The sequence below is a fragment of the Coenobita brevimanus genome, chromosome 31, assembly GCF_032717465.1.
Source record: "Coenobita brevimanus isolate Jiangsu-jjx chromosome 31, ASM3271746v2, whole genome shotgun sequence".
NCBI classification, from domain to species: Eukaryota; Metazoa; Arthropoda; class Malacostraca; order Decapoda; family Coenobitidae; genus Coenobita; species Coenobita brevimanus.
In genome coordinates, this window is record NC_136984.1 from 13,297,939 (window position 1) to 13,370,027 (window position 72,089).

Sequence of the window (72,089 nt, forward strand, 5' to 3'; positions counted from 1 at the left end):
GGATTTAGAGGTGAGTATGGAACATATTTAGCAGTATCCATGATACTGACACCACGTCTGTGGCCGTCGTAAAGAATAACACGCCTCCTTTCAGACTCTGACAGTACAAAGGTGCACCTGAAGCACGTACAGTAATCCAGTGTTGCACTACATTTAATCCTTTGCACTCTGAATTCTAATTTCTTAACACTGCGTATTCCTTTCTTACTTGCTCTACACTTTAAAATCACCAGTGTACAGTAGCACTCTGCACTCTGAATTCTATTTTCTTTATCACTGCACAGCACTGTAAATTCCTTTGTGGTCTAGTAGCGAGTTTTTGCTGTTTATTCAATGTCAGAGTCCGAGAGCAGGTGTTGCAGGCGGCCAAGGGGCTCATCGCCGGGACGTGGTGATGGACTACCCGCTGCAAACGACTCCGAAGATAGATGCAAACTCACGTACTGTGGCAACTATGCTGTGGCCAATGTGCTGGGCTGTGGCTTGGAGGTGGAAGGCCTGTCTTGGGGAGGTATTGGTGTGGAGCTAGGGCTGGGCATGGCAGGGGTCACGGGCCTGAAGAAACTGTCAATGGTTAATTGATGTAAGGAACGTTGATTCTGGCGAGTGATGATATGCTGCCTAAAAGTATGCACTTCCTCCACCACTCCCAGGGGTCCCACCTCCCGGTTGCAATCCGGGTGTTCAAGATAGTCCAGAATGAACTTCACATGTGTCACTAGTCGGTGCGATTTTCTATTTAAATAAACTCATGACATTGAACTTGGTGGGAAACCGCGAATTCTAGTGGAATCCCAGTATGTATCACTCAGTCAACCGCCACATATTCACCCGATCGGGAGTGTTTTCAGAACCATTTTTCACTGTTTCATAAGTGATCGTCTTAGTGCGCGACATTAGCACCTCTGCCGAGTGATTTATTGTGAGTGTGTATCGCTCACACTAAATTCGTTAAGCCGTTACCAAGTGCGGCCCGCTCTCACCTCTCTCTCTCACAATTTGAACTCAGTTAGGATTGAAGCGCCGTGAGACCAGGTCGTTCTTCAGCGGGTTCCTGAAGTCTCCACCTAGTGTGAGCCAGTAAGAGGTTCAGCGAGTGTGGCAGTGTCCTTCCTCAGCAACGACGCCCAGTCCATTCTGCTTAGCCTACTTTTCTGACCAGTATTTTCTTTTCATTTTCCTAGGTTTAAGAGCTTAGCTTTTGCGTGAGCAAGTGAGTGCAATCTCCTTATTTTGAATTCATTTTGGAACATGTAATGTAAATTTATCTCATTGTAATCAATAAATTTACAGTTCTTTTCTCTTGAGCTTAATGTAACATAAACTCATGTTTTATTACTCCACATTCAGCTTATTTTAGTTATAGCTTCTAGTTTGCATAAACGCTTTGCATTATTCACAACTGGTACTTAGGCCAGTCCTTTTTATTAACTTAAATCCGTTGTGCCATCTAGGAGTTAATTGCACCAGCAAGAACCTGTTTATCATTAATAGCATTAGTTATTGACTGTCAGGGGTGGAGTCACTTTCTCCAGAGGCCAACAGTACTAATAAACAGCACGTGTGAGTAATTAGTCTCTGCTGTGTACTGTCGAGAAAGTTTATAAATTCTCCTCCTTAGAGAATCGGCAAAGTAAGCCGGCATAAAGTAATCATTGCTTGATTTTCACAAGTCAATTCTTTGTCCCTGTTCTGAAGTATTATTGACTATTATTCTTTAATATTGCATAATCCCAAAAACCCCGTGACATTTGGCGACCTTGCCAGGATATTAACTCCTAGCTCTAAAGCTATTCACGAGATAATACTCACTCACTCATACTTAGGTATTTATCATTAAAGTCTATAGGCACTATATTACTGGTGATTATTAATTCAGTTCTATTAATTTATGTAATAATATTCACAGTCAGTTGTTTGTTTAATTTTCTTTCTTTACCAGTTTAATTAGATAAAACTGGACACCACTAACCTGTGCCTATATTCCTTATTCTCGATTATTGGCATCTTTCTCTGCAAAATTGCAGTCAGTACTGAGTCTCTAGTTCACTTAGATTGAGTTACCATCATGACTACCAACGTCTATGTACAGCAAGCTAAAGATATGGGGCTTACTGACCCTGAGAAAATAAAGGACTATGTCCTCTCTCGGTTTACTTACGAGCAGCAATGCGAGAATGATGCTCGTGAAGAGCGTCGAATTCAGCGCGAGGAACGCGAGAGAGAACGTCAACACGAGCAAAAACAACGCAAACTCGAGTTAGAACAACGTGAGAGAGAACGTGAATACGAGCGTGAACAACAAGAACATGAACGTGCCGAGCGAGAAGCACGCAAAAAACATGAATTTGAAATGTTGAAGTTCAAGCGAGATTCCTTGGCTTCAGACACATCTGGTGTAGCTGGCCCAAGCTCCATGAGTGCTATCCCTGCACATATTATGGCGACCCCACACATCAAGCTTCCTCCATACAAGGAAGGCGAGTGAATCAAGCCATACATAGCTCATTTTGAAGACATGGCTCAACTTTACCAGCTGGATGATGCAGCTAAGCAGCTTCAGTTTCTTAGCTTGTTTGAGGGCCCTGCCCTCGATATTCTCCACAGAATTCGTGGACACAATTTCACGTATGAGATGATGAAGGCCGCACTCGTAAAAGCTTATGGTCTCACAGTTGATGACGCCAAGAGTCAGTTCATGAGGGCACGTTTACAGGAAAAAGAGACTGCCGTTCAGTTTCTTGACCGGCTTACTGCTTACTTAGATGAGTGGATGGAGAAAGATGAAACTCCTTCCATGCATGAGGGGATAATCGACCTTATGCTGCACATGCAGCTAGAAAAGTCGTGGTCTACTGAACTTATGGCTCAGCTTAAGATCTGCCAGGTAAGGGATGCCAGCCAAATGGTGAAGAAGGCTGATGCATTCTTCACTGCATACGGTTATCAAACTCGTAAGCAGCATACCTGGAACAGGAAACCTGATAAATCTGGGAAACCATCTCAGACTGAACCCCAGCAACAAGGCCGTTCTCAGAATAACGGCCAAGGTCCAAAACCGCAGAAGAAGGACCAGGGGCAAAACACTCAGAAACCTGAGTGGAAGCGGTACAACAAGTACTCTAACCAGCAGCAGTATCAGCCATGCAATCGACCGACGGGACAAACCTTTTCAACACCAGCCCCAGTGTATCGGAGGCAGGAGGCGAATGCAGCCCTCATGCCACAACAACCGTACAGTGGTGCCAACCCCACCAGTATGGGTACTTCCCCACAGTTCACTAGTCCCACGGCGACAGTGAACCCTCCTCCACAGATGGCCAATGCTATTTCCCCAGGCAGTGAGTACGACCCCTCAAGTATCTAATTCTCAAGGCACCATGTTTGCCGCATCATTAATTCAGCAGCCTAATCAGTGGCTAGCTGCTTCCTCCACAGGCCCTCCCACAGGTGACCGTGCCTTCCTTGTTCAGCCAGGGTTTGTGGAAGGTGTTTCTGTAAATGTCCTGAGAGATAATGGTTCCTCAGGTTGCTCTGTCAGGCAGAGTCTAGTTCGGCCTGAGCAGTACACAGGTCGACAGATCCAAGCTAACCTTATTGATGGATCAGAGAGATTGTTCCCTGAGGCACGTATCCAGGTGGCATCTCCATTTTACACTAGTACGACAGTTGCAGTTGTCATGCCAGAACCTTTATTTGACCTTATCATAGGCAATATTCCAGGTGCCAAGGATAGTTGCACCGAAGATGACGCTACTCAAACTTTGGCCGCAGAAACACGAGCCATAGCTGAGGCTTCAAATTGTGTCACCCCTGTGACCATTGAATTGCCGCAAGATCTGATGTGAAGCCAAGTTGTTGTTCAAGAACAACATCCTGACCTGACACTTGCTGCCGTGCAAAAGAAACAAAAGGGTAGGTTGATAAAGTATTCACAGGGAGGTCAAGCCAAGTTTCTTTGTAAACAAGGACGGCTGTACCGTGAATCACGAACACCCCAGGGCGAGGTTCAACTGCAGTTTGTCGTTCCCGCTAAGTACTGCCAAGCAGTGTTAGAATGGGGTCATTGTTCAGCCTTAGGACGTCACCTGGGCAAAAGGAAAACCCAGGGCCGTATCCGTGCTGACTTTTTCTGGCCAGGGATGGGACAAGAAATAGATGTTTTTTTGCATTCCTGCAATGTGTTTCCACGTACCACTATTCAGAGACATGTCCTTCCTGTGCCGTTTGAACCCACACCCATAATCTCTGAAGCAGTTGAGAGACAGGGCAGTGGTGAAGTGGGTGTAGACCTGACGTCTCGCCCATTGGCCCCACAGGACACAGTATGTCCACGTTCTGTACATATATATGTACCATAGGTTAAGGGGGAAGTTTGAGAACCCCGCAGAGACAGTCTGAGGCTGTGTATGAATTACCTTGTGGAACGTCTTGAGCTGTGGGCCTCTCAGAGGTTTCCCGGAGAATGCACATTACGAGTATCCACATGAGTGTTCACACCCACGGTGGGTGTTAAAATGTGATCTGCCTGAGATTGCGTAGGGATTCTCAGCTTCCTGTCATTAATCGTAAGTGTAGTCTTAGGTTAACCAGTAAACTGCCCATTCTAAGAGATTTGAGCAATTCAAGAACTGACACGTTTCCTGGTTAATAAGTTAGCTTAACCAGTAAACTACAAGGGTTCTGAGAGATTTGTAAATCCAAAGACTATGTTTCCTGGTTAATAATAACATAAATACTGATTGCTAGGCAGAGAGAGAGAGAGAAATGACAATTTTGATGCTCCACCTTGATTCCTTTCGCAGGTGCAGCTGGTGGGTGCAGCATTGCTGTGCAGAACAGCTGATCGTCCCTGACGTTTGCTGCTGCCTCTTCTCTTCTGACTCATTGTCATCATTTACTATTGATTTGCATTATGTAATTTTACATGTAGGTACAGTTACACCACAACTGTCACACCTACACCGTGTATTACATATATCACGCTACATAACAATTGGTTGTTAATGTAATTGTAGCAAACTTTTCACTCAGTTTGACTTGAGTACAGGATTTTTCACCGTCGTCATGGAGTTTTTTCCTCAAGCTTGCTTCTATTAACGTAAATGAGAGGTTTTTTCACTCACTGGCGACTGTGACTTTCTCCTGTAGCAGGATAGCACACACACGCCACAGTGTGAATCTTGTGTGACTGAGTAAGATTTATATGTATGTATATTGAAATTTTTCTTTTCCTGAGAAAAAAAAAAAATCATTTTGATGGGGCATAATGTCACGAGTCGGCGAGATTTTCTATTAAATAAACTCGTGACATTGAACTTCATGGGAAACCGCGAATTCTAGTGGAATCCCAGTATGTATCACTCAGTTAACCGCCACGTATTCACCCGATCGGGAGTGTTTTCAGAACCATTTTTCACTGTTTCATAAGTGATCGTCTTAGTGCGCGACATTAGCACCTCCGCTGAGTGATTTATTGTGAGTGTGTATCGCTCACACTAAATTCGTTAAGCCGTTATCAAGTGCGGCCCGCTCTCGCCTCTCTGTCTCACAATTTGAACTCAGTTAGGATTGAAGCGCCGTGAGACCAGGTCGTTCTTCAGCGGGTTCCTGAAGTCTCCACCTAGTGTGAGCCAGTAAGAGGTTCAGCGAGTGTGGCAGTGTCCTTCCTCAGCAACGACGCCCAGTCCATTCCGCTTAGCCCACTTTTCTGACCAGTATTTTCTTTTCGTTTTCCTATGGTTAAGAGTTTAGCTTTTGCGTGAGCAAGTGAGTGCAATCTCCTTATTTTGAATTCATTTTGGAACATGTAAATTTATCTCATTGTAATCAATAAATTTACAGTTCTTTTCTCTTGAGCTTAATGTAACATAAACTCATGTTTTATTACTCAACATTCAGCTTATTTTAGTTATAGCTCCTAGTTTGCATAAACGCTTTCCATTATTCACAACTGGTACTTAGGCCAGTCCTTTTTATTAACTTAAATCGGTTGTGCCATCTAGGAGTTAATTGCACCAGCAAGAACCTGTTTATCATTAATAGCATTAGTTATTGACTGTCAGGGGTGAAGTCACTTTCTCCAGAGGCCAACAGTACTAATAAACAGCACGTGTGAGTAATTAATCTCTGCTGTGTACTGTTGAGAAAGTTTATAAATTCTCGTCCTTAGAGAATTGGCGAAGTAAGTCAGCATAAAGTAATCATTGCTTGATTTTCACAAGTCAATTCTTTGTCCCTTTTTCTGAAGTATTATTGAATATTATTCTTTAGTATTGCATAATCCCAAAAACCCCGTGACAACATGTTACCGGAGTGCACTCAGGTTGGGGATGGCTGAAGTAGTGGTGCACTGAGAGAAGTCCTCATCATCCTCCCTGTCCTCATTGGAATTTTCAAACTGGGTATTTGTTTTTGCAACTGAAGATGCGATCTCAATATCAGACATGATCTGATACCCAGGACGGCCCTCGTTGTCATCCAACAACTCACGCACTTAGTCCACATCCACCTCATTGCCAGCCGCACAAAGACTCGCATGGAAGTCATTCACACCAAAACCTAGAAAGTTGTGCAACACATCAACTCAAAGAAGCAGACGAGACCAACCACTTTCCAGAGTCTTGCCAGAGACCTCTCCATGCACTGGCCCAGTTGTAGATGGCTGCCTTGAGGTTGTAGCAGCAAAGGTTTTCCACACTCCACTGGCCTTGCGTGTTCCATCCCTCCCTGCACTCGTCCTCGTCCTTCCTTGAGAACAACCATCACCTTGTCCAGGAACTTCTGATGATACAGCCTCTTCGTTTCCACGATCATTCCTTGGTCCATTGGTTGGATCAAAGCAGTCGTATTAGGTGGCAAAAACAAGCACTTAATGCAGCCATTTTCAGCCACCAACTCCTTGTGTAAAGGATGCACAGGTGCATTGTCCAAGAGATGGAGAGCCATTACCTGGTTGCCCGGGATTCCCAGTGCATTCATCTGACAATGGATGACCTTGACAAAGGGCTGGTGAAACCAGTCTTTGAAGATCTTAGCTGTGAACCAAGCCTTCACAGAATGATACCACATGACAGGAAGGACATCCATTACCCCACAAAGGCACCGAGGCTGCATTGCACGGCCAATAATAATGGGCTTGAGCTAGTGCATGCTCTTAGCACTGGTGCAACACAAAGCTGATATCCGCTGCTTGGAGGGCTTGCGGCCAGGTACACACTTCTCTGTCTCCTCTGCTAGAGTGTTTGTTGGCAGCGAGTGATAGAACAGACTTGTTTCATGAGTGTTTGTAGATTTGACCGAGAGTAAAGGGGGTATCACACAGCACCTGAAATCATGGTTTGCTGAAGAAATCGTGGTAACCGCCCATGAAACCGTGGTAGCTGCCAAGGATTTCGTCGGCAAAACTGGATTCGGTCCAAATCCATTCCTGCCTACAAAACCAGGTACAAAACACTTTCTCTGATAGCAGAGCGAGCTGAATGGAGAACTTGGAGGCTATACTGCGGTATTTTGTTTATTTTTTATAAGTTATAATTCCCTCCTGGAAGGCCTGTTACTTTCCATTATATATATTATTAATTATGAAACCTTAAATAACCTTTTATACCTTGCACAGGTGAAATAACAATGTCGATAATTCAGTGGTTTACATTGGGGAGCGGATACAGCATATCACGCTGGGTGAAAGAGTATTGTATGTATCTCACTAGCTGCAGATACGATGGCATCTGGGCAGATAGTATGGAAAAGGGCTGCTGAAATTGCCCTCATTGAAAAAATAAGGCCATTCCCTTGTCACAAGAAGGTGGCTGTGGAGCCGCCTTCTAGTGGTTTTGGCTGCTGCCGCTTCTTTCTTCTCAGATGCCACCACTACAAGAGCCAATGCAGCAATAACTCTCCCCTCAGTAAATTCAAGAAAAACCATGTTGCATCTAACGTGTAACTCGTGTGAGACTGTGAGACAGACTCTGGTATGCTTTATTTACATTTTTTCCAACCGTCAGCAGCGTTCAAAGAACGTGTATGATAGGGTTTGTACCTGGTTCCAGCAAACCAGGAATGCGTTCCATCGGCAAACCATGATTTCAGGGACAGTGTGATACCCCTTTAAGGCCCTCCCTGTAATCAAGCCCTTCACCTTCTGCTGAAACTCCTCTCTACTCTCTCCTTGTTGGAGCTCAGAGCTTCGCCATGGGCCTTACAGTTGGTAAGTCCATGCCGTAACTTGAAAACAACGAGCTAACCCTCGGATACCTTAAAGTCTGGGGTGCTGTGTAACCTTGCAAACTTCTTGGGAGCAGTCTTCAACTCCATACCATGCACCTGCACACTAGCAGCATGTTGTTGATGATACCAAATCAGCATGGAGCAGACAATCTCTGCAAACCTGAGAGGATACATAATCTTCCTCTGCACGTTGTGTATGGTCTTTGATGCGAAGTCAGCCATGTACTGGGTGAGTTTGTCCCGAGACTTCTTGATATCAAACAAAGTGGAGCAGGCCAGGTTCAATTCTCGTAGGATATGGTATGTTGACCATCCCGCATCCACCTTGTCCAATATCTCCCCCTTCTTCAGAGTCAAAACCACTCACCTCCTCTTCTCGGGCAGCGGGGCCATCGTCACACACACGAGTAAGGGGGAGCAGAGGAACAACAGGGCCTGCAGCAGGTAGGGCACCACAACAAAAGAAAGCACGTGGGAGGCCATGGTGATGAGCATGCACTCACAACAATGGGTAGGTGGGAAATGGGGAGGAGGCAGTGTCACATTGCTGGACGTCGGCGGAACTACATGGCAAAATATAGCTGTTCAGCGCCGTGCACCAAGTTCAAAATATGGTTGAAAAAGTCAGATTTTTTTTTTTTTTTTTTTTTTGCTTTTTTGCATTTTTTGGACATTTGAGGGTTCCGAAGGCCCGGACCCAAAATGTCCGGGAACTGGGTGTCCGGATATACAGTGTGTGGCTGTAGGTAGAAAGGTACATGTTACTAGTGCAAAGCACCTAAATACGGGGGGAGGCAGTAGCTTAGTCCGTAGAGAGGTGGCCTCCAGTCCCACCAGACCCAGGTTCAAATCCCTGATGGGACAGGGAACAGTTTAAGGATTTGAATTTAGTAAAAAGCAGACTTTACTTATCTACTACAAGACCCGCCGACATGTCGTAAAAATACCCTCGCTAATACCAATACACCAGTCCTGTATGAGACAGCGCTAGCATGTTTTCAGTATGGACGGTCGGTGTTAGCGCAGTGGTGAGTGACGTGTAGAGGTGTATGGTATGTAGGAGGACTGCTGGGCCTTGGGAGCAGGCTGTGAAGCCTTTGCCCAGAGTTGGACACATAAAAATACATACATACATATATATATATATATATATATATATATATATATATATATATATATATATATATATATATATATATACATACAGTATATATATATATATATATATATATATATATATATATATATATACATACAGTATATATATATATATATATATATATATATATATATATATATATATACAGTATATATATATATATATATATATATATATATATATATATATATATATATATATATATATAACTTTATTTCCAGTGGTTTTCGACACAATACCCGTAACCCCCTTGAATCATTAAAATTCTCAGTAAAAGACCAACAGTTCTACAATCCACTGACAAGGCCTCATCTCCCTCCCCAGAATACCACTGACTCACAGGGTGAACCTGAGATGAGATTAAGTCGGTCTTACTGAGTCTCCTGGTGATGGGGCCTTACCCCACTGACTTGAATTATATTGGCCTCAGAGATTCTAGTGTTAACAGTTGTGCCATTAACTTCTCTATGCACCTCTCTATCAATTTAAAAGGCTAAGTTTGGTGACTCCCTGCCTCACGCCATCTAGTTGCTGGATATTATTTCTTTATATATACTATATAATGGCTTTCTCTTGGACTCTCCTGGAGGACTGCTCAACCAGACCACTCCTAAGCAAGTTGTGGAATGGGAATAAACAACACTCCCTTCTTCCTGCACAAACACATCTGTCTACTGTTGATTCAAGTAACTGTACTGAGAACGACGAAATTAGCATTAAACGAAGGCGATAAACCTCAGACAACTAACTTCCAAAGACTTTCTCTAAACGGCATAATAAGGTCCTTATTATTCCTATTTATCACCTCCGATCTGCCTGAAGTACAGTACATTGTCAGTCCTTTCCATAGTGACAGACTGAAAGCTTAGAGCTTCTGATGACTTAATCATTAATTTTCTGCAGACACCCTACCCCCCAGAACCTAAACACAAAACTCCTTCTTCTGATTCCTAATAAAGAAGAGTCCACGAAAATCATGAAGCCAGGCTCGTCTTCCACTTCATCTTACAGAACACGGTGCCTAGTTTTGGTAACTACAGTACCCCTCAGTAGGATGAAAGTATGTAGGTTAGACGTGAAATCTGATTCAAGGACGCCAGTCAAAAGAAGCAAGAGTGGAAATGAATTAATTTATGGAAGCATGTGGTGTTGCGTTGGAAGACAAACGTACAAATGAAAAAGTGAAGGAGTGGTGCAGTGTTGATCTAGACGTACTGAATGGCATTAAGAGGCGCATCTTTTGATTATATAGCCGTGTAGAGAGAAAGATTTTAAAAGAATTACTAGGGCAGTGTATGTGAATTGCATGGGGAGAGGGGCGGAGAACGAGGATAATGTAGAGGGATTGAGTGAAGTGTATGAGTAAGCGTGATGTGCGTTAGACAGAGGGCGGCCTGATGGATAAGGACAGGGTGACATGGAGATCTTTTGTTTCTGGCACCCCTTACAGATTTACAGTGTGTGGTTACAGGTAGAAAGGTAAATGTTACTAGTGCAAAGCACATCAATATAGAAACACTAACAAGAGAATCTTATGAGAATACATGCCTAAGACTGAAGGCGTATGTAAGTTGTTGTTGTTGCTCAAAACCCAGTCAGTCTGATCAAGCAGACCCGTCAACAGCAGGTAAGCAATTGTCCCTATGGAGTTATCTCATTGATTCCGAACAGCACTGATGTTGTGTCTGTATTTTAGTGTGACAAGTACTGTGCAGTGCTCCATTAGGTGTGTTACATTGTGTGGCCCTATTGTAAAAGCAGGGCACATATCACTCGTGATCCCACCAAACCCATATCTAAGCAGGTAGTTGAAGGGGGCCGGGTGATGTCTCAGCCAGTCTAGATCAACTTGATAATATCTATCTAAGGATGCTTTCGATGACAGGATGTCAGAAGGGACCTTTAATAAAATGTTCTGACTCCGGTGCTTTATTACCCACCACATGGAGGTGGGATATTGTTGTAGAAGGCTTGATAATGTTTGTGTGGTGATTGTGTTTTTTGTGCCAACGTGTGCTGTCTCTCTGTCTAATAATAGTGTTGTGTATTGACACAATCTGAACAGAATTGTGTGCCTATCATATCACGGTAGTGTCTGACAGGAAGGACTTTCGTTTCAGATTGTAAGCGAGCTGTGGTTATGGTGCAGCCAGTGGTGATGCATAAGGCGTTGTTCTGGATGGTTTGCAAGGCGTTGTAGTGACTTAGATTGGATGAGATCCATTGCCGGAGAGGCATAGGATACCACTAATCTAATCTATTTTTTGTAGAAGACGGAGAGTGTTTGTTTTTGCTGCCGAAAGTATGGTCCTGTAGTTGGTCTCAATGCACTGAATCTGGGATACACCACCTCTTGATGTCTTGTGCTTGGTCCTTGAAGGTAGGTCAGGTGTTGTATGTCATTCCAAGGTTCTCAACAGAGAGTGTGTATGGCACACTTACATTGTCAAGTGTGATACGAGGGAAGTTCTTGTTGTTATGTTTACTGCTAGTGATAAGTATGCTGGTGAATTTGGCTGGGGTTAATTGTCAGTTTGTTGTTCTCGACCTGATTCTCAGTGTGCTGAGGTAGTCTTGCTGCAATGCGCAAGTTGCGTCTGCAGTGTAATCTGTGGTTCTTATACAGTAGTGTTGTCATATGCATATGAAACAGTGTTTGTGGGCAGGTGAGGTATGAGAATATTCGTGTAGGGGATGAAGAGTGTCGGTGAGAGAACCAACCCTGTGGAACTCCATTAATGAAATTTTGTGATCGTGATCACCTGCCCTGGAATACAGCATACTCTTGTTTTTGCCAAGCCAGTGTGGTGTTGTTCTCCTTGATTATGTTGTATATCTTCGTGATTAGTTTGCATTAGGGGATGGCGTAAAATTCGTTAAACTGTGCGGTGTGCCATTGCCTTGGAGTTGATACCGATAGATGCTTGTTAGGTAAGGTTAGAAATGTGTTTCTAGAAAGTAGTGCTCTAAATCCGTGTCATGAAGGAGCAAGAGGGACATCGGTGCGACTGCAAAGAATAAGGCGTTCAGTTATTTTAGATGTTAAGTAGTGTAGGTCCCTACTACGAAGGGTGTGTTGGGTCCTTGTTTGGTTTAAGTATAGTACTAATTGTTCTCTGTTTCCAAGTGGTAGGAATGCTGTTGTGTGCATATAAATAGGTGGTTATGTTTGTGAAGGCCTGGATTCCATATGGTCATAAGTGTTTCATGCGCAGACTGCTGATGCCATCCGAATCTATTATTGTCGAGTTCATTGTTTTCTTGTTGATGTTACAGGTCAGTCCTGGAGTGAAGGGGATTGCGTTCTGGTCGAGGGAAAAGGACTGTCTGTGTAGAGAGATTGGTTTTCACACGCAGTGAGTGTTGGTGTTAAGTGACTATGTTTGCATAGTATTTCACGAGTATGTTTGGTTGTTCTTTGTAGGAAGGGATGTGTTGAGTGTTGGAGGTGATGGCGGCGTGGTTTTTGGAGGTTCTAGTTTGTAGTTAATTGATACTGCTAAGTATTTTGTAGAACCAAGAGGGTCTTTGAAGTGACTGAGTGTTGTTACAAAGGCATTCCATTTTCCTATGTGTTAATTTTGTTGTTGGTTCCATTGTTTAACTGTCGGAGCCTTGTGTTGGTGGCTTGTTTGTGTGAGAGAGGGGAGTTGTGTTTAGGCGGGTTGCGTTGTCTTATAAGGCGGGCAATCTCCTGTGTAAAGGTGGTGTTGTAATGTGTTCTGTTGCCTCGAGGTTGTGATGTTTGTCTGGGGTGAGTATAATGCGTACGAAGATGACTGATGAAAATCAGTTTGATACATTACGTTAACCATGATACTTAAGTAATCATGCCATACAGTATAATGTATTCAAGGAGGCATAAGAGACTTCGTAACACTTCTTCCTTCGCGATTTACTTTACATACGGTTCATTAACGTTACCTTCTATGCAGTTCATTACATGTTTCATAATAGATATAGTTTGCATCGATATTGTACAAGAAGCTATCAAGATGTAATGAGCAGATTATTTGCCAATGGAGAAGTGTTACGAATTCCAACATAACTTTGAAAACGACACGTTGTTTGGCAATGATTGCACAAAGACACTTCATGACTCACTCTCAAGTTATGATCGTCTGGCGTTAGGTGTAATAAAATAAGAGACTTAATCCTGACCACAGGGCAACGGCATCACTTTCGACACCCACATTGCTGTACTCACTCAGCCGAACAAGTGCCACTGTCAAGCAAGTAAAATTATATATATATATATATATATATATATATATATATATATATATATATATATATATATATATATATATATATATATATATATATATATATATATATATAGACGGTGCTTAATTCGTTGTCTCCTGTTCCTTCATACCCGCCACTTTCTTAGATTCGTTGTTTTCTACACCTCGCTTTCTTGTTCACATTATAACACGTTAGGTCTAATCTGGTGAACATCACTAATCCTTCTCAGATCATATTATAGCCAAATGTAGTTCGTTTCCTGAATCAACTTGACTGGCAACCAAATAGACTTATTCTTATATCAAAACAAAAGAGTTGCGAATTCAGGCACTCATGTTCTATAAGTGGTAAGGTTTTCGTTAACTAAAAATAAATTGACTTCAGTATATCGTATCCATTCATCGTCTTTAAAGAACTGTCAGTATACACAATATTTACAGGAGCATGGAGTTAGAGTGGAGTTTTCCCCTGAGGACATTGCCGTCCGGTGCAACGGACAAAACGACTCGGGAAACACCAAGAAGGACGAGAGCAAAGATGGCCATGTTAATGGTGAGTTTAGCTATGTTTAAGGGAAAATAAGTATGTCTGTTTATCCATAATGTTATGTTTATGGACGTCAGGGAGAGAGAGGGGTGGTAGGTTAATATTTTTATGCTTACTTGGATATTGGCAAGACAATTGAAGGCAGATAGTGTGTAAGATTTGTGCAGATTTATAAGTAAAGGCACGGGAAAAAGAAAGGAAATGTCCAAATATAACATTTAATAGATTTTACAACCACCAAACCATATAACAACCAATCCATACGGCTACCAAACCATACAACTACTAAACCATACGACCACCAAACCACACGACCACCAAACCATACAACCACGAAACCATACAACCACCAAACCATACAACCACCAAACCATACAACCACCAATACATACAACCACCAGAAGCAGAACACTTTGTATGAACAATGTTTATATAAACAAATATTTGCTAAATGTTTGCAAGAGGATATTGCTAATTGGCGATATATAACATCTTCCGATATCAGGGCTACCAACGAGTGGTAGGTCGGACACTAATATTTCAGTGACCTTCGTTCTCTGGTCCCAAATGTTTCACTCATATTGTGCGCCAATACTTTTGTGACCCATAGTACGCCATGATGTTTTGTGCCAAACTTTTATACCCGTTAGTTCTAGATGGGCACGTAAATCTCTCAAACACTCCCTCTTATACTCCCAAGTCCTCCCAAATGCCACCAGCACCTCTCAGTTACCGTGAATCCACGAAAGAGGGAAGACATGTGTGCCTGCTAGCACCACAACATCACTGTATTGCGTAATGAGTGTATTAGAGGACAATGATATATGAAATATGTGAGGAATGAATAATGCAAATATCTCTACAGAGACATGGGGTGATATTGTTTCAATGTTATGTCCTTTTCAAGCATGACTAACTATTGAAAAAAAAATGTAATAAGAAACTGAAGGAGAGTTAGTGCCAACTTTAACTTACGGATGTGAGACTATGGTGTGGCATGAAAATGAAAAGTCAAGAGTAAGAGCAGTGGAGATAGGACTGCTGAGGAATGTATATGGAGTACAAAGGGTGGATAGGATACGAAATAATGTGATTCGTGAAAGATGTGGAGTGAGGAAGTAGGTGGACACCAGAATCGAAGAGAGTGTTCTGAGATGGTATGGCCATGCTGAGAGAATGGATAACAATAGAGTGGTGAAAAAGGTATATCTGGGCGAACTTGAAAGAGGAAGGAGGCGAGGTAGGCCAAGGAGAAGGTGGAGAGATATAATGAATGAGTGTGTGAGGAAGGGAGGTTTGGAAGTCGGTCAGGCTAGGGAACTGACAAGAGATCGAGCAGGCTGGATGAATGTTGTGAGAAGTGCATGATCAGGGATTTGGCACCTTTTTTTAACGTGACAGCTTTTGGACTAACTCAGTCGGATACTTTTATGTGAAGCTACAGAACGTGGTGAATGTTTTTGGCGTATCCGATAGAGCCAGGATTCCGGGGGCTTGAATGATGAGTGAATGCAAGCGTAGCCCATTGGATTGGGCAAATTTTGGCTGTCTGGACATTGCTACTCCTCACCCTGCCCTAGGGTGGGAAAGGAGGTCCGGATGATGATGATGATGATGATGATGATGATGATGATGATGATGTAATAAGAGAATGCATGGCATTAAGGTACTACGATCACTGATGGTAGGTGGTGACGACCATATTTCGCTCAGTCTACTTCTCTCTTCCCCTTCATCTCTCTCTGTGTACCCTCATGTCTTCCTACTACTCCCTCTCCTTCTTGTCACTCTTTCCACTTCTGGTGGTTCAACAGTTAATGATAATCTTACGATAGTGGTTTCCTGTAACCCAGGAATCAAAATTAGCAACGCTGGTGTTAACCATGTTACCAATTTACAGGGTGAAGTGGAGGCTGCAATGGTGCCTTTGTTAACTGAGTGGTGACGCAATGCGGCGTCGATTCAGGAACTAAACCTCCACATTATTCCCCACGTCTCGCTGTGGTGAGGCGCTGGCAGCCCCGTGGAAATATTGCATTACTGCACAGGACAACCCTGCAGGTTGCAGTTGACGACTCTACTCGGCCAGAACAGTCCAAGGCTCATCAACACATTCACTTGAACGACTTCCACATGAAAATAAGTTAAATCACTTGTAGTGATTCTATGACTGTTTGGCGTATTGACACAGTAATAGCGGATAAATAATGAAATTACATGATGCTACGTTAACCAACTTAAAACTTACCCAACGTGCTGCAATTGCCAGATAAATGTTAAAGATAGGAAGGTTCATGGCCAATGTTATTCCTTTTACGTTTTCGGAAGAAAAAATTATGGTGGGCAGTAACCACTGAATTCTTCCTTGAATAAGAAAGTAGGTTAGCCACGATCTTCGCCATAGTGTATGAGTTAAAACCAGCGGATCATGCAAACGACCAGACCTTACAACCAACAGAACTTAAACGACCAGACTTATAACTACATCAAGCGATAGAATCCATGTCATTGATCATAACTAACTTTGCCTTTCCACTCCAGAAGCTGCCGCAGTCACTGGATCAACAGCATCTTCACGTCCTACAGCCCTACAGGTGCGTTGCTTGTTCCTTCTGTTTGTTTAACAGTGTATAGTCAGTTAAACGTTTGCCTAAAACTTCCCTCTTATGGCTCATTCCTACATTTAGAGAGGCTTGGTTTGTTTCTCTGCTCATGAATTATTCTGCTTATTATGATGCATGAAAGAACTGAAAAATATGCCCCAAACGTACAGCCAAGCAGACGACGAACATTTGTTCCTGACTGAGGAGAAAGAAAGGCAGATGAAAATGGTCTCCCTCATATTTTACCCGTTATGTTCTGAGTCTCTGTATGTTCTTAATAGATGAGAGTTGGATCCTTTGTGATATAACATTTATCAATGCTATTATAGTTAACCTAAGAGTAACTTCCTAAAGTTTGGCATACATTTCTTAGGACACCTTATATAAGATGGCACTCACTATTTCTCCCTGTTTTCTTAAGTTTTGATGGGTAAAATTACTTACAATAACATTATCAGTTTTAACTTTTAACAAAAGTGAGCTTTGTATCAGCTGGATAAAATCTCAACTGTATTATAAATTAGTATACTTTCTATCATTCTCGGAGCCCTCGGTTTCTCTTGGCCATAGAAAAGCCTTTTGATGTTAGTTGGAATATAATGAAAAGCCTGTTCATCGCAGCTCAGGGTTAAATGAATGAATTCTGTTTAATTTTGGCCGCGAATTACGTAATTCTTGTTTTATTCCGGCTAAGCTCAGACGACTTCTACGCTCATTAGAAAACTATGGCATCCAGAGTGTTAGGGAAAAAAAAAAAAAACACGGATAGCGCTTTGCCCGCGAATGCAGTAACTGTATTACGTAAGCTAAAAAAAGGATGATTTTCATTCAAGTAGGAGAAACTCAACGCATCCATAGATATAATACTGTATACTCAAACGCTCATGCACTGAGCTTTGTAATAGGACTAATGACCACCAGACTTCAAACTGGTTGAGGCAAGTCTCGATCACAATAAGGTCCGCATCTGACCGCAGTGTAAACATGTCTTCATACTGGCTCACCATAACTACCAACGTCAATAAGGTTCACAATTTTGGAACAATTATATTACTGAAACAATACCAGTTGCGTTAGCACCCCAGGGTGCCAATGGCAGTCTCCTGTGATCCACGCCATGTGTAGAGGATTCTTTGCTATGTGCAGATTTCGTGTCTTGCAGCCACTCTTTTAGACTGTACTCTGTCAGACGGCGTGATTCTTTCAGTGGGATGTCTAAAAATGCAAGTTAATCCTAGCCAACACCCTCAGCCACGCCAACACTCACACTTACATTCACACCTTCAGTAATATTAACACCCACAATCACACCCACACTCACACCCACTCCCCCACTCTCTTTCACACCCACACTCACAGCCACACCTTCACACACCTACATCAACACCCACACCTGCACTCTAACCTTCACTCAAACCCACACTCACACCATCATCCACACCCAAAATCTCACCCTCATCCACAGCTATATCCTCACTATCATCTACACCCAAACCCCATCTATAGCCACTCCTTCACCCATATTCCAATCTTCACTCACACCCTTGCCCTTTATAACACCTACGCCCACACCCATACCCACACTCACAACCACACCCTCACGCATCTCTTTTCCACAGCACCTAATGAGGAAGCAACATAGGCGTGTATAAGGCACTTTTCATTTTTCAGCTTCCAGTGTGTTGCGTTAAAATTGTGGGCGTCTTGAACACTGCATTTTGAACACCATTTCCAAACATACCAATTTTATGTATATACTATAAATAGAGATCTAGCTGTATGTTCTTGAAGTTTTTAGGTCACTGTGGCCTTGGAGCTGACCAAAATGTATCGTCCAATGATACGTAAAGAAAGTCAGCCTGAAAGGATCAATGACACCTAAAGCATGAACATCGGTCCATAATTGCAGCCAGTACAGCGCTAACGAACAGTCGGACCGACTGACAATTAACTATCACTCTTGCTTAGCCTCCCAGGGCCCTCAGCTTCCTCCTCGAGAATACACCTTACTTTTATTTCACATGCTGTTTATATTCAAATTACTTAAAGTATGTTGGAATATCGATAGGCACATAATAATACAGTACCGCAAAGTAAGTGTTTTGTGATCCTCACCTTAACGTGTGAAGTGAAATGTGGACTTTGCTGGCGGGACACAAGTCCAGAGTGAGAGGATTGGAATCGCATTTGAAAGCAGCATGTTGTGCTACGTGGAGAGACAGACAAACATGTCAGAAAGCGAATGAGTGTCGCTGTGTTGATGAGAATGTGCTGAAAAGTGTTCAGTACACTGAAATTGGAGGGAACAGAGAATCAGTGATGGACTAAAACTGTGTATGGAAGAGACGCGCAGGGGTAGAGGGGGAGGGGGAGACCAAAGATTACACGAAGAGATCGTGTGCAGATGTTCAGTGAGTGATGGTGGTGTGGGATGGGGAGAGGGTGAAGCTGGAGGCTATTCGTTTGCGGTCATGTCTTCCGGGATTAAGACGTCTGGCTATGAAGAAATAATTACAGTAATGAAGTTCTGGGATATGAGTGAAACACCAGTATGGAGGAAAACCTGTTGAGAGTATGCCAAAGGTTGTACTGTTAGATCCACTGAATGTTATGTAGCCTTATACTTTTTCTCAACATCCTCTTGTATGCCATCGATACAAACTATTTCGATATTAGAATGATCCATTATAAGTAATAACAAGGCAAGAAAATGCCGTAATAGAAAATATCGCTTTGGGAGAAGTGTTATGAAGTCGCCTGTGCCAAAAGATTCCTCTCCTTCATACCTCTTTTTTGTAATTTGCCTAAATGCTCTGATAATCACACTGAGGAGTGGGGACCACCTCTCATTTGCCTTGAAACTAACTTGCATCTACTTAACTCTCCCCGGATCCTGTCACTCCCTTTTAGGTGAGTAAAATGGTTTGATGAAAACTAGAATAGAATACTGTAGTTGTCACAACGGTGAGCTAGTTGATGGTGAGAGTATAATCCTGGTACTGGTTGGAATAAAATACTATAGTTCTCCAAGCTATGATGGGACTTGGGTGAGACTAGTAACTCTCAAAGATTGTTAAGATTTGCAGTCATTTGAATAAAAGTAACTGGTGTTAGCTGTAGCGGAATACTTCAGTTATCGCGGTCATATATATTTTTCATATTCGTCTTTGTACAAGACCATTTCATTCATCATAGCAAAATCTATGACCAGGAACGTCAGCTGCAGCCGTCATCAGCATTTTCACTCGAAAGGTCTCACTTGAACCGAATAAAATGGAATAGAAAACACGTCAACATGCTGAAGGAGTTGACCCTCTCATGGTCTGGCTAGAACCTGCGAGAGGTAATACTGTCACCATCAATACTCTGATGAGGAGAAAAACTCAACATATTATTTTCATTGAACATCAGAGGATGATATTCACATGAAAGTGCGTCACAGGTCTCCCAAGAGAGTTAATTTTCTTTTGTTCACTCCACAGGTGCTAATGATCATAATGGGGAGTATGGGCCATCTTTCACTTGGCATGGCTCTAACCTGGCCCAACACCCTGGCCTCCCATCTCATGAATGACAACATCACTCTGCTCGGCACACACCTTAACGTCTCCAACACTCAGCTCGACTGGATGGGTGAGTGGCGAGGTGAACGTATACACACTCGCCAGCCACAGTTTCTGCTCGCCCTCTGTCCCCACCCTAGGCTGAAAGGAAGGCAATGCCAGGGGTTTCAAACCAAACAATGACCACTTGTTAGTAGTGAAATGTTTTTCTTGACTGCACGACTAAGTGTTAGCAGGAACCTTCCCGGAATTGCTTCGAATTAGCTCCTTTACACTGGAATAGATCTTCTTTGGGCCTGAACTGTTGGCTATGAACACCTATGTTAAAAACTAAAGAAAATCTTGGCTGCAGTGATGACTGTAAGAAATTCAAATTAATATATTTCATACAGTTAAGGCACAAAAAATAATATCCAATATGATTTCCTCACAGTTCTTCATACACGATTCTTTAAATGTCACTGAACAATAAAACTAGTAATCCCGTTGCTCTGACTGCAGGATCGTCTACATCTTTAAAATGCCAGAATACTTCCGTCACCTGGATAAAATTGCCTGACATTAGAGAAACAAAGTCCTCTGGATAATGATGCTTTGACCCACAGGTAGCGTCCTCTACGCCGCAATGACGTTCTCCATGCTGCTTGCTGGGGTGATGGTGGCTCGAATTGGTCGTCGTCTGTCACTCCTCAGTAGCTGCCTGCCTCTTGCCCTTGGATGGCTGCTCTTTGCATTTGCCTTCAACCCTGAGATGATCCTTGCTGGCAGGTCAGTTCTGTTCGCCTGTCTTTCCCTTGGTGCCTTAATTACAAAGAGGCTGGCCAGAGACAGGTGGCCTTCATATCATCCTCTCCTCGACCATCAGTTTGTCCTCCCTCCAACCCATCACCCTTGCAGTTGTTCCTGAATATCACAAGACCTTCGCTATTATCCCTAATAAAACACATAAAAACTCAAGGTTCCACAACATTCCAGGAATCTTTGCAGATAACCTCCAAGAATAATGCCTGTTGGTAGGAAATTTGTTTTAATAATTTGAGTTCTTCAGCATTCCATATCAAATATACACATATTTGTATGCATAAAGAATGATCCAAAGGCTTAAAGCTTGAAAAAAGAAAATGGCTCACTAAAGGTAAAAGTAAATAAAAGTGATATCAGTAATAGTCGGTTCCTTCTGAGATGACTGGCCACGCCACATCAAAAAAGTCCTCACTTAAGCAAGACTTTAAATAATGATGGATATTAATGATGACTTATGTAGCGTTTTTCCACTGCCAGTGCTTCTGAATATGAGTTTGGTAACTGATAAATCAGAGATGAGTCTCATTTCAGTGATGTGAGTTCAAAGCCAGTAGCTTAATTGTCTCAGAAAGTATTTCTGGCAACATAAGTCTCCTAGCCTAGCCTCTCCTGTTCTCTCTCCTGGCCAATGAAAATCAACCTGACGTACCTGCAACAACTGACATGGTTCATTTGTTTGGTCACGTGCAGAGAGAGAAAGAGAAACAGACAGACAGACAGACAGACAGACATATAGACAGAGAGAGAGAGAGAGAGAGAGAGAGAGAGAGTTACATAGAGTTACAAAGATACACAGACCACACAGACCTTACTGTCCCTACGAGGTGGTCCGGCCTTAATACTAATACAGTGCATAGGAGCAGGAGAAAAGGACAGCACAGCAGAAGGCTCTCTCCCCCACCCTCCAGACCCTCCGGCATTTGCCGTACAGGAAACAAGAGAGGAAGTAATACCTTGCAGGAATGAAAAACCTGAAGCAATTTTATAGGATCGGCAGAAAGTAGAATAATATGGAAAAGGAAAATTTGGGCATACAGCCACATACTTACTCTATGCATGCAATTTCTTTTTTTTTTGTTTTTTTTTTTTATATACATAAAAGGATGAATAGAATGTTTATCTATTATATATACCGTAAAATATTGCCTGTGTCTAATAGACAGATGACTGCAGACGCGAATATGCAATAATTGCTCCATCCTAACTAAACGATACCAACTGCGTCGAGCTACATATCCAGTCTCTTTTTAAATATATTTATGGTACCGCTCTTAATCACATTCCCAGGGAGTTTATTCCATTCGCTTACAACGAAGTAAGTGAAGAAGATTTTGGTTGTATCAAGATTAGCCCTTCTTGCTTGCAACTTCATATCATTTCCTCGAGTTACAGTCTCGGCAATTACTGTGAATAGCTAGCTTGAATCAATATCACTAAAGCCTTTTAGAATCTTAAAACATTCAATCAGCTGTCCCCTGAGTCTCCGTTTTCTAAGAGAGAATAGGTTTAATTCCCCGAGTCTCTCGAGGTATGATTTATTCCTCAGGGACGGGATTAACTTGGTAGCCCTACGCTGGACCGCTTCGAGTAGTTCTATATCTTTAATTAGGTGAGGCGCCCAAAATTGCACTGCAAACTCTAAGTGTGGCCTGACTATGCTTTTGTATAGTGGGATTACAATATTTATGCTTTTATATGTAAAATGTATTTTGATGAAGCCTAGGGCCCTGTTGGCTTTATTGGCGGCAGAGATACATTGATTCGAGCATTTCAGATCGGCTGAGATTAGTACGCCTAGATCTTTAACTAATGAGAGAGAGAGAGAGAGAGAGAGAGAGAGAGAGAGAGAGACAGACAGACAGACAGACAGACAGACAGACAGAGACAGAGACAGTGACAGAGACAGAGACAGAGACAGAGAAAGACAAAGTCAGAGACAGGGACGGAGACAGAGACAGAGAGACAGACAGATAGACGGACAGTCAGACAGTCAGACAGAGTAAGAGGCAGTCAGATGAAGTCATCAGTGTGGTTTGCTTTGGATTCAAGAGGCTTACTATACAGTCACATCAGTGTATTATTGGTTAGGTTCAGTTCAAGACTGGTTTCAATTCAAAAAATTATCTTTCAAATTCCACTGGAGAAAGAAGCAGAACTGATAAGAGGAACCTCCATTGTTGGTAGTACAAGTGAACCTACTTGTGTCCCGCAGGTGTGTGGTGGGAATAGGAACATCACTACTTATGATTGGTGGGAGGACTTACATGTCGGAGATCGCTACCACCAATATCCGTGGTCTGGCCATCGCCTTTTTGGATTTCATGAAAGGCCTTGGACACATGATGACGGCTGGTCTGGGAGTGGTCCTTCCTTGGTATCATATCAGCTTTGTTAACATCGGCGTCTTGTCCCTGTTCTCCGCTGGACTCCTATTATTTTTTCCTGAGAGCCCAAACTACCTTGCCATCCATGGAAAGGAAGTTGAGGCTTTGTCAGTTCTGCGGCGTTTGAGACCTCCTAGTGAAGATGTGCAAGAAGAACTGAGGCAGCTGAAACATTTAAATCAGTGCAGGGGTAGCAGTTCAGGATGGGCAGCGCTACTGACGTATGACAACATTCAGAGACAGGCAGTCGTTTGTGGGTTACTGTTAATAAGTTCATTTACAGGCATCGAAGTAATAAAGGTGAACATGGCAAGGATGATGCAAAGCTCGGGGGTGCTGCTGGATGCCAACCTCAGTTCGTTCATTGTAATGTCAGTGTTTCTATGCGCTAGTCTGGCCATGACTGGGCTGGTGGACCAACTTGGACGGCGGAGGTGCCTCATTATATCTCTAACATTTATGGCAGTGATTTACTCTGTGCTGGGGGCCATAACATACTTGATTCCACCTCCAGTCCTTACACGTCTTGACACTATTATGCCACCAGTTAACATCTCACACACTGTCTATGAAGCCAGCATCAGGTAAGTTGTGTTTTTTCAGGTGAACTCGCATTATGGAAGCACATGTTACCTGATAGTTTTATTAATTCACCCTGACACCTGATTCTTACAATCAGAAAATATGTTGCTGATCAATGCATAAAGTAACGTACTATAGAGTCAGGGACAAAACTTTGCTTGTTACTTCACCTCCTCTACTTGTTGCTTTACTTTGCTGGCTAATACTCCTAAGTTGAGGGAGGCTTGGATTGAGTCTCCTTGATAATGGTTCTTGAGTCAGAGGGAAAAGTGAAGGAGATCTCAGTATATTAAGTTGTATTATTAGAACACTATGCTAACTTCCATCACTTATTATACCCATTGTCCATGTCCTGCTGGTTGGGACATGAACACCAATTTTTCACAGCAACCTAAGATTTCAACCCACTGGACACCAGTATATAATTACCAAATCACTTATGTACAGTTTAAAACTTAAGTTCTTGTACTCAATTTGTACGATTTTCAGCCACGAATGACGTTTTAGCCGTTTCTTGGGAAGAAGGGTGGAGTCAGTAAGTAGGAGACGCATGAATGAGAAAGTATGGGGGGTTAGTGGGTGGAGCGCAGGCACTCAGGTTCATTGCTTTATGAATGTGGAATGTGTGTGTGTCAACTGCAACGCATCGAATAACGCGAAGAAATATTAAAAAGAAACAACATGCTGAGGTAGCATCACTTAATTATGAATAATTATTTATTTTCAAATCTTATGTCACCATGCATATATATATATATATATATATATATATATATATATATATATATATATATATATATATATTAGCGATACTTTCGTGCTGTGGGATGCGGAATCTAATGATGGCTAGCAAAACCAGAGTGATGATGTTCATGATTTATTATTGGTGACGTTTCGGTTTTATAACACAAACCATCTTCAGACCTAAAACAGAAATAAGAACACACAAAAAATAGAAAATAAACCAAACTATAATTTTCTCATCTTCCACAGAATAAAATAACAGGGAACAGAGCAGGTCACATGAAATAAAATCACAATACAACAATTTACCAGCTAAAAACAGAGCAACTGTGTAGAGGAGTCGTGTGAGCCAAGGGATGGTCGTAGCTCTGCCGTTAGTAGAGACTCCGCCATAAGTCTAGTCAAGTCATCTCGTGCAGTGAACAAAATTCGAAAGTCCTGGTTATTTATAGGGTGACTTTCCGAATCTGAATGATTTCGAACTGCAGAAAATGATGGTTTCGAGATTGGGAGTCCTGTCCTATGAGACCTTCCCTGATGCTCGGCAATCCTGGTAGCTAGATGGCGCTTAGTTTGACCAATATAGGATGCATTACAGCAACCACACTGAAATCGATACACCACCGAGGACTGCAGGGCATCCGGGACACTGTCTTTAAACATGAAACACTGAGACAAGATTTGGGGAGATTTAAACACCACCCTCAACGATATCTGCGGATAAAAGTCGTGAATTAATTTGATTATCCTGTTACGTAAAAAACTTGATTTAGGACCTAAATACTGTAATGAAAAATAAACTTTAGCTTTCTCAACCGTGTGAATTTTTTTTCAAAGTATTGGTTCTTAATTTAGTTAGCTGTATTCCAATATACTTATCTACAAATTTAGTTGGGAATCCATTGTGGTACAGGGTTTTCCTAAGAAACTGCAGCTCATTATGTAGAGAAAAATATGAGGAGCATAAATTATAGGCCCTAGTCACCAGAGTTAGAATTAAATTACGTTTATATTGGAGGGGAACGTTTGAGTTAAATTTAGTAGTTAATCCTGTATATGTAGGTTTCCTGTATACTGACGTTGTAAAAGTTCCTTCTGTTCTCTCTATGCAAATATCTAAAAAGGGGAGTTTATTATTTTGCTCCGTTTCACAGGTAAACTGTATATTTTTATGTTTAGAATTTAAATAATCCAAAAACAAGGGCACATGAGACTGGGACCTAAAAATGGCAAACGTGTCATCCACGTAGCGTTTGAAATAAAGTGGCTTAAAATGGGTGGGACAATCCTTTAACCATATAGATTCGTGATAAGCTAAAAAAGCATTAGCAAGGCTGGGTCCAAGAGGATTTCCCATAGCCACTCCGTCGACTTGTTTAAAGTAAGAACCATTAAAAGTAAAGTAACAGTCTTGCACTGACAATGAGAGCAGTCTATGAAATTGGTCTTTATTTAACCCTCCAATGTTGTTAGTTTCATTAAACAAATTATCACGGTAGATATCCACAGTTTCATCAAGGAGGATATTTGTGAATAGGGATTTTACATCAAATGAAGCCATGAAACAATCGTTAAATTTAAGTTCACAAATTCCTTTAGCAAAAGAAAAAGAATCTTTCACAGTGTAATCATTAAAAGTTATCGGAGACAGCAATGGAACAAGATACTTAGCTAGGGGGAGGCGGTGGCTCAATCGGTAGAGAGTTGGCTTGCAGTCCTGACGGACCCGGGTTCAAATCCCGCTGAGGCAGGGAACAGTTTAATGGATTTGAATTTCATAAAATCAGACTTTACTGATCTACCAGAAGGCCCGCCGACATGTCGTAAAAATACCCCCACTAATACCAATACACCAGTCCTGTATGAGACAGCCCTAGCATGTATTCAATATGGACGGTGGGTGTTAGCGCCGAAGTGGTGACATGTAGAGGTGTGCGGTACGTAGGAGGACTACTGGGCCTTGAAAGCAGGCTGTGAAGCCTATGCCCAGAGTCGGTCACATAAAAAAAAAAAAAAAAAAAGATTATAATTGACAGTGTTTAGGGCAGATAGTATAGGACGAAGTGGGCAGTCCTCCTTATGAACCTTAGGCAAACCATACAAGACACCTGGTTTTGAACCTGATACAAATAATTCCGAATAAGTAGTTTCCTCAATGGCATGTTTAGATTTCAAGTTTCTAAAAAAATTGTTAATTTTATCTTCACTCCTCAATATAAACTGAAATATATCCCCAGTCACCTTACAAAATTTTGAAGAATCACTAAGTATATCCAGCATCTTAGAGTTATAGTCTGTCCTATTCAGTAACACTACTCCATTACCCTTGTCAGGTCTTAAAATGATTAAAGAGTTGTCAGATTTCAAATCCTTGAGGGCAGCATATTCTTCCTTTGTGAAACAACTCCGAGCTTTATAATTATAAAAACTAGAAAAAGCCAGATGCTTTAAACTACTTTTAAAATAATCGAAGGTTCTACCCTTGTTGGGAAAAAAGACATGGTTTGACAAGATTTTAAAAAGCTTCTCAAAAGGGAGAAAGTGGGATAAAAAACTACTCTTCCTGGGGGGGAAAAAACTTCAACCCCCTAGATAAAAGGGACTTCCCACACTGCCGAGACTTCTCGACGAAAAATTATAAATTACTCTGTCGGGAGATATACCTTGGGGATCTACAAAACCAATTTTCTTTAATTTTTTTTTTGGTGTATAAATTTAGTTCTAGCAAGGGAATTTACGTTAGTGCGTTCAATTAAGCTAGTCAGATGTACATAATCAATATATGAAACTGCAGATTTTAATTTAACTTTCGTGACGCTCGGCTACAATGGATCATACCGCGGGGCGTCACTTTTGTGATTCTGTGTTATTTTGAATTATCCCGGGCTCTCAAGTGGTGGCTTGTATCATATATCAGTACTGCCAATGTCCAACAATAGTCAGCACTCCAAATCTCATCTGTACTCCCATCCATTGTTGAGATTTTAGCTATTTTACCCCCTTCCTGACTCCCCTCCCTACCTGCCCTCCATTACCCTCTCCTCTCACCTCCCACGCCGCGCTGCGCTACGGAAATTTCCCCCTTCTCTTTCCACAGATTTCATCCATGGAAATAAGCCCTATGCCCTATATTTTTACCCAATAATATATACCAAAAAAAAAAAGGTAAGTGATAGTGTTATACTCCAGAAATTGCCTAATTATCACCTGACAACACCTCACGTGCATTCATTCGCTACATTACCACGGTAATTTCCCCTTTGATTTATGCCTTGTAATCGATGTATGTAATAAAAATATATATCAGAAAGGAAGGGAGAATCCTAATTGACATTTACATTCACCTGGAACTACCTATTTCTTTATTTATTGCCGAGATTTTCTACCTATATAAAATTAGCATGTAAGTTAGCAGCAGTAAGCCTAAAGTGTCATTGTCAACCCTTCCCTTCTCAGATAATTTACCCCCTTCGTGACTCCCCTCCCTACCTGCCCTCCATTACCCTCTCCTCTCACCTCCCACGCCGCGCTGCGCTACGGAAATTTCCCCCTTCTCTTTCCACAGATTTCATCCATTGAAATAAGCCCTATGCCCAATATTTTTACCCAATAATATATACCAAAAAAAAAAACAGGTAAGTGATAGTGTTATACTCCAGAAATTGCCTAATTATCACCTGACAAAACCTCACGTGCATTCATTCGCTACATTACCACGGTAATTTCCCCTTTGATTTATGCCTTGTAATCGATGTCTGTAATAAAAATATATATCAGAAAGGAAGGGAGAATCCTAATTGACATTTACATTCACCTGGAACTACCTATTTCTTTATTTATTGCCGAGATTTTCTACCTATAAAAAATTAGCCTGTAAGTTAGCAGCAGTCAGCCTAAAGTGTCATTGTCAACCCTTCCCTTCTCAGATAAGCCGCGGCATTTAGTTCCTTGTCCTCCACTGCAGAGACAACATGTCGCACTCGCGCCCCGCCATTCCTGCCGCTTCTGCGCCCATTGCAAAGGGCCCCGTGACCTCTACCCCCAAGAAAAGTGTTGAGGCAAGCAGGAAAGGCCTCAGTGACTCTGCAGTGGCACGAGAACTTGCTGAATTGTCCATGATAATAATGGACAGCGATTTTGATGATTCCGGTGAAATGTGTGATGAGCCGGGTGAAGTTATCGCGCCAGAAACAGCGACAACAAGTGCTCCTACCAGTGAATCTGTGTCTAGCTCCAAGGGAAAGGAGCCTTTAGTGCAGGAAGGAAAAGAATTTGGGAAGGGAGTGAAAAGGCGGCGTGTTAGCCCCAGAACAATGCCCCCACGTGACCCAGCCCGCCATGAGTCACGAGAGCATTCACCTCCCCATTCCCCAAGCCCCGCTTTACTCATCTCGTCATCATCGTCGGCTGAGTTATCTCCGGAGTCTTCGTCATCGGAGTCACCACCAGCATCAACAGTGAAGGCCGGCCGTAGAGGTAGAGGTAGATCTGAGAGAGTGAAAAGTAGTGTAGCTAGTAGGGTAAGGGCTGCTAGTGCTGTACGGCAACCTAGAGTCAGTGCGAGTGACCTTGACCGAGATAAGCCTCCCTCTCAGCCAACCTCCACCACCACCACCACCACCATCCCTCCACCGCCACGCCAGGGAATCCTGGACGCCTTCGCGTGGACGGAAGGGTCAGATTTTGTCCCCGAAAACCTGGTTTTCGATGAGAGCTCGTCAGGAGTTCAGCCTGCCTTCACTATGGACGAAAATGCTGAGTGTGTCGACTACCTTTTGGCCTTCCTAGATGACGAAGTCATGCAGCACATATGTGATGAGACCAACAGGTTCGAATCACAACGTGCTGCTAGTGGTACAGGTGCAGCCAAGATGCAACAGTGGACCATGCTGGGAGTGCAGGAGCTGTATGTGTTCTTTGCCCTCATGCTTCTTATGCCACACTCCAAGAAGCATGAGTTGGAAGAATACTGGTCCATGGACCCCTTACTACCCTCACCGACCTTCAACAAGTACATGGCCAGAGATCGCTTCCGGAACATCATGGGAAACCTGCACTTTGCCGATAATGATGTACCTTCCCAAACCGACCCACTCTGGAAGATCCGGGAGATTCTAAACAGAATGAAGGATAAGTTCATGTCATTCTTCCACCCATTTCAAAAGGTTGTCATTGATGAGTCCTTGGTTCTGTTCAGAGGACGTCTTCGGTTTGTCCAGTACATTCCAAGCAAATGCCATCACTTTGGAATTAAGATCTTTGTACTGTGCGACTGTAAGACGGGGTACATCCTTGACTTCGTCATATATTCAGCCAGCACTGTCGATCTCGATAAAACACACCCCCTTGGCTTCTCAGGCTGTGTAGTGAAAGTGCTCCTAGAAAAGTATTTTGGTGGGAATCATGTGCTGTATACAGACAACTACTATACAGCACCGAAACTTGCCAAATACCTTTCTGAGCACGGCATTGGCTCCTGCGGCACTGTGAAAAGTAATCGTGCCAACTTCCCCAAATTCCCAGAGGCGGGAAACTCGCAGCGAGGAGACGTGCACCTACACAAGTCTGAGAAGATGCTGGCAATACGGTGGCATGACAAGAGAGTCGTGCACATGCTCACCACCGTACATAAGGGGGAGATGAGAGACAGTGGGAAGGTCGACCGTAGGACAGGCGAACCTGTGACGAAACCTGATGCTGTGTTGGACTATAATATAAACATGCGGCTGGTGGACAAGTCCGACATGATGATTGGTGAGATCGACTGCCTCAGGAAGAATACTAGGTGGTACAGGAAAGTTTTTCTGCATCTCATAGATATGACGATGCTGAACGCCTTCATCCTGTACAAGATGAAGGTAAAGCCACCCAAGTCCTTCTCCCTGAGGTTGTTCGCCAGGACTTGTGTCCAGCAGCTGCTGGAAAAATATGGTAGGGTGCAAGCAGCAACTCCAAGGCGCCATCCAGTTACACTTCCCGACCGACTTGAGCAGAGGGCGTATATGGATCAGCACAGACTTGAGCTAATGCCTGCCACAGGGAAAAGGAAGGTTGCGATTCGCAGGTGTCAGGTATGTGCGCATACCACACGCCGCACACCTGAGCATAAACGCACCTCTTGGCAGTGCGCTGAATGCCAGGTTCCCCTCTGTGTAACCTGCTTCTTCGATTATCACAGCCAGAAGCAGTTCTAACAGTGCAAGTGTGGAAGCAGAATTATTTGGAAATAATGTGTAAATAATGTGTAAATAATGTGTAAATAGCAGGTGAAAGCAATGGATGTTCAGTTCATATGATTAAACAGTGTATTATAGTTTTATCTTACTGAAAGTGACCATGAATAACATATTGTAAGTAAAATAGAAGGGTAAATATTGAAAATAGAATAGAAAATGTAAATAGTAATGTAAGTAATTAGTAATATAAGAATATGAGTACAAATAATTTATGTTATAACAGTGAGAGTGAATCCGTGGCTCTCTACGTATTTTACTGACTGAAAAATAGAATGACTTCAGTGACAATAAAATAATACGACTGAAGGAAACTTATGGAGAAAGACTCCAGATATATATAAGTGTGATATAGTAATAGAAATATAAAGTGTGAGGGGTTTTATGAATAATAAATGACAGAGTGCCTAGAGCGAACTAGCGCAAATGCAGCGATCAGACGCGCTCGTAATTTCCATTGCTTTCACACTGTTTTTTTTTTTAGTATGGATCCCAAACTACTTGAAAATGGTAGAATAGTGTTTATAGTGTTTGTATCTGGCTGTGGTAATCATATAACGGGTTGTCGGGAAGTGTAAAGTGGAGACTTAGTTACCCTACTTCAGAGGTCTCCACAAGTCCTACGGAAACTGACGAAGGCTCAACAATCATTCCAGGAGAAAGCTGAAGGTATGTGCTATAAGCATATATAAGTTTATTATTCTAGGACTAATAACTGATTTTTAGCAAATATTTTTTGAGAGTCTGTCGGAGCCCAAATAACCCCGCGGGACACGCAAGTAATTGGTAAACAAGCCCGCGGTGTAGGGGTTAAAAAGCTTCTCAAAAGGGAGAAAGTGGGATAAAAAACTACTCTTCCTGGGGGGGAAAAAAACTTCAACCCCCTAGATAAAAGGGACTTCCCACACTGCCGAGACTTCTCAACGAAAAATTATAAATTACTCTGTTGGGAGATATACCTTGGGGATCTACAAAACCAATTTTCTTTAATTTTTTTTTTGGTGTATAAATTTAGTTCTAGCAAGGGAATTTACGTTAGTGCGTTCAATTAAGCTAGTCAGATGTACATAATCAATATATGAAACTGCAGATTTTAATTTAACCAAAGACTCATCCAAACGTAGTTTTAAGGAATTTACATGTTTACTTTTAGTTTTAATTTCACTGGTAAGAAGTGACCTAACCCCAAATCCTGTCTCAGTGTTTCATGTTTAAAGACCGTGTCCCGGATGCCCTGCAGTCCTCGGTGGTGTATCGATTTCAGTGTGGTTGCTGTAATGCATCCTATATTGGTCAAACTAAGCGCCATCTAGCTACCAGGATTGCCGAGCATCAGGGAAGGTCTCATAGGACAGGACTCCCAATCTCGAAACCATCATTTTCTGCAGTTCGAAATCATTCAGATTCGGAAAGTCACCCTATAAATAACCAGAACTTTCGAATTTTGTTCACTGCACGAGATGACTTGACTAGACTTATGGCGGAGTCTCTACTAACGGCAGAGCTACGACCATCCCTTGGCTCACACGACTCCTCTACACAGTTGCTCTGTTTTTAGCTGGTAAATTGTTGTATTGTGATTTTATTTCATGTGACCTGCTCTGTTCCCTGTTATTTTATTCTGTGGAAGATGAGAAAATTATTGATTGGTTTATTTTCTATTTTTTGTGTGTTCTTATTTCTGTTTTAGGTCTGAAGATGGTTTGTGTTATAAAACCGAAACGTCACCAATAATAAATCATGTACATCATCACTCTGGTTTTGCTGGCCATCATTAGATTCCGCTTCCCACAGCACGAAAGTATCACTAATGTCATCAGAAATCGCTATGGAGAACCAGTGCTTCAAGTCTACAGGCATAGTCAGCGACTGGATCACAAGTTACGTAAAGCCCACCAGGATCTTCAGTTTCTCAATATCTGCCAGAATCATGACCTAACCCCGACATTTTTTAACTTTAAAACTCATAGTAGATACCTTCAGTCTACTCGGCTGTATAAAAATTGCCAACGTAAACTTCTTACCAGTGAAATTAAAACTAAAAGTAAACATGTAAATTCCTTAAAACTACGCTTGGATGAGTCTTTGGTTAAATTAAAATCTGCAGTTTCATATATTGATTATGTACATCTGACTAGCTTAATTGAACGCACTAACGTAAATTCCCTTGCTAGAACTAAATTTATACACCAAAAAAAAAATTAAAGAAAATTGGTTTTGTAGATCCCCAAGGTATATCTCCCGACAGAGTAATTTATAATTTTTCGTCGAGAAGTCTCGGCAGTGTGGGAAGTCCCTTTTATCTAGGGGGTTGAAGTTTTTTCCCCCCCAGGAAGAGTAGTTTTTTATCCCACTTTCTCCCTTTTGAGAAGCTTTTTAAAATCTTGTCAAACCATGTCTTTTTTCCCAACAAGGGTAGAACCTTCGATTATTTTAAAAGTAGTTTAAAGCATCTGGCTTTTTCTAGTTTTTATAATTATAAAGCTCGGAGTTGTTTCACAAAGGAAGAATATGCTGCCCTCAAGGATTTGAAATCTGACAACTCTTTAATCATTTTAAGACCTGACAAGGGTAATGGAGTAGTGTTACTGAATAGGACAGACTATAACTCTAAGATGCTGGATATACTTAGTGATTCTTCAAAATTTTGTAAGGTGACTGGGGACATATTTCAGTTTATATTGAGGAGTGAAGATAAAATTAACAATTTTCTTAGAAATTTGAAATCTAAACATGCAATTGAGGAAACTACTTATTCGGAATTATTTGTATCAGGTTCAAAACCAGGTGTCTTGTATGGTTTGCCTAAGGTTCATAAGGAGGACTGCCTACTTCGTCCTATACTATCTGCCCTAAACACTGTCAATTATAATCTTGCTAAGTATCTTGTTCCATTGCTGTCTCCGATAACTTTTAATGATTACACTGTGAAAGATTCTTTTTCTTTTGCTAAAGGAATTTGTGAACTTAAATTTAACGATTGTTTCATGGCTTCATTTGATGTAAAATCCCTATTCACAAATATCCCCCTTGATGAAACTGTGGATATCTGCCGTGATAATTTGTTTAATGAAACTAACAACATTGGAGGGTTAAATAAAGACCAATTTCATAGACTGCTCTCATTGTCAGTGCAAGACTGTTACTTTACTTTTAATGGTTCTTACTTTAAACAAGTCGACGGAGTGGCTATGGAAAATCCTCTTGGACCCAGCCTTGCTAATGCTTTTTTAGCTTATCACGAATCTATATGGTTAAAGGATTGTCCCACCCATTTTAAGCCACTTTATTTCAAACGCTACGTGGATGACACGTTTGCCATTTTTAGGTCCCAGTCTCATGTGCCCTTTTTTTTGGATTATTTAAATTCTAAACATAAAAATATACAGTTTACATGTGAAACGGAGCAAAATAATAAACTCCCCTTTTTAGATATTTGCATAGAGAGAACAGAAGGAACTTTTACAAAGTCAGTATACAGGAAACCTACATATACAGGATTAACTACTAAATTTAACTCAAACGTTCCCCTCCAATATAAACGTAATTTAATTCTAACTCTGGTGACTAGGGCCTATAATTTATGCTCCTCATATTTTTCTCTACATAATGAGCTGCAGTTTCTTAGGAAAACCCTGTACCACAATGGATTCCCAACTAAATTTGTAGATAAGTATATTGGAATACAGCTAACTAAATTAAGAACCAATACTTTGAAAAAAATTCACACGGTTGAGAAAGCTAAAGTTTATTTTTCATTACAGTATTTAGGTCCTAAATCAAATTTTTTACGTAACAGGATAATCAAATTAATTCACGACTTTTATCCGCAGATATCGTTGAGGGTGGTGTTTAAATCTCCCCAAATCCTGTCTCAGTGTTTCATGTTTAAAGACCGTGTCCCGGATGCCCTGCAGTCCTCGGTGGTGTATCGATTTCAGTGTGGTTGCTGTAATGCATCCTATATTGGTCAAACTAAGCGCCATCTAGCTACCAGGATTGCCGAGCATCAGGGAAGGTCTCATAGGACAGGACTCCCAATCTCGAAACCATCATTTTCTGCAGTTCGAAATCATTCAGATTCGGAAAGTCACCCTATAAATAACCAGGACTTTCGAATTTTGTTCGGACTTTGATGGATGGCTGCGAAGAGTGAGGACGTGTTTCTGAGCTCTCGTCTAGCTGCAGGGTTGCCTCACCGGCCTTAGCTTTTTGTTTTCCTCGCCACTAGGGCGTTTTTCAATAAAGTTAGGTTAGCTAGATCTCATTTTCCTCCCTGGCCTTAGTAGATATAGTAAGTGTCTATATCTGTTTCCTGAGATTGCCTTTGCTTACTCACCTCTGGAGTGTACCCCCCACTGATCGCTCTGGGGTGTGAGGTATACACGGGCGCGTCCTCCCGAGAGTGGTTTGAGAGGGTAATCTCAGACTAGGTGTTTTTTCCCCGGGCAATTTATCCCTTGGTTGTTTTTCTCTTTCTTCCCACTTCCCCCTTACGAGGGAAGTGGTAGCTATGATGGACCCCCCTACTGCCTCCTCCCCCTTCAGGGGGGGAGGTAGTCCTGACGACACTCCGACCGTTACTGACCGGCCCCAGACTGACGGACGCCAGACTCGTTCCCCGCTTGACATCCCTGTAAATAACGCGACCTTTGTAACTCTTCATGCGCTAGGTTCTACTCCCCTGTCCAGACTCAATCCCTTCATTGTCAAGAAGGTGATTGACCACTGTGCGGGAGAGGTGGAACAAGTAAAAAACTTGGAAATGGAGACCTCCTAGTAAAGACATTCAATTCTGCTCAGGTGAAAGACTTGCTAAAGCTGCGTAAGTTTCACTGTCATGATATCGAGGCCAAGATCCCAACATCCATGAATTCCTGCAAGGGTGTTATCACTTGCAGGGATCTCATGGTGATGAGTGAGGAAGAAATCATACAGGAACTTGCTCATCAGGATGTAATTGATGCCAAATTCATCACTCGTTATCAGGAAGGTGTAAGGACGAAGACAGCCACAGTTATCCTCACTTTTGGCAAAGTTTTGCTACCTACAAATGTCAAAGTAGGATATGAAATTGTAAATGTAAGACCGTACATCCCGAATCCCCTTCGTTGTTCAAAATGTCAGCTCTATGGACATCATGAAAAGGCTTGTCGGGCTTCCAACATCGTGTGTGGCAAGTGTGCGGCTGTAGGTCACTCTGCTGACAACTGTACATCCGAGACTGAGTGCTGCTTTCACTGTAAGGATGCTCACTCCACTTCCTCGAGGGTTTGTCCCAAGTGGAAGGAGGAGAAAGAGGTCTGCACAGTGAAAGCGACTGAGGGCATATCCTTTTACGATGCTAGGAAGAAGGTGAAGGAGTTGCATGCAACTCCCAAGCCTAATGTCTCCTATGCATCGGCGGTTGTGTCCCGTCCCGTGATGTGCACTGTGGAGACACAGACTGACCTTACCTTCGCTCCACATGCCACATGCCCTACCTCTAAGTCTAGACCCCCTGTACGTTCCAACTCTCTTACAGACATCCCTGTCGCCACTTCTTACTCTCAGGCTGCCGCTGCTCCTTCGCAGTCGGTGCGGCAAAAATCGAAGCCCGACAAGTCTGATAAGATTAATCTGACCACCCTCACAAAACAGTCTCGTCCTCACGTTCTTCCAGTTCCCACTCCAGCGAGGGAGAGGAAGGTTAGCTCTTCCTCGGGGGAGTCTGGGAACCTCTTAACTGACGATAATATGGAGGTTTCCATGAACAAGCACCGGGATAGGTCCCCCGGTAGTCACTCACCTTCTGGCGGGCGACAAAAAAAGACGAAGCACACTGGCCCCCAACGAAAATCTTAAACCGCCGCTTTCACTATACTACAGTGGAATTGTAGAAGTATTGGGAATAAGTTACACAATATAGCAATCTTGCTTTCTATACATAGGCCAGACGTTGTTTGTTTACAGGAGATGCACCTGGAGGATCACCCTGATCCTCCACAGTTCAAACACTACCACTCGTATAGAAGATATGAAGGTCACGGAGTAGCCATATACACACATAAATCACACCCACAAACGGAAGTGATTCTAAATTCTACTCTGGAAGCTGTCGCGTGCAGAGTAAAATTTAACAACACGTATCTGTCTATTTGCTCTCTGTACTGTCCTCCACATGGCCCCATTGATAGTGATGCTTTAAATTCACTAGTTGAACATCTCCCTGGGAATAAGTTAGTGTTGGGCGATTTTAACGCCCATCACTATCAATGGGGTAGCTTGAGGATCGATGGTCGTGGGGAGCAAGTAGCCGACCTAATACTACAGTCCAACCTCTGTCTTCTGAACGATGGTAGAGCGACTCGTGTAGATGATCGTACTGGTAACTTTTCGGCCATTGACTTATCTTTGGCCTCCCCTGGTATACATCAAGATCTCTCATGGGACCCTTACGACGACTCCTTGGGAAGTGATCATTTACCCATCTGTCTTTCTTATACACGCGACATCATTTCGGACCCTCCACCTCCAAAATTTAACTATAAGAAAGCAGATTGGGGATCCTTCTCAAGGATCGCCAATTTAGATATATCTGGGGAGACCATAGATGTTAAGGTCGAAAATATAACTACTTCCATATTACACGCAGCTGAGGCTGCTATTCCCAAGACTTCTACAGTTCATGCGAAGCATAGAGCACATTGGTGGACGCCGGATTGCCGACAAGCATTAAGAAAACGCAATAGGAGATACAGGATTTTTGATAGTCAGCCCACTGAGAAAAATTTTATTGCATACAAACAGGCACGGGCTGAGGCAAGGAGAATACTAAGAAGGGCCAAACGTGATTCCTGGCGGTCCTTTGTGTCCACGGTGACTCGTACGACACCATTACGTAAAGTCTGGTCCACCATAAGAATATTAAATAATAAAGGCCCATATTTCCCCATTACCACCTTGCAAATAAATAATAACATCTATGACGACCCCGTGGACGTTGCTAACATCCTCGCCAGGAGTTTTTCTCATGTAAGTAGCTCAGCCAATTATGACCCGCGTTTCCAAAATCATAAACGCACGGCTGAGCTACAGATATTAGACTTTGCCACAGAAGACGTAGACTCCCCGTACAACCAAGAGTTTACGCTAGATGAACTGCTTCTTGCCCTTAAATCCTGTAAAGACACCAGCCCTGGACCAGACACCATCACATACGGTATGATCCAGCATCTTAATCAGGACAACCTGATTAAGATGTTAGCATTGTACAATGAGATTTGGGCGTCTCGAACGTTCCCAAACTCATGGCACTTTGCGCACGTCATACCGATACCCAAAGAGGCTGGTCGTCTTATGAATCCCACTTCATTTCGTCCTATTGTGTTGACTTCTTGTCTATGTAAGGTCATGGAACGTATGGTTAACAATAGGCTTCTTTTTGTTTTAGAGTCGAAGAATTTGTTAAATGATCAACAATGTGGCTTCCGTAAATACAGAAGTTCACTAGATCATTTAATAAATTTGGAGCATTGTATTGCAGAGGCATTTGCCAATAAAGAATTCATGATAGGGGTGTTCTTGGACATCCATAAAGCCTATGACATGACCTGGCGACACGGTATACTAATGAAGCTCTATGCTTATGGTTTAAGAGGAAATTTGCCTGTTTTTATTTCAAATTTCTTAAGGGACAGAACTTTCTCTGTCAAATTGCCCCATAACGTAACATCGGATATATTTATCCAGGAAAACGGGGTGCCACAGGGAAGTGTGCTTAGTCCTACTTTATTTAGTATTATGATCAATGATATTCTGTCATCAGCTCCCATCCCGAGGAATCTTAAATACTCACTCTACGCTGACGATTGTGCAATATGGCACTCTTCCCGTAATGCACAATTTTCGGCTGGGCGGATTCAAGCAGCCCTTGACTCCGTCCACCAATGGGCCTTGCAGTGGGGATTTAAGTTTTCCGTACGTAAGTGTGCCGCTATAGTTTTCACTAATCGTAACGTACCTAATTTGTGCTTAACTTTGGATAATCAGGCGGTACCTTTTCAAAATTCTGTAAAATTTTTAGGAATACATTTTGATCGTAGAATGAATTTTAAACTTCACGTTAATACTTTGCTTGCTCGTTGTGATAAACCATTAAATGTCCTCAAGTACCTAGCGGGTACTACCTGGGGTGCCGACAGAAAATCTTTATTAATGGTGTATAAGTCCCTTATTCGATCGAAGCTAGACTATGGCGCACAGGTGTATGGCTCGGCATCCGATGCCACGCTGAAAGGATTGGATGTGTTACAGAATAAATGTTTGCGAATGTGTCTTGGAGCTGTCCGGTGTACCCGTGTAGCTCGTATGGAAGTGGAGGCGAATGTGCCTCCCCTCCGTATTCGCCGTGACCACCTGGCCTTGTCCTATGGTGTAAGGACATTAAGAAAAAGTAATATCGGCAATGTGGCCTGTACCCCCCTGCGTCAATACCACCACCTTCTGCGGGGGTGCGTCGGCCACTTGCCGCTCGCCTCCACTTACTGACTCAGGAGCTTGATGTGGACCCCAGTGACTGTGACAAGTTGGTGCTTAAAAATATAGCGCCTTGGGAGCCACCCGGCTTTACAGTCGATGTTACATGGCTCCCAGCACCAAAGGCCAAGGCGCCGGAGGCGGAGGTCCACCACTTGTTTCGTAAGATCATTGTTCGTCACTTGGGGTCCCATCAATTGTACACCGACGGCTCCAAGTCGAGTGAATGTGTGGGTGCAAGTGTGTGGTCGACTGAATGTGTTCTCAGGTATCGGTTGCCGACTCATACATCTGTGTTTACTTCAGAACTTTTTGCTATTGACAAAGCCATAGACTATGCTCTCAATTCTAGACATGACTCATTTGTCATATTTTCAGATTCAAAATCAGCCCTTCAGGCAATTGCATCTTGCACTACGGACTCTCATGAGATCCAGGGCCGCATCGTTAATAAGTTGCATTCATGCAACAAGTCATTCACGCTGATCTGGGTGCCTGGTCATTGTCGTATCTACGGCAATGAACAGGCTGACTTACTTGCAAAGTCGGCTGTGGAGCTCGAGGAGACTTGGGACGTTCCTCGTGATCTACGGTCGAGTCTATCTCTCGGAAAGAAATCAATAAATCTTCTGTGGCAAGGTCAGTGGACCAGACTAAATATTCCAACTTGTAAGCCGTACCTGGGCGACTGGGACACTGCCAACCGTCCCAGTCGCCTAGAAGAAAAAGTGTTGGCACGGCTACGGCTGAATGCCACCGTTTTAACCCACATAAAACCTTATATGGAAAGACGCTTCCCACCGCACTGTGACATCTGTAATGCGGTGTTATCTATCAGTCATATCATCCTGCGCTGTCGGCGATTTATTCGTGAACGCGCTTCACTTATGAATTACTGCGGCGCAGTTGACGTCCCCTTCACCCTTTCCACCATCCTGGGTGATGGGGACATTGTTATGACTGATAAATTGATGGCTTTCTTGAGAGAGACCGGACTGATCAGAGTGATGTGACTTTTTTACTGTGTGGTTATGGTTTTTATGAACAGTAAATATGTATATATTGTAATATTAATTAGGGTTGACAGTTGACATATTTTAAATAGTTCCTCCTCCCACCGATCTATTTCTAATATAGATGTCCCCTACATTAAGCCAAATTCCTCGCCTGACAGTCACCAGCTGATGAGTGCAAGTGTGCAATATAGGAAGGTATTGGGCACTTGCAGTCGATGGTAGTCTGCTGGGCGAGGTTCTTCAATTTTTTTATAAATTATGTAAATACATTATATTATCTTGCTTAAGTTATTCTAATTAGGGACGACAGCTGACGTATATGGAAATGTTCCTGACTCGTCTGGTTCCCTTTCATATATTGATGTCCCCTATATTAGGTTGTGCCTCGACTGACAGTCATCAGGTGATGAGTGCAGGTATGTAATGTAGAAAAGCATTACATATCTGCAGTCGATGGTGTTCTCTTGGTCGAGGCTTTTTGAACATTAGTGTAGGTCTAGTTATTTGTCTCTTAGGATTTAGTATAGGTTAGCGATTTGTCTGTTAGGTGGTTAGTTTTAGGGTCTTTAGATTAGGTATTTTGTTTATAAGTAATATAAGGTTAAAAATATAAAAAATAAATAAAAATAATAAAAATAAAACTACAAAAAAATAATAAAATAAAAATTATTATATATATATGTACGTGTGCATGAAAGTGTGTATGTTCATATGCATGGATGTGTGTATGTATGTATGTATGTATATATATATGTTTGTATATATATGTATATATGTGTCAATATATATACATATATATTTATTTGCCTTAATGATCAGAGGCTTCGGCCTCAATGGTAAAAAAAAATTTGTTCACTGCACGAGATGACTTGACTAGACTTATAGCGGAGTCTCTACTAACGGCAGAGCTACGACCATCCCTTGGCTCACACGACTCCTCTACACAATTGCTCTGTTTTTAGCTGGTAAATTGTTGTATTGTGATTTTATTTCATGTGACCTGCTCTGTTCCCTGTTATTTTATTCTGTGGAAGATGAGAAAATTATAGTTTGGTTTATTTTCTATTTTTTGTGTGTTCTTATTTCTGTTTTAGGTCTGAAGATGGTTTGTGTTATAAAACCGAAACGTCACCAATAATAAATCATGTACATCATCACTCTGGTTTTGCTGGCCATCATTATATATATATATATATATATATATATATATATATATATATATATATATATATATATATATATATATATATATATTATCCAGCTTAAAAAGAACTTTCAGCGTTTCACTGTGAATCTCATGTATGATAAACACTCGATCTGAACCCAGTCTAGTTAATCTTGGATCTCTCTCTCTTTCTCTCTCTCTTTCCGCATCCGTTGCTATTGCTGTGTGTAGTAAATGCACCAACCATCTGCCGTCTGTCTGTCTGTCCATCAATCAATAAATCAGTCTATCTGTCCATTTATCTATCTACATACAGACAGACTCTTCTGTTCCATAGCAGGGCCACAAGCAAATTGCATCCATGTCACTCTGTTCTCTCCATTTGGCTGCCATCTGTCAAACTCACATCTCTCTCTTTCATATAACTCCACTCAACCTCTCCATCTCATCCTTCTTATCTCCCCCTCTCTCTCCCACAATGACGCTCTTGCAGTCAGTCTTTCATTCTCCATCCTCTTTACATAACCAAAGCATCCCAGAGTTTTTATCTTACAGCTCTGAGTGACACCCACTTCAACACCATAAAGTTCCTTCACTTCCTCATTTATCTCTCTCTCCACATACCCACATGTTTCTCTCAAATAACTCATCTGCCCTACAGGCTTTTTGTCAGCTACTTCAAACCAAAGGTAATTAGGAATCCCCTCCATTGTTAGGGTAATTACAAAATAATCTATACTGGATGTAGTGAATCGGTTCTAAAGTCCTGTTTACCCTACCTACCTTTACGTGGAAAACAATTTTTTTTTTTCATTTTTAAAAATCTTTGACAGTGGCTGTGGTTAAGGAGAGTCTTAGAAAACTAATTGCTGTCTGTTCCCCCGACGAATCACAGAAATTATTTCTAGCCTCTTCTTACAATGAGTCGCACGAGTCGGCCTATTATTTCAACATTAGTCTTATAGTGGTTAAAAAAAAAAAAAAATCATGAACCGTATTAATAACTATATAATTCTATCAGATAATATTTACAGTCCGATTAGAAAACCTTATAGTATTTTATTTTCTCAGCAGTCATTTCGATTATAGTTCATCCAACAAGAATAGTCGTAAATTTTTGTACTTTGTCATTCGATATCATGTAGCTCAATGACAGAATACGAATCAGAGAGTCGGTACACACGATATCATGCCGGCACGCCCATAAGCCCCATACCACGCTGGCGATGTAGATCTACGTCCCCTTCAAAAACGCCAGTGACGTAGATCTAAGTCCTGCAGCACTGAAAAGTCATTGCTAGCAACCAAAGTATAATGGAAGGTAATATCATATCTAGCTAACTTCAGACATTTCTACATTATGCTTACAACACTGATTTAAAAGCGCGGGAGGTGAGTGAGTCTTCACAGGCTCACAGCCACTCAGCTCTGTAACCTTGAAGATTTCAGAAGTAGAGTGGCACCAACCTGACTCCATTCAACCTACTTTCTGGCTTTGGTGATTACTTTTATTAGTGCCAGTGATCATATGTTGATGTATTAAGCCCATTTACCCACAAAAAATATGCAAAATCGGTTCACAAACTAACAGATGCTCTGCTCATTCAGTAACCTCGAAGATTTCAGAGGTAGAGAGGCACCAACCTGACTTGCTTCAGCCAACCTTCTGGCTTTGGTGATTATATTTATTAGTGCCAGGGATCTTACATTGTATTAAGCCCATTTAGCAAGAAAAAAAAATCGGCTGGTGTAGAGGGGTGTCAGTATATTTTTCTCCAGTGCAGTGCGGATTAAAATATATACTCCGTCGTTATGCACAGGCACGAAAGTATTACATTTTTTAATCATCTAGTATTAATTTTCATCTTTGTCTATAACTTAAATATCGCTTAAACTAGCTAAAATTAACGCTAATGCACTATAACGATGGACAAAAATACCGATTTCTCCATATTCTCTCTTCTTATGTCAATTTCCTACGACAACACAGCATTCAAAACTAGGAGATGCTAGTTTTAGACCAACACAATTGGGCATCTAACCGTTAAAAAAACATGTTTTACCTCGCGTTAGAAATCCAAAGCGGGTATTACTTGTGTGTGTGTGTGTGTGTGTAAGTGAGTTTGAATCTGAGTGCATGTGTGTGCATTTGATTGTGTATGTGTTTGATTGCATGTGTGTGTGTGTGTGTATGTATGTGTGTGTGTGTGTATGTGTGTGTGTGTGTGTGTATGTGTGTGTGTGTGTGTGTGTGTGTGTGTGTGTGTGTGTGTGTGTGTGTGTATGTATGTGTGTGTGTGTGTGTGTGTGTGTGTGTGTGTGTGTGAGTTCGTAGGTGTATGTCTTTATGCATGTGTGCCTGTGTGTCCTTGTGTAATTCACCGGGTCGGTCAGGATCACGTGATGGTTGTGACCATCAACATCTCCTGGAAGACAGCTGAGAGCTCATAGAGTCCGATCTAAGGGCAAAGCCTTGACCTTCACACAAGCACACACCCATCCGCCCCTGTGTGGAGTAAAACTCTCATGTGTGGGGAGGCTCCCCACATACAGCTCCTCTCGATAGGGTGGAGTCAAAGGCTTCTCGTCTCATTAACTCTCCTCCTCTTACTGACTCCCTTCAACCTCTGTCTCTTCGTCACACTGTTGCATCTTTATCTTTTTTCTATCGCTACTTCAATCGTCACTGCTCCTCTGAACTGTCTGCATGCATTCCTCCACCTCTATGACGGGCGCGCAGCACCCGGCTAGCAACAAACTCTCGTCCCTTTTCTGTCCAATTCTCTAATGCAAGAGTTAACCGTTACTCCCAGTCCTTCATGTATGTACCAGGTCAACTCTGGAACCGTCTTCCTCTGTCTGTATTTCTTGCTTCCTATGATCTCCAGTCTTTCAAACGCAGTGTGTATAGGCATTTCGAAATTATCAGATCTTGAATTTGGCTCTCTCTTGTATTTTGTTTTTCTCTTGGGAGGAACAACAATTGCGGGCTCGCGGCCTTTGCTTCCTTCTTCCTCTCATTAAAAAAAAAAAAAAAAAAAAATCCTCCTGCTCAAGGAGGACAGTGACCACCAGCTTCGTCAGTGAAACTTCTCGCATCCCGAGTAAGACGCAAACCCCTATCTTAGCAGGTGCTAGACGAGAGCATTACCACTGAGCAGGCGAGCGATGTGTGTGTGTGTGTGTGTGTAAAATTATGTGATAGTCTATGCTTGGTGGCAGCCTAGGTAGGTTGGTGGGCAAAATGGGTGTGGAGGGTGGACAGGGTAGGTGGATAAGGTGGGTGGGCAGGGTGGGGTGGGTGGATGTGTGGGAAGAGTTATGTGAGTAGATGCGTGGGTGGATGGGCAACGGAATGGTAATGTGGGTTGGCCACGAGTGAGGTGGATGAGCTGTGTGGGTTAGTGACTGGGCGAATGAATGATATTTTTTCAGGGAATAAGCAAGGTGACGACCTTATGCACATGGGTGAATGAGTAGGTATATTGGTAGAGGGACTGGTGGGTGGGTGTGTGGATGCGATAATATTGTTTCACTGTGGCACAGGTATATGAAGTAAGTAGTTCTATAATTGGAATAGGTCCCTTTGGGAAAATATGTCCATGGAGATTATGTCCTTAGGCGAAATGGGCTCGAGTGGAAACACTGGGCCAGTGAGTTATACCTGTCCGTGGAGAAAATGGATCCAGGTGAAAGAAATAGGTCAATGCAAAGGTTTATTGTGTTCCCATGAAGAGGAAGTAGGTCCATGACGAAAATAGATCCACAGAGAAAATAGGTCTACGGAGGGAAAATAGGTCTATGTGTATAATAATACCACGAGGAACTTGGACATTCGAGGGAAAATAGTTCCATGTATGAAAAATAGGTCCTTGGTGGAAAATAAGCTCCGAGGAGTAAACAGACTCTTCGAGGAAAATAGGTACAGGAGGAAAATAAGCCCATGATTAAAATGGGTGCATAGGGAATGTATGTCTCTGGAGTAGAAAAGGTCCACGAGAAAAATAAGTCCATGGGAGAAAACAGGTCCATGGAGCAAATTCGGTCCATGGGGCAAAAACAGGTCCAACGAGGAAATGAGTCCCTGGAAGAAAATGTGTCCAAGGGATAATTAGGTTTATGGAAGAGAATGGGTCAGTGGGATGATATGAGAAAATGTGTGGGTAGGAAGGTGACCCCTAGGTGGTGTGGCGGGAGACGGCGAAAAGCCACTCCTTCTAAGCTCAAGAAATCCTTTGTTTACATCTTGAATAAAACATTGTCTTCAGCGAGTTACTGTGACTGCATAATCTCTCAGTGCAACAGCCTTGAAATCGAGACAAAGATATGGTACGACAAAAGACACTGTCTGATAAGTTTTTCCAGAATATTGGATAATATGAGCTTGCAGTCATTTGTCATGGTTATATAGATAACTTAATGATGTATGAAGAGAGAACCTGTATTTTTACACAGGAAAAATCATCAGAGAAATTACCAATGATGTATATAAATATTGTTAACACCAATCGATGTATTATTCACAGTGATACTCATACGAGCCACTAAATACTCTCTTCCCACAGAGGGACTAAACATAAGTCCATTTGATGTAGTAGAGCCTTTGTTACTGAACAGCACACATGATTAAGTGGATAAAGAGAAAGATGAACAGAAGAACATATACACTGAAACGCCAGTAGATAAATATGTAAGAGCAAATAATCGCTACAGGGAAAAGTTTCTACCATAATAAATTTGAAGTGCCATGCCATTTTTCTGGATGTTAATTGTTTTTAAGATATTTTTTGCATTATTCAACTGTGAGTTGCTGGTAAACTGTACTATGCATCAAACCTCGCCTCAGTGATTTCCAACTTCACAGCTTTGTTGACACACAAATCTGAATAAGTAAACACGAGCCTCAACCCTCAACCCACTGACTCCTTTCCAACCCTTGCCCACCACACTCACCCTCCTCACACTTTCTAACTCTGCCCTGTTCAAAGTAACGACTGAGGCACCATCTCTTGACTGACAAATTTCTTAAGTCCGAGGGCTTTAGTCTTAGACTATTCTGTATAGTATATACTTTCCTTAATTGTTACTCCCTCCCTCTCTCACTCACTCACTGTGACTAACTGCATGACTATACTTAACCGCTTCATCAGTGACCTTCTAAGCTATTAATCTAACCCCATCCACTCATATGCTGATGATTCCATCCTTCGTTTTCCCATTCGCTTCCCACAGCGTCCATCATAACAGGTACTTCTACAAACACGGGATGAGGGACCTGGCTCATATCTCTGATCAAGGTAAAAGTAACCACTGTGTTTTTAATACATTCAAAATTCAGTTCCTACATCTTTTGAACCGCCAGAATCTTCCATAGAAATGTCTTGTAACATCCAACTCAGTCCTGCTTCCTCTCTGAATATACTTGGAGTTTCAGTGTTTCAGGATTTATCATGGAAATATTTTAATACCTCACTTGCAAATTCTGCTTCCAAGAGATCAAGTGGTCCAAGCTGACTCTGTACCTTCTTTACTCACCCCCTCCCCCCACCTGATCAGCTGTTGACTATAGGGGAGCCTTATTCACCAGTGTTGAGCAAACTCTCATATGTGTCGGGACTCCCCACGTACAGCACTTCTCGATAGGGTGGAGCCAAAGGCTTTTCGTCTCATAAACTCTCCTCCTCTAACTGATTCCCTTCAACCTTTGTCTATTCGCTACACTGTTGCAACTTTATCTCTTTCATATCATTACTGCTCTTCTGAATCTTTTCCTTGTATCCCCTCTCGACTACAGTGGGCGCATATACCCGTGTAGCAAACTCTCACCCTTTCCTGTCCAACTTTCTAATGCAAGAGTTAACTGATTCTCGCAGGCCTTCATGCCTGCAGCAACCCGACTATACAACTGTCTTCCTCTTTCCTTATTTAAATCTGAATATGACCTCCAGTCTATTAGACGCAGTACGTTGTCCAGGTATCTCTAAATGCTCGGATCTCGATTTTTTTTTTTCTTTTTTTTTTTTTTTTTTGGATGGGGAGAGGAAAATTACGGCCCTCTATTCTTTTGGTACTTGGATAACTATATTTATATTAAGGGACGCGCGCGCGTGCGTGCGTGTGTGTGTGTTCTTACCTAATTGGTCTTACCTAATTGTATCTTTACAGGAATGAGTCAAGCTCGTACTGTTCCGTGTCTTAACCCATTTTTATCGTACATATTCTTAAATTTATGAATTGTTTTGGCACGCACTATTTCATTCGGTAGTGCATTCCACTGATCAATTGCTCTATTTGGGAAACTAAATTTCCTTACGTCTTTATCACCTCTCTTTTTATGCAATTTTTTGCAGTGTACTCTTGCTGATGCTTCCCCATACGATAAGTAATAATTTATGTCTATTTTCTCCTTCCCTGATATGCATTTATATAGCATAATCATGTCACCTCTTTTCCTTCTCTCCTGTAGTGTTGGTAGATTCAGTTTATTTAGTCTTTCTTCATAGCTTAGATCCCTTAAGCTTGGTACCCATCTTGTAGCGGCCCTTTGAACTTTTTCAATCTTGTCTATGTGTTTTTTGAGATGAGGACTCCAGACTACTGATGCATACTCCAGGGTTGGTCTGATGAATAATGTTGTTATCTTTCTTAGCATGTCTTCATTTATGTATGTAAACGCTATTCTCATATTTGCAAGCAGTGTATACATGTTCCGTACCTTCTCACTGATGTGGTCAGCCGGAGACAGTCTGTTATTGACAATCACACCTAGGTCCTTCTCTCTTTCTGATGTGTGTAGGGTTTTATTTTCTAACATATAATCCCAATCAGGTCTTTTTCCACTTTTACCAAACTTGATTACATGACACTCGTCCACATTGAATTCCATTTGCCATGTATTACTCTATTCATGAAGTTTATTTAATTCTTCTTGTAGCTCTTTACGAGAGTCTGTGTTAGTAATTCTCCTTTGTATTTTTGCATCATCTGCAAACATATTTAGATAGCTTTCATTTCCAGTGTTACTGTCTATATCATTTATATACACTAAAAACATGATTTGTGCCAGCACTGAACCCTGTGGTACTCCACTAGTCACTTCTTTCCATGATGAGTAATTTCCCCTTAGTACTGTTCTCATTTTTCTTTTCATGAGAAAATCTTGCATCCAACAATACAGTTTGCCTCGAATTCCTCCTGGATGGTACAGTTTCCATAAAAGTCTTTGGTGTGGTACTGTGTCAAATGCTTTCTTGAAATCTAAATAAATACTGTCCACCCATCCTGCTCTTTCCTGTAATGTGTCTGTTACTCTGTCATAGTAGCTCAACAGATTAGTAACACATGATTTTCCTTTTCTGAAACCAAACTGTCTTTCTTTATCATACTGTGTTCTTCTAGATGATTTACTCAAGCTTTTCTTATAAGCTTTTCTAATACCTTACTTACAACACTGGTCAGTGATACTGGTCGGTAGTTGAGTGGATTTTGTCTATTCCCTTTCTTGAATAAGGGTACAATGTTTGCTTTCTTCCAGGTATCAGGTAGTTTACCTTGACTCAAGGATATCATGAAAATTAAAAATAATGGTTTACTTAACTCCTTTGCACATTCACATAGCACCTAACATGAAATTTCATCAGGACCATTTGCTTTTCCTTTGTCTAATTTACTTAGCTCCTCCTGTATTTCTTTTTCTGATGTTTGTATATCTGGTAGTATGTGTGGACATGCATTTTCCACATAATCCCTCTCAATTTTTTTTTCCTCTGTAAAAACTGATTGGAAATTCTTGTTTAGTGCTTCACAAATATCCTTCTCTTGTGTATAGGTGATTCCATCGTCCGTAATGGATTGTATTTTATCTTTTACTTTGGTTTTGCTTCTGATGTAGCTGTAAAATAGCTTTGATTGATCACTACTTTTATTTATGATATCCTCAAACTGTTTTGGGGCTTCCCTCCTTATTCTTGTATAATCGTTTCTTGCCTGTTTGTAATTATTATATGCTCATTCACTGTTATGTCTTCTGTATCTATTCCACAATAAATCTCTTTTTTCTTTTGATTTTTTACGTTCTGTATTGAACCATTTCTTTATTTTCCTTTCTGCTTCTTTGTGCTGTGGGATGTACTTCTGGACCCCTATTTCATAAAGTTCACAGAATTTTTCATATATAGCATTTATATCTTGTCCTCTAAGCTCCTTTTCCCCAGCATTTTCTAGGAAGTACTTCTTTAGGTCATGATACTTTCCCTTTTTATAGTTTAGGCTCTTTTTATAACTTTCATTGCTGTTATCTGTTCTGAAGTTGCAATTTAGTACTGCATGGTCGCTTTTGCCGAATGGAGGGTGATATATTAAATTATTAATATTGTTTTCTTGCCTAGTAATTATGAGATCAAGCATTGAGCGTACATCGAGTCCTCTATTTCTGGTGCTTTCCCTTACATGTTGCGTTAGGAAAAACTTTTGCACAAGATCCAGGAGCTTTTGGTCCCAACAGCTTTCTTGGCTTATTATATCTAGAATATTCCAATTTATGTTTGTATTAAAATCTCCAGTTAGTATAATTCTTTTTGATTTCTCTTCCATTTTATGTAGTAATGCTCTTAATCTCTGAATTGTAATTTCCGCCAGGTCCTCATATTCGTCTCTTTCCCATGTGTTTGATCTGGGTGGCATGTACAAATTGGCTACAATTACTTTCCCTTCAGAAGTATTTATCTCTACTGCAATGAGTTCTACTTGTGAGGGTATATCTAATTCTATATCTTTGACTTTTAGATTTTTCTTAGTTAATATTATAATTCCTCCTCCTTTTTTTTAAGTTCCTATCTCTTCTCCATATATTATATTCCTCTAAGTTTAGGATGTCATTCGATATCCTTGGTGTTAATTTTTGTTTCAGTTAAACATATTATATGTGGTTCATTTTCTCTGACATAATCATTCATCTCTAATAATTTAGATACCATTCCATCCACAATTGAGTACATCAACTTAATCATCTTGTTTATATACTTGTCATGATTTGGTTCTACTACCTTCCTCCTTTTTATTCCCTCCTGTTTATGTACCACTTTCGTACCTGCAATCCAGTTACTTTGTAAAAAAAATGTCTTCTTCTCCTCCTGTGATCTTCCCTCATTTTTTGTTTTTGCTTCCTCCCTCTTCTCTTTCAGTAATTCCAGTTCCTCTTGTGTTAGGCATCTTTTTATCCATACATTTTTGAACTCCTCTTTTTCCATAAGATTCTTTGCATTTTTTAGTATCTCCTCCACGGTGTTTACACTCTAGAAGGTTACGTTTAGGGGTCTTGATTTACTTCTCTCGTATTTCCGTAATCTTTTGTGTTCCTCTATATCTTTACTTGTGTGTGTGTGTGTGTGTGTGTGTGTGTGTGTGTGTGTGTGTGTATTAATAAGATAAACAGTTCTTATCCGACTGCAGTCAAAGCTAATGGAAGAACTGAAGGCCAATCACCAAGGTACCGTTTTGTTTTAACAAAATAGATCAGAGGTAAGGGTCACAAGACTTGCTCAGACTTCACATAGTAAACCGTCTTAAACAGATTTTATCCAATTTGGACCAAACTCAAGAGAAATGTTAAGGGTAAGGCAATAATGAAGTGATTCAGTTTTGATGACAATCAAGGTCACTGGGTAATGTCGAAGTTCGACTTGTGTATGTTTAATAACTAAAGAAGTTTGAATTGATTTTAAACCAAACGTAGTGAAACTAAATGGAGAGGAGAGAGTGTGAGAGAATGGGAGTATGGATGGGGTATATGTGCAGGAGTAGGTGAGAATGAGAGGGCAAAAGGAGTGTGTATTGTTGTGAGTAAAAGATGGAAGAAGAACATAAGAGAGTATGGATCAGTTGGCTCAAGGATTGTGTGGGTAAGATTGAAAGTTGGAATACTAATGTGGGCGATTGTGTGCCTGTATGCGCCAACGCAAGATCGTGCAAGCTGAGTGAGAGAAAAGTTCTGGACAAATGTGGAAGTGTGCATGGAAAAGTTTGGAAGGAATGAGAGTGTTTTTCATTGGCGATATGAATGTGAGACAGGCTGTGGCACAAAAGAAGAAAACATACAATGAATGGATGAGAAATAGGGGCGTGGAAGAAGCTGAGAGGGGGAAGAGAGAGTTATTATGTAGAGAGGAAGTGAGAGGTGAAAAGATTAGTAAGAGAAAGAAGAGAGTGGATGAGGAATCTGGAAGGAATTTGAGTGTAAAGTGGAGGGACTGTAAGAAAATGTTCTGGAAAGAGGTGAAGAGAGTAAGACAGGGTGGCAGTGAAGTTAGTAGGGGAGTAAAAGATAAAAATGGTAGATTACTAGTAGGGAAGGGAGAAAAAGTGAACAGATGGAGAGAACACTTTAAGGAATTGCTGGACATAGAGAATGGAAGTAATGCGAGTATAAGTGGCTGGGGAATCCTGGAAGAAGGAGGGAAATAAGAAGACAGGAAGAAATTAGTAGGATAGATGTTGTGGAAGCAATGAAGAAAGTCAAATTGGGGAAAGCCCCAGGAATTGATGGAGTGTGTGGTGAAATGCTGAAGCATGGGGGAGAGATAGTAGTAGAATGGATGTGGAAGATGTGCAGATTGGCCTGGGAGGAAGGTAGAGTCCCGGAGGATTGAAAGTCAGGTATAATTATTGCCTTGTACAAAGGAAAAGGGGAAAAAGTCATGTGTGGTAATCATAGGGGCATTTGTTTTCTTAGTGTAATAGGAAAAGTGTAAGGTAAGATACTTATTGACAGAGTTAGGGAAATAACAGAGGAATTAGTTGGAGAAGAGCAGGGAGGCTTTAGGAAGGGAAGAGGTTGTGTAGATCAGATATTCATTCTTAGATCTTTAGTGGAAAAGTTTCTAGAGAAGAGAAAGAGCCTTCATGGACTTGAAGAAAACATATGACAGGGTGGATAGACAAGGTGTCACGGGGAGATGTAAATTTAAGAATAAAACGCTTGATATCACTCGAAGGTAAAGACAAGGAATTGACTTGTGAAATCAATCAAGTAGTAAGTTTCATTTTATTCTGGCTAACTTCGTCAATTCTCTAAAGATGAGAATTTTATAAACTTTCTCAACAGTACACAGCAGAGACTATCTACTCACGAATGCTGTATCATCAGTACTGTTAGCCTCTGAGAAAGTGATTTTACCCCCTGACAATCAACAAATAATACTAATAATGGACAGGTCCTTGTTGGTGCTTAACTCCTGGCTGGCACAATGGATTTAAGTTTAAATATAGAAGATCTGGCTTAAATACCAGTTATGATTAATATAGAAATTTTGTGCAAACTTAGATAAGCACAGTAAGGTAAGCTCACTTTGGAGAAATGAAACAAGAGTCTATATTACATTAAGCTCAAGAAAAGAACTGTAAATTTATTAATTACGATGAAATAAATTTACGTTACATGAATCTCAAAATGAATTCAAAAGGGGAATTCACGGTCACAGGGGGACTCGTGGATTCAAATAACAAAGGAAATACACTCACTCACTCATTCAAAAGCTAATCAGACTTAAGGCTAAGAAAACGAACGAAAATACTGATCAGTGGGGGGAACGGAGCTGAAGCTATGAAAGACAGGGCATCTGTCTGTTGCACACCAAGCGCTGCTATTCGCTGCTAAGCTCACTTCGCCGATCACCATCTAGGTGGAGATCCAGGAAATCACTGTACAACGGAGATGCTGCTCTGTAAGCTGGGCACAAACAATCCTACCCTCGAGGCTGTCCAAAGCTGATTAAGTCCAACCTGGGAAGTGGGGGTTAGATGACCATGTTCACCGGAAGTAGTCGTGGCTAATTTCAGCGGTCAATGGAGAGAGGGTGAACGATATACACGTGCAATAAAATCACTCAGTGAAGCACTAATGTTGCGCATAAGTACAGTCACTTTAGGAGCAGTGACGAATATTCTGAAAAACTATCCCAATCGAAGTGCATATGAGGACGGTTAAACCGAGTGATACACAGTGGGAATTCCACTAGAGTTCGTGGTTTTCTCACCCGAGTACAATGTCACGGATTTGTAGAATACACAATCTCATGAATTCGTGACATTACGCACCATCAAAATCAAATTTTTCTCAAAGAAAATTTTACTATATATACATATACATCTTCAGTCACACAAGATTCACACTGTGGTGTGTGTACTGTCCTGCTACAGGAGAAAATCACTGTCGCCAATGAGCGTAAAAACCTCGTATTTACGTTAATAGAAGCAAGCTTGAGGGAAAAAACTCCATGACGACAGTGAAAAATCCTGTACTCAGGTCAAACTGAGTGAAAGTTCGCTACATTTACATTAACAACTAATTGGTATCTAGCGTGGTGTATGTAATACACGGTGTAGTTGCGACAGTTGTAGTGTAACTGTACCTATTCATAAAATTATATGATATAATTTAATAGTAAATGGAGACAACAAGACTGAAGAGAAGAGATGGCAGCATGTGGCAGAAACGATCAGCCGATCTGCACGACAAAACTGCTACACCCGCCAGCTGCACCTGCAAAGTCAATCAAGGTGGAGCATCAAAAGTGTCAGTGCGGCAAACAATTTTTATTAAATTACAAATTCTCTCTCTGCCTAATACTCAGTAGACATGTTACAAAAAGTACACTATTATTTTCTTAACCCATTGACTGTGACTGTATCATACATGATATCTGAGTCCAAATGGCTCTGACTGCGGCTGTATCATTTATGATTTACTGCATTCAAAAATTCCACCATCAGAAATGGCATGAAGTAAATCAGCTAGCAACTCATGGCACCGTATAGAATATTGCCATACATGGAGTATGCATTTTTACGAGGTGCAGAGCTCAGCTCAGTTACCTACAAAATGCCGAAGGTAAAGGTACAAAATCTTCTCCATGCCATCGCTAGCAGTAGCCTAAGCAAATATTGGATGAAATCTCTGGATGAGTCTAAAGTCTCACCAATCTAAAACCAAGGTTTGGGTGGAGTCCAGCCAGGGATTTCCCGGCGTACAGCGTTGCCTTGTTTCCTATACTCTGATTGGCTAGTGGCTGACCTGACACCATTAGAGTTTGCTGCTCACATCTCGCCACCTGGCCTGACATGACTTCACCCACTTCTGTGTGTGTGTGTGTTTGTGTATGAGTGTGTGTGTAAAGACAAACTAATTTAAGTTATAAATATAACCAAAATAATGAATTTACAAATCGCATTCTCTCTCTCTCATATAATTTATGATTCCCAGTATGGGCCTGGATGTTGCCGCCCATTAGTGTTTTAACTTATTTATTTCTATTAAGAAAATAGTGTATGTTCTATTGATTCCTTCAAATTATATTATAAACGTAATTGTTACATTACTTACCCAACTTAGAACTACCGTGAAAGTCGGTAAAAGTAACTAAATTTTTTTTCAGCAACACTGTAAAATATGTATGCAACATTTCTTTATTAATGTACAAGAGCCATATGCAATATAAGTTTACCTTCCTTTGATATGCTAGAATACTTACGTTTATATTGTATTAGTATGTATGTACCTATCTGTGATGCCTATTACATATATAACAGAATTTACTCATCGCTCGTTTAGGAAGTATGGCATGGCTGCACCCAGCGCCAGACCCCACCCAAACCTTTGTTTTAAATTGGTGCGACTATAGTAATGATAGTGATACGTTGTTAGATGATGACAGTGATGGTTCAGAAGCTGATTTAAACCTTATCTGATTGCAAGATTGACACTGACAACACAGTGCAACCATAACACATCGTTCGCCTGGCACCACCACACAGGGAATATTTATTACTTCACGGACCTGTATCAGAGGTAATTTTTTTGTTTGCTATATTGTGTTATATACCATTAAACTCGGGATTTTTTTCTCTATCTTTTGACAGTATTTTTTTTTCTAATATTTTTTTCTAAATATTTGAAAACTGCCACACGCAGGATATACATGTAAACAAACACTGACGCAGTGAATGAGTTAATGGATACATAATTAACCAGACAACATAGTCCTTGGATTGCATAAATCTTTGAGGACAGCCAGTAGTTTACTGGTTAAACCTAACTCTACATTTACGATTAATATCAGCAAGCTGAGGATCCCTACGCAGTCTTGGGCAGGTCACATTTTAACACCCAATGTGGGTGTGAACACTCATGTGGATAATGTGCTTTCTCCAGGAATTCTCAGAAAGGCCCACAGCTCAAGACACCACAAGGTAATTCAGACACAGCCTCGGATTGCCTCTGCGGGGGTCTCAAACTTCCCCTTAACCTATGGTACATATGTATGTACAGGCCCTGGACATAATGTGTCCTGTGGGGCCAACGGGAGAGACATCAGGTCTGCACCTACATTACCACTGCCCTCTCTCTCAATTTACTCAGAGATTATGGGCATGGATTCAAATGGCGCAGGAAGGACACATCCCTGACTGGTGGTACATTGACTCACATCGCAGGAACGCACAAACCTATCTATTTCCTGTCCCATCCCTGGCCAGAAAAGGTCAGCACGGATATGGCCCTGGGTTTTCCTTTTGCCCATGTGACCTCCTGAGGCTTAACAATGACCCCATTGAAACACTGCTTGGTGATAGTGGAAATGACAAACTGCAGCCAAACCTCACCCTGGGGTGTTCGTGACGCACGGTAGAGCCGTCCTTGTTTGTGAAGGAACCTGGTTTTACCTCCCCGTTGTTGTTGTTGTTGGGATATTTGCCCCACCATATGGTGGGGACACGGGCAAACAAGAGAGCACGTCAGAGGTGCACATGAGGCGCAAACTTGAATTATCGAGGGGGAGGGTAGTCCCTGACCGTTTGGAGTAGAATATTGAGAGGTGCGTGGGCGACAATGCCAGCGGCATCCATAGAGTCATCCCCAGACCGTGCCAGTGCTGTGGCAGGTTGAGGCCTAAGCATGGTAGTGGCAGGGCAGTGAAGCAGATAGTGAATGAGCGGCTCCATAGAACTAGCTAGACAGTGGGTACACGGGTCTGGCTCTGTGCCAATAATCTGCCTATAGCCAGGGAACCCCAGACGCAAGCGCCTGAGCCTCACTAGGAGATAATTAGGTGTACTCGGAGGAGGTGACAGCAGGGAATAGGACGTGGCAATGGCATACCAGGTAGCAGAGCGAGAGCCCTCCGTTACCCAAAGCCAATGATCCTCTATGGATTGCCTGCCGATGGTAGCATTTAGAGTGCGGATGAGGTGTGATGGGCCGGGGCGCAGTGGAAATGTTATATCAGGGAGAGAGCAAGCTGCTCGTGCTGCACCATCCGCAAGCTCATTGCCGCGGATACCAACATGGCCAGGGAGCCAGTGGAGGATGATATTAGCACCCCTGCGGACAAGAAGGGATGCAAATGTATAAATGGCCATGAGAAGAAAGATATTGTCCCGAAGGGAAAAGGAGCAGAGTCTTTGCAGGGAGGAAAGAGAGTCAGTATGAATGATGACTCGGTGGCGATGATGGTGATGGGCGTGTTGCAAGGCACCCAAGATGGCAGCAAGCTCTGCTTGGAAAGCTGAGACACCCTGGGAGAGTCGCCAAGACTCTACCAGTTGACCAGAAACAAAGGCCGCCCCAGGGGAGCCATCAGAAGAAACTGAGCCATCAGTGAAGTAGAAGGCTGAGTCCGGTAAGGCTAGAGTCGCTACTCTGCTTAGACCCTCCTGACGGAGTAGTGCAGGAAAGGAGGAGTGAGGTTTAGCCTCCGAGGGACCAAAAATGTGAAAAAGCGGGGGATCCCATGGTGGTGGTTCCGCGTATCCCAGAAAAGGGGAGTCAGGATCCTGAGAGAGGCTCTCTGCAGCTCCCAACCCATGAACAATGGCAGCTGTATTGCAGGCCCAGTCACGCTGAGGGGCCTGCGCAGGTGGGCGACACATGAGCCGTTTTAAGAGTGCCGAGACAGGCAGGTGGGGCCGGCACTGCACCAGCTGGAGAGTGATGAGCACCACTCGTAGCGCAATACGACGTGCCAGAGATGGCAAACCACCCTCCATCCGCAGATTAACCACCCGGGTCCAACGTGGGACACCCAGCATGACACGGAGGGCATCGTTCTGGATGACCTCCAGAGATCGAGACATTGGTGGAGTGAGGCCAGTCAGACAGATGGCGCTGTAGTCCACCAGAGATCGGATGGCATGAATATAAAAAGTCCGGAGGACAGAAAATGATGCCCCCAAACTCCGCCTGGAGAGATATCTAAGAGCAGCCATTCGGGTGGAAGTACATTCCTTCAGATACCAAACATGACAAGCAAAGGTGAGACCCCCATCTAGCCAGACCCCTAGATACTGGTGGACGGTGACCAGGGAGAGCTGATGACCTCCAAGCAGCAGTGGAAAGTCGGGGGGGCGGAGGCCAAAAGGCAGACACTTCATCTTGGCGAAATTGATTTTTAGGCCTAGCTCAGTGCACTTGGCATGCAGCCGAGAAAGGGCCAAGTCCGCCTGTGCAAAGCAGTCTCTCCTGGTAAAGACGGGGGCCAGATCGTCAGCATAGCAAAGAAGAGTTATGCCAGGCCCATATTCCACAGTTAGGAGCTCCTCCATCAGGACGTTAAAGAGGAGAGGGCTCAAAACACTTCCCTGGGGGGTGCCATTAGGATGAAGATGAAAAGGGGAGAGGTGCCCCTGAAAGCGAACCCCTGCAGTGCGTTCACTGAAAAAGTCCCGGACCCAGGATATGAGTCTGCCCCCTACTCCCCTGGCCACAAGAGCTGCCAAGATAACAGTGGGGTTCGCCAGTTCGAAGGCCTTCTCGAGGTCGAGGAAGATGGCCATCCCCCGTCTGCCCCTCAGCTCCCCAAGGAATGATGCAAGGCAGTGGGTGGCACTCCTGCCTGGATGATAAGCATAAATCCTTGGGTGCAGCGGTCCCAACCGCCAGGCCAGACGAGCCCGCACAACCCTCTCAGCTGTCTTAGCAATGCAACTGAGCAGGGAGATGGGGCGCATGGCAGTGGGATCGCAAGGCTTCGGAATCGGGTGGATGACCGCCATCTTCCACGACCTCGGTAGACGCCCCTCAGACCACGAGAGGTTGAGCAAATCAAGCAGACGCTCTCTGCCGCAATTTCCAGCATGTGATAAAATGGAGTACGTGACCCCGTCGAGCCCCGGCGCAGTATCCTCCCGGCACCTCAGCGCTTTCTGAAGCTCTCCGCTGGTGATTGGACAGTCAACGGGGTCAGGTGTATCACACGCTGTCTGAATGGCTGCAATGCGAGAGGCAGACAGCTGCATTTGCAAGGCTCGGACGGACTGCGGGAGATTGGAAGAGGCTGAGCGGTCGGCGAAATGCTGGGCAAGACGGCCGGCCTCAGCAGCAGGGTCAGGGTGGGAGGGCGGACGAGGAGGACGTGGATCAGAGATGGACCTGATTCTCCCCCACATCTCACGGAGAGTGGAGTGAGAATCTAGGGTACGACACCATCTGATCCACGCCTCCTCTTTAAGGCGACACTTTTCAGAGACCACATGCCGAGTGACAGCAACCAGGTACCGTCGGTGCGGAGATGTCCGGCGCCGCCGGTACTGCTTGCGTGCAGCATTGAGCCTCCGGTTCAATTCCCTGACCCTGTCACAGTAAAACCAGCCGTCCCGGTAGCATCTCGCCGAGCGCCGCTGCAATGGAATGGCAAGAGAGGCAGCGTGCGAAAAAATATTTGCAACTTGATCCGCCCGGCTCTCGAGGTCTGAGGCGGGAGAAGATGTTGCAAAGGCCGCCATGAGAGCACAGTCAAAAGCCGCCCAATCCGCCTTGCGTAGATCCCACCGTGGTGTGGGAGGCGGGGGAGGGGGGAGGGGGGCGAGAGGCAAGCCAACAAGAAGAGCGAAGTGGTCACTCGCAAGGTGGGGGTGGAGTGACCATGACGCCAGGCCTGACAGTGGGGTTGAAACAAAGGAAAGGTCGAGGCGACCTCCCCCAATATGGGTGGGCTCTGTCATCTCGTTTAAGAGGGAGACACCACCCATCTCCTCCATAAGTAAAGAAATGTGCCGTCCTGCTTCATTGGACTGAAGAGGCGATGATAGAAGGGCGTGGTGGGCGTTAAAGTCACCCCCTATATACACGGCTCCCCTGGCAGCCTGGGAGAACAGATCACCCAACTCCAGGGTGCCTCTCTGGCTCCGGTATACATTATATACCGTCAGGGGTGACGTTGCCAGGTGTAGAACCACGCCCTGGACCTCCACATCAGATCCACAGAAAGGAGGAGGGTCACATTCTGTGCATGCAATGTGGTCCTGGACCAGAATGGCACACCCTCGTGTGACGCCACGAACATACGGGAGGAGATGGGTGGTGTAACCCGAGAGACAAAAAGTGGAACTATCCGGGAGCAGGGTTTCTTGCAGTAGGATGACATGGGGACGGTCCCTGTTGGCCGCCTCCTGTAGAAGCGGGAGCTTGTGCCGTGCTCCTAAACAGTTCCACTGAAGGAGTCGAAGGGGGGAGCCGTCCCACCGTCCGGAGACAGACAGAGACGGACGTCCTCCAGCAACGGAGGTGAGGCCATGGCTGTCGAGGGTGCCACGACGGACATCGGTTGTTGCTCTGGAAGGGGGCGAGGCCGATTCTGCTGAGGGGTGGAAGACAGGGCAGCGGCCTTCCTGGGCTTGGCTCGCTTAAAAGAGCGAGCCGGCTTGCGTGGGGGAGTCCGTGGTCCCCCTGTTGAGCGAGCCGGACGTCGAGGGGCAGGATGGGTGTCGGGACCATGCAGCTTCCTGGCAATTGCGCGATCGACGATGCGATTGGCTGCGGAGGCGATTGAGGCCGCCTTGAGGGTGATCCCCAGTTTGAGGGACACTGCTTGGGCAACAGCCACTGCAATCTGTGAACCCAGGTCCCGCAGATCCTCCGCCGTGAACGCGAGGACTGGTGAAGCAGGAGCAGTGGGTGGACTGGGTGTGGAGCCAGGTACTGGTGGCGGAATTGTCAGTGGCTGACTGGGCGCTACAGTGGGAAGTGGTGGCGAGACAGGCGGCTGTTGGCGGTGGATCTCTGCTGTGGTCTGGACCACAGTAAGAGCTGAGGGCAATGGAGGGAACTCCTGGTCGCTGAGAGGTGGTGGACGCTGAATGGGAGGGCGGCGCTGTTGTCCTTAGATGAAGGTGCCAGGGGGAGCTGGAGTGGCGCTGGTGGCCTGATTTTCCTGCACAAAAGCAACCTGCCTCTCTCGACCCTGGTTCACTCTTTGAACCCTCGCGGGGCAACTGCGGTGCCAGGCGTGGTGTCATCCTGAGCAATTGGGGCACTTGGCCACAATTGGTTGCATTGCCTTGAACCGCTGCAGGCACTCGTCCGTGTTATGGGCGCCACTGCACATGCCGCAGATGATGGGGGGTTGCAGTTGGCACGGTGGTGCCCGTAGCGTTGGCACCGGTAACAGCGCAGCGGTTCCGGTGTGAAGGGGCGGAGATGGAAAACTCCCCAATTGCCCAGGTCGAGGGATGACACGAGAGGCTCTCGCAGAGTCACACAGACCTGCAGTGTTTCCTCCCTGGTTCGCTGGTTTTGACAGCGTTCTGCTGCCTCTACTAGTGGATGCCTCAAAAGGATATCCACCGGCATGCACCAAGGATATCCCATAACCGTCGCCCTTGTAGTCTGGGCGCCCTGCGAGAGCTCCACGAGTTTGACAAATGGGGCCTCCTCCTCCGCCACTGCCTTCAGGCGCAGATAAGACTCCTCCTCGGTAGGGATCAGCACGCAGCTGTCGTCGCGGCCGTAACAATTCATAGCCACTAGGCCCGGCAGGTGTTGCTCTAAGGCCGCTACTGCATCGTAGCTCGTGCTGAACCCCGCCTGGAGGGAAACGCGAAAGGCTGGAAAGGACGAGCAAGGAGGTGGAGGAGGCACGACTGACACTGAGGGGCGACGAGTAGAGGAAGGCTGCCGTGGTGCCAAAGTCCTTGATGCTGGAGGAGCGGTGTTTCCCTGCGGTGCTCGCCGTGGTTTGCGCGCCACAGTTATAAAGCCATCAGCGTCCTCAGTACTAGTAGCAGGGGCAGCTCCAGCGGGAGAATGGTCGGCACCAGGTGCCTGTGCAGCACGGGCTCCATTGTGTGGAGATGGCATGGCAGTAGTAAGGGCCTGGCAGCGTGGGCAGGCAGCAGCAGGGGCATTAGCAGAGGGCGCGTTGGTAGGGACGGGAAGCGGAGCCGAAGCAGCTTCCTCCATAGCCTCATGGACACGTGCAACCTTAGCTGCACGTGCCAAAGTGGGAAGGGGGGGGGGCTGAGGCAACAGCCCTCGCGCGGGGAGCCTGCCCTTTAGGGCGACAAGAAGTGGAGGCGGAGACGTCACCAGACGTTGACGAGTGAGAGCTCGCATCTGAGAGACGCCGCTCTCGCTTCGCGCCTGGTGTGGCAGCAGGGCGAGTCGTCCTCTGCTGTGACTGGGATGGGCGCGGTGGCCCCTTAGGCCTGGGGATCTGGGTCCGTCTCATGTCCCTGAGGGACAGTCACACAAACACGCAAAGACGCCACTCACACACACAGACACCCAAACAGATACACCAACACTCACTCTGACAAAAAAAAAAAAAAAAAAAAACTAAGAAAAAGCCGGCAGTTCCCTACAGTGATGGGCTACCTATGCTCCCCGCCCTCTAAAGGGCGACGTGGGAGGCCCCGCCACTACCCCTTTCGGGTCTTCCCTAGTCTATCAGAGCCGCTCTCTGCGCTTCCTATAACCAGGCCCTAATGGCCCCCCCTCATGGAACTGCCCTAACGACAGCCCTTCAGGGTTCGGCTTCGTACCACGCAGAGAGACACTAACAGCAGCCGGGAAAACACACACACACACACACACACACACACACACACACACACACACACTCGCAAACACACTCACAAAACACCCACACACACACACACACACAAGCTCGCAAGGCTATCTGTCAGAGACAGAGTCCACCCAGAAACAGAGAAAAAAAGAGAAAAATCGCCTAAGTAAATTAGGCTAAGTCCTGCAATGGCCAAAAACAGGAAAAACTCCCGAAAAATGCTTCTCAGTAACTGAGGCAGAGTCCAATACTCGAGAGAGACTGGCAAGAGGTCTGCTCATCACGAGAGCTAAGCAGGGAGTGGTTACCTCCCCATGAATACTTAATCACTTTACCCTTTTGCTTCTTCCGCACAGCAGCAAGTGTCAGGTCAGAGTGTTGTTCTTGGACAACATCTTGACTACAAATCAGATCTTGCGGCAATGCAATAGTCACTGGGGTGACACAGTTTCGAGCCTTGGCCATGGCTCTTGTTCCTGCAGCCGAAGTCTGAGTAGTGTCATCTATGGTGCAGCTATACGTGGCACCTTGTATGTTGCCTATTATTAGGTCAAACAAAGGTTCTGGCATGATAACTGCAACTGTCGTACCAGTGTAAAATGGAGATGCCACCTGGATACATGCCTCAGGGAACAATCTTACTGATCCATCAATAAGCTGAGCTTGGATCTGTTGACCTGTGTACTCCTCAGGCCGAACTAGACTCTGACTGACAGAGCAACCTGAGGAACCATTGTCTCTCAGGACCTTTACAGCAACACCTCCCACAAACCCCGACTGAACAAGGAAGGCACTGTTACCTGTGGGAGGGCCTGTGGAGGAAGCGACCAGCCATTGATAAGGCTGCTGAATGAATGATGCGGCAAACATGATGCCCTGAATATTAGATACCTGAGGGGTCATACTCATCGTCTGGGGAGATGGAGCATTGACCACCTGTGGAGGAGGGTTCACTGTTGCTGGGGGACTAGTGAATTGTGGGAAGCACCTTTGCTGCTAGGGATGACACTGTACTGCTGTTTAGGAATGAAGGCTGTGTTTGCCTCCTGCATCCGATAAAGGCTGGTGCTGAAAAGGATTGTACTGTCTGTTGATCGCGTGGCTGATACTGCTCTTGGTTAGGGTACTTGTTGTACCCTTCCAATCGAATTTCTGCTTATTTTGCCCCTGGTCCTTTTTCTGCGGTTTGTTTGGACCTTTCGAACGGCCTTGATGCTGGCATTCAGTCTGAGATGGCTTCCCAGAGTTGTCAGCTTTCCTGTTCCAGGTCTGTTGCTTACGAGTTTGGTATCCGTACACAGTGAAGAATGCATCAGCCTTTTCCACCATTTGGATGGCATCCCTTACCTGGCAGATCTTAAGCTGAGCCTCAAGCTCAGCAGGCCATGACTTTTCTAGCTGTGTGCGCAGCATAAGGTCAATTATCCCCTCTCGTGTGAGAGGGGTCTCATCTTTCTCCATCCACTCACCTAAGAAAAAGCCGGCAGTTCCCTACAGTGATGGGCTACCTATGCTCCCCGCCCTCTAAAGGGCGACGTGGGAGGCCCCGCCACTACCCCTTTCGGGTCTTCCCTAGTCTATCAGAGCCGCTCTCTGCGCTTCCTATAACCAGGCCCTAATGGCCCCCCCTCATGGAACTGCCCTAACGACAGCCCTTCAGGGTTCGGCTTCGTACCACGCAGAGAGACACTAACAGCAGCCGGGAAAACACACACACACACACACACACACACACACACACACACACACACACACACACACTCGCAAACACACTCACAAAACACCCACACACACACACACACACAAGCTCGCAAGGCTATCTGTCAGAGACAGAGTCCACCCAGAAACAGAGAAAAAAAGAGAAAAATCGCCTAAGTAAATTAGGCTAAGTCCTGCAATGGCCAAAAACAGGAAAAACTCCCGAAAAATGCTTCTCAGTAACTGAGGCAGAGTCCAATACTCGAGAGAGACTGGCAAGAGGTCTGCTCATCACGAGAGCTAAGCAGGGAGTGGTTACCTCCCCATGAATACTTAATCACTTTACCCTTTTGCTTCTTCCGCACAGCAGCAAGTGTCAGGTCAGAGTGTTGTTCTTGGACAACATCTTGACTACAAATCAGATCTTGCGGCAATGCAATAGTCACTGGGGTGACACAGTTTCGAGCCTTGGCCATGGCTCTTGTTCCTGCAGCCGAAGTCTGAGTAGTGTCATCTATGGTGCAGCTATACGTGGCACCTTGTATGTTGCCTATTATTAGGTCAAACAAAGGTTCTGGCATGATAACTGCAACTGTCGTACCAGTGTAAAATGGAGATGCCACCTGGATACATGCCTCAGGGAACAATCTTACTGATCCATCAATAAGCTGAGCTTGGATCTGTTGACCTGTGTACTCCTCAGGCCGAACTAGACTCTGACTGACAGAGCAACCTGAGGAACCATTGTCTCTCAGGACCTTTACAGCAACACCTCCCACAAACCCCGACTGAACAAGGAAGGCACTGTTACCTGTGGGAGGGCCTGTGGAGGAAGCGACCAGCCATTGATAAGGCTGCTGAATGAATGATGCGGCAAACATGATGCCCTGAATATTAGATACCTGAGGGGTCATACTCATCGTCTGGGGAGATGGAGCATTGACCACCTGTGGAGGAGGGTTCACTGTTGCTGGGGGACTAGTGAATTGTGGGGAAGTACCTTTGCTGCTAGGGATGACACCACTGTACTGCTGTTTAGGAATGAAGGCTGTGTTTGCCTCCTGCATCCGATAAAGGCTGGTGCTGAAAAGGATTGTACTGTCTGTTGATCGCGTGGCTGATACTGCTCTTGGTTAGGGTACTTGTTGTACCCTTCCAATCGAATTTCTGCTTATTTTGCCCCTGGTCCTTTTTCTGCGGTTTGTTTGGACCTTTCGAACGGCCTTGATGCTGGCATTCAGTCTGAGATGGCTTCCCAGAGTTGTCAGCTTTCCTGTTCCAGGTCTGTTGCTTACGAGTTTGGTATCCGTACACAGTGAAGAATGCATCAGCCTTTTCCACCATTTGGATGGCATCCCTTACCTGGCAGATCTTAAGCTGAGCCTCAAGCTCAGCAGGCCATGACTTTTCTAGCTGTGTGCGCAGCATAAGGTCAATTATCCCCTCTCGTGTGAGAGGGGTCTCATCTTTCTCCATCCACTCACCTAAGTAAGTAGTAAGCCGATCGAGGAACTGAACAGCAGTCTCCTTTTCTTGAAGATGCACCCTCATAAACTGATTCCTGGCGTCATCAACTGTGAGACTGTACGCTTTGATGAGTGCAGCATTTATCATCTCATACATGAGATTGTCTCCACGAATTTTGTGGAGAATATCGAGGGCAGGGACCTCAAACAAGTTAAGAAACTGGAGCCGCTTAGCTTCCTCATCCAGCTGGTACAGCTGCGCCATGTCTTCAAAACGAGCTATGAATGGCTCGATTCGCTCGCCTTCCTTGTACGAAAGAAGCTTGAGGTGTGGGGTTGCCAGAACATGTGTAGGGAGAGTGCTCGTGGAGCTTGGGTCGGCTCCACCAGATGTGCCTGAAGCCATGGAGTCTCGTTTGAGCTTCAGCATCTCAAATTCATGTTTCTCATGTACTCGTGCTCGGCATGCTCATGTTCAAGTTCTCTCTCGTGTTGTTCTCGCTCATATTCGAGCTTTATCTCACATTCCTCGCACTGTTCTCGCTTGTGTTCGTGTTGAATTCTACGCTCTTCATGGGCATCACTCTCGCATTGCTGTTCATAAGTGTACTGTGATGGCACATAGTCTTTAATTTCCCGGGGATCGGTAAGCCCCATATCCTTGGCTTCCAGTACATATAGACAAGAAGCCATGGTGCTAACTCAACTAACACTGAGTGGACTAAAGACTGAGTACTGACTGCTGTTTCGCAGAGAAATGCCAATAACCGAAAGTAAAGAATATAGGCGCAGGCTGGTAGTGACCAATCTTATCTCCTGTGTAGGAGGATTCACTGTCGCAGGAGGACCAGTGAATTGTTACTCGTTTTATCTCGTTAAACTGGTAAGATTCACTGTCACAGGGGGACTAGTGAATCGTGACTAGTCTTATCTGGTTAAACTGGTAAGATTCACTGTTGCTGGGGGACTAGTGAATCGTGACTAGTCTTATCTAGTTAAACTGGTAAGATTCACTGTCACTGGGGGACTAGTGAATCGTGACTAGTGCCTATAGCCTTTAATGATAACAAAAACCTAGATATGAGTGAGTGAGTATTATTTCATTAATAACTTAAAGCTAGGAGTTAATATCCTGGAATGAGGTCACCAGATGTCACGGGGGGATGTAAATTTAGGAAATAAAATGCTTGACATTACTCGAAGGTAAAGACAAAGAATTGACTTGTGAAATCAATCAAGTAGTAAGCTTTATTTTATGCTAGCTTACTTCGCCATTTCCCTAAAGACTAGAATTTTATAAACTTTCTTAACAGTACACAGCAGAGACTACTCACGAATGCTGAAGCATCAGTACTGTTAGCCTCTGAAAAAGTGATTTTACCCCCTGACAGTCAACAAAAAATATTAATAATGGATAGGTCCTTGCTGGTGCTTCACTCCTGGCTGGCACAATGGATTTAAGTTTAAATATAGAAGAACTGGCTTAAATACCAGTTATGATTAATATAGAAATTTTGTGCAAACTTAGATAAGCACAGTAGGGTAAGCTCACTGTGGAGAAATGAAACAAGATTCTATTTTACATGAAGCTCAAGAAAAGAACTGTAAATTTATTAATTACAATGAAATATATTTACATTACATGAATCTCAAAATGAATTCAAAAGGGGAATTCACGGTCACAGGGGGATTCATGAATTCAAATAACAAAGGAAATACACTCACTCACTCATTCAAAAGCTAATCAAACTTGAGACTAAGAAAATGAACAAAGGTACTGGTCAGTGGAGGGAAAGGAGCTGAAGTTATGAAAGACTGGGCGTCTGTCTCTTGCACATCAGGTGCTGCTATTCACTGCTAAGCTCACTTCGCCGATCACAGTCTAGGTGGAGATCCAGGAAATCGCTGTACAACAGACATGCTGCTCTGTATGCTGGGCACAAACGATCCTACTCTCGAGGCTGTCCAAAGCTGATTAAGTCCAAACTCGGAAGTGGGGGTGGACCATGTTCACTCGGAAGTGGGGGTGGACCATGTTCACCGGAAGTAGTCGTGGCTAATTTCAGCGGTCAATGGAGAGAGGGCGAACGATATACATATGCAATAAAATCACTCGGTAAGTGCTAATGTCGTGCATAAGAACAGACATTTCTGGAGAAGTGACGAATATTCTGAAAAACTATCCCAATCGAAGTGCACACGAGGACGGTTAAACTGAGTGACACACAGTGGGAATTCCACTAGAGTTCGTGGTTTTCTCACTCGAGTACAACGTCACGGATTTGTAGAATTCACAATCTCATGAATTCGTGACACAAGGATTGTGGAAAGTATTAAGAATATATGGGGTAGATGGGAAGTTGTTGAATGCTGTGAAGAGTATGTATGATGGTGTTAAGGCTGCAGTGCGTGTGAATGGTGAACTGAGTGGCCCTAGTGAGAGAGGGTAGTGTTTGGAAACTCCCTGTACTGTTGTTTGCAGATGATACTGTGTTGTTAAGTGAAGACGAAGGGGAGCTGCAAGGCTTGGTGGATGAGTTTGGAAGAGTGTGTAAGAAACGGAATCTAAAGGTGAATGTAGGGAAGAGTAAAGTGATGGTCTTTGAGAGAGGTGAAGCCAGTAAATGTACAGTGAAGTTCAATGGTAAGGAAATAGAAAATGTGAGTACGTTTAAGTACTTGGGGAGTGTGATTAGTAAGGATGGAAGTTTGGAGGGTGAAGTGCTTGAAAGGGTACAAACAAGGAAGAAAGGTTGCTGGTTCCTTGAAAGCAGTAATAAGAAACAGGGAAGTGAGCATGGAAGTGAAAAAGTTACTACATGACAGTATTGTGATAACAACTCTAACGTATGGAAGTGAAGCTTGGACGTTGTTGGAAGGACACAAGTCAAGAGTAAGAGCAGTGGAAATGAGTTATTTAAGAGGAGCCTGTGGAGTCACATGGAGACAGGCTGACAAATGAGGATATAAAGCAGCATTGTGGTATGGATGTGGATGTGATAGGAAGCGTTAGGAGAAACAAACTGAGGTGGTTTGGCCATGTGGAGAGGATGGAGAGTGAGAGACTGATGAGGAGAGTGTATGTGAGTGAGGTGGAGTAGGGGGAGAGGGAGGGGGAGGCCGAGGATGAGATGGAGGGATGGAGTGAAGAGGTATATTAGAGAGGGGTGTGCGAGTTGGGAACAGGGCAGTGAAATGGCAGGGGACAGGGCGACGTGGAGGCAATTTGTTTGTGGCCATCCCGTACGGGATTGAGGCGTCTGGCAATAGATAGATAGATAGATAGTAGTGGAAGAACTCAGTGCCATTCAAGGAGTTAACCTACAGCTTTGAGAACAGTGGGTCAAAGGACAGGGTAATAAGGAATGGCCAATTGAAACTTTTTATCTAATTTAGACCAAACACTGTTCTCGATTTTGAGAACAGTCAAAGGTCAAGGTCACAGGGATAGGTCAAAAGTCAAGGTCACAGGGCAAGGCCAATTCAAAATTGGTGGTAGGGTTAAGGGTGAGACAAGAAGGGATGGATTCAGAATTAAGCACAATTAGTCAAAGATCAAGGTCATTGACAATGTCAAAGGTTAACTTGTGTGTCTGTGTGAATAACGTACTTAACCAGGTTCATTCTGATTTGGATCAAACTTAGCGGTTGGGTTGAGACGATTACACAAAGGGTTGATGTGTTATTTTTGAGAACAATGGGGCACATCAAGGTAACGTGGCAAGGTCAACTTAAAATTTTTTTGTATCCAATGTAGATTAAACTTTATGACAGGGTTATAATTAAAACATAGATAAAGAGATTCGATTTTGATAAAAAGTCAGTCAGGGACTATAGTGAGACGCTCGAGCCAGACCTGAAGGTGTTTTTGCCAACGTCAGCTCAAACAGTTTTGATCTTATTTTAACCAAAGTTTGTGCAATGGTTGAGTAATAGGCAAGACTGAAGTAAAAGGATTTTGAAATTAGTCTGTTGGAGATCAAGATCACACAACAAAGCTAAATATTCGGCCCATAGACGAACTGGTTGGCAGGGGTGTTGCGTTGTATGAGTGTTTCTTCTTCTTTTACACAAGAAATACCTAATTTATAAAGAGGGTTAATTAAGGCTATATTTAACATTTCCATTGGAAAATATTTTTCTTAACCTATATAAAATAAGCTGTTGAGAGCAGGCAGTTCAACGAATAATAAAAAAAAAATCAATTTTGCTATGCTTATTTTAACTTTACCATATTGTCTTACGATATTAGTCCTGCTGAATCTAAAATAAAAATTTTATAATCTCGAAAGTTAAGTCAATATCTTTTTACATGTCACTGTATCAATCAAAGGTTTGGTAAAATATTAACAATAAATTCACTTGTCTCTGTTTTTACTTGAAAGAAACGTTAACAAAATATTCTGTAAACTAGAAAATGAAGTCTATATCATAATTAACACGGAATTATAAATTTAATAATAATATTATATAAGGAGTCAGTTTCATCATATGTAAACTTAAAAGTATAGTTTTTACAAGATCATCTGAACACTGTTTCACTCTGTGATCTTTGTGATCTCCACAACCCAAGCACCAGAAGTAGTCACACATCATGTGCTTCTTTATATTTCCTTTGATATTTCTTGTGGTAAATTTTCCCCCTTTGAGAGATCCTGTGTGTGATCAGCAAATGCGTACCTCTAGGATATAATTGTCATAAGTTAGAAGCAAAGGATTTGGCAGCAAAATGATGATTTTAAATGTTTTTTTTTTTAAACCCAAGTACTAGCACCTTTGTTGGTTAATGGTTCCATATAAATGCCATTGGGTAAGAAACTATTCCGTTTGATGTCACAGACTGGTGTAGAGCATATAATTTGTATAAACGGGGAAAAAAATGATTATAATATATGTAGGTAAAAATCCATGCTTTAAAATTCACGAGTTCGCATCTGTGGACGTGGAACTTTCCAACTGGAAAACGGGAAGAGGATTAATAATACCAATTTTAATACTGGTAGTAGTTTTTACATAAAACTAAGCTCATAAAACTATGTTTATGTTCTTACTTTCACAAAGTAATGAACCGTAGTTTTAAATCAGTATCTGATGAAAGTAAATTTAAACGAGTCCGGACTGCAGCCATTTCTGTTATCCGCATTCTCTATGCAGATGGCAGTGGAAGAGAAAGCCATACATAGACGCAGTTCTGCAAAAACGATACGTGATCCCACAAAGCATGCCTAATCGTCCATCGTCATTTAAAGACCAATTTCACAAAACACCACTCCGTTCTAAAGCTGATTCATTTCTGTATATACTGGCCCGTAAATACAAGTGTAACAGTTGGAACTGAAAGTAGTTTAAAGAAGCAGGGTCAACCTCTCAAAAGTTGTTACACTTTTCTCTATGGCTTAAATACCTTAGTGAAAAAGTTCACTGCATTTTTTTTTTTTTTTTTTTTACATCTACGAGATTCCAGCATCATTATCATTCTTGACGCCTTGATTCCTCCAAGTAGTCCCCAAGAGGTCATAGCTATGAAAGAACTGTCTCCAGACCACCTTGCTCTGACATTATTCTCACTCGGTGAGACACTCAAGTTCCTCCCACCCACCTACCCACTCCTATCTCATCACCATTGAACTGTTCCAATGTCTTTTTTTCTTTTCTTTTTTTTATCATGTGAATGTATACACCATAACTTCAAAGATATTCTGCAACTAACTCTTCTATAACTCTTTGTTAAATCTTAAACCAACAAATAACTTTTCCATACATTGATTTCTTTTAGGAGGTCCATTAACTATGGAGTAAAATGCATAGAGCAAAATGTACACAATTTTTTCCAGCTGTCATTTTCTCCACCAGTTCCAGAGATACTAGTGTTCGTCTAACTAGTGGGCTAACAGATGTGACACCTATGAGTTTTACTTTAGACAGATTCAAGAATAATCAAGTGTATGTGGTTGAAATCATGTGTGTGAACAAAGTTCAGACAGTCCGGTTCATTTTTTGATGTTGAGTGGCGGTATTGAGAACTCCAGAGACTAGTTTCTGCAATGCAGTTTTCTTCTTTCATAATGTTAGCCGTCTCGCAACAAAAAGAAGCAAAAATACTTAGTGTAACCAATTTGCAATCCACTCAGAAATTCAAACATGTGGAAGTCTGCTGACACATTCCAATTGTTGATACTGTCTAGGAAATATTGCAGCATTTCATTCTCTTCATCTATAATTTGATCTTCATCATCACTTAATGTTTTTATAGTGAAAGGAATGCGAGTAAGATTAAATGTTGCAAATTAGTTAGATA

At 43.1% G+C, this 72,089-nt stretch overlaps 1 protein-coding gene across 1 annotated transcript; it reads left to right on the forward strand.

Annotated features, from left to right (window-relative positions):
* Positions 1-8,449: 8,449 nt before the first annotated feature.
* Positions 8,450-56,464, forward strand: LOC145395506 (facilitated trehalose transporter Tret1-like). Its single transcript, XM_080269114.1, has 7 exons — positions 8,450-8,458; positions 14,077-14,188; positions 16,724-16,776; positions 20,268-20,418; positions 20,954-21,116; positions 23,365-24,120; positions 56,380-56,464. The coding sequence occupies exons 1-7, from the start codon at positions 8,450-8,452 to the stop codon at positions 56,462-56,464; spliced, it is 1,329 nt and encodes a 442-aa protein (XP_080125240.1).
* The last annotated feature ends 15,625 nt before the right edge of the window (positions 56,465-72,089 follow it).

Excerpts from the sequence above, each read along its gene's own strand:
- LOC145395506 (XM_080269114.1), top strand. Across the intron at positions 14,189-16,723 it reads CAAAGATGGCCATGTTAATG|AAGCTGCCGCAGTCACTGGA; the intron begins GTGAGTTTAGCT and ends TTTCCACTCCAG. Across the intron at positions 16,777-20,267 it reads CACGTCCTACAGCCCTACAG|GTGCTAATGATCATAATGGG; the intron begins GTGCGTTGCTTG and ends TTCACTCCACAG.